Source organism: Rhipicephalus microplus, chromosome X (genome assembly GCF_043290135.1).
Source record: "Rhipicephalus microplus isolate Deutch F79 chromosome X, USDA_Rmic, whole genome shotgun sequence".
Taxonomy (NCBI): domain Eukaryota; kingdom Metazoa; phylum Arthropoda; class Arachnida; order Ixodida; family Ixodidae; genus Rhipicephalus; species Rhipicephalus microplus.
In genome coordinates this window covers 271,295,850-271,362,418 of record NC_134710.1, presented here as the reverse complement: position 1 = coordinate 271,362,418, position 66,569 = coordinate 271,295,850, and the positions used below count along the sequence as shown (strand labels likewise).

At 46.0% G+C, this 66,569-nt stretch overlaps 1 protein-coding gene and 2 pseudogenes across 1 annotated transcript; 1 reads left to right on the top strand and 2 right to left on the bottom strand.

The window, feature by feature from the left end:
• Window positions 1-11,506: 11,506 nt before the first annotated feature.
• On the bottom strand, window positions 11,507-12,208 carry LOC142777168 (uncharacterized; annotated as a pseudogene).
• A 5,966-nt stretch (window positions 12,209-18,174) lies between these two features.
• Window positions 18,175-23,345, bottom strand: LOC142775258 (uncharacterized; annotated as a pseudogene).
• Window positions 23,346-35,419: 12,074 nt separating this feature from the next.
• Window positions 35,420-41,669, top strand: LOC119162215 (neprilysin-2). The gene is made up of 3 exons (XM_037414679.1): window positions 35,420-35,723; window positions 37,732-37,937; window positions 39,546-41,669. The coding sequence occupies exons 1-3, from the start codon at window positions 35,420-35,422 to the stop codon at window positions 41,667-41,669; spliced, it is 2,634 nt and encodes an 877-aa protein (XP_037270576.1).
• Window positions 41,670-66,569: the final 24,900 nt, after the last annotated feature.

Sequence of the window (66,569 nt, the reverse complement as noted above, 5' to 3'; positions counted from 1 at the left end):
TGGGTCGCTTGCCTAGGTTCTCTGTTGTGGGCTACTAATTCAACTATTTACACGTAAGCAAATGTCATTTACATCTCTTTCCCGCAGCATTATTTCACGTATCATTCAAAGGAATTCTCAGTTGAATATCTCCGCGAAAGCCTGAAATTTTCTGTCGATAAAATGCACGCGTTCGCATTAATAAAACATGTTCATTGTTTACTTTCTTTCTTTGCGAGTGATTTTGTGTGTGGTCGCGTTAGGAAATTGTAAAAAAAAGAAAAACAGCAGTGTATCATGAAATGAGTGAGCAGATAGGTCATGAGTGCTTGTATTTATTTATTTTACAAATACTGCTGTCTCGGTTCCGAGACATAGCAGGAGTGGGTACATGTTTTAGTACAAAGAAAGTACAACAAAAGAAACGCTAAGATTATACAAACAAGATGAAGAAATGATAAACTTACATAGCTTGAACAAAAAACTCTTATCAGGTGCAAGTACAGATGTAGATAGGAACTCGGAAAAAGAACAACCACTAAGACAATGCAAAAACAGCTGAAAACTATATGGAATTACGTAGTTTCTCAACGAACTCTTCATGAGTCAATGCGCGAAACGAACCATCCAAATTGTTCCAGATTTCAACAGTGTATGGAAAAAATGAATACTTAAAACAGTCAATATGTGCCCTGAAAGGAATAATGTTTAGTCTGTGGGTTTGTCTAGTGACACGTGTATTAGCGGGTACAAAAGAGAACGGTGCTTGAATACCGAAAGGCGTGTGGACGATCTTGTGCAGCAAAATTACGCGTTCGTGTTCGCGCCTATGCTCCAAAGGCTGCAATGATAACATGTGCGCATGTGATGAAGGTGAGAAGCTGCGATCGTAGCGACCGAAGATGAATCTGATAGCTTTTTTCTGGATTGATACTAGCTGAGTTATGTCACACGTGAGGTGAGGAGACCACACAGTTGAGGCGTATTCGAGTATCGGACGGACAAGTGATTTGTAGGCAGCCAGTTTACATTCTAACGTTGCATTTTTTAAAGTTCGCTTCATGTAGCCAAGTTTTCGAAGCGCTTTAGCAGAGATATGGTTGATATGGGCATGCCATTTTAGGTTATGTGAAAAAATGACACCCAGATATTTGAACTCACTAACTTGGGACAAGTAACTACCATTAGTATTGTAAGAGTAATTCAGCGGCTTCTTTTTGTTTCCGAAAGTCATGGCGACTGTCTTGGTAAAATTGATTTTCATTTGCCACATATTACTCCATTGGCAGAACTTTGAAAATACCTTATTTAATTCTTCTTGATCACTAGCGTCAGAAACAATGCGGTACAAGACACAGTCATCTGCATATAGGCGCAATTTAACGTTGGTGTTATTAATAACACTTACTACATCATTAATGAAAATGACAAATAACAGAGGTCCCAGAACTGAACCCTGAGGGACTCCAGATGTGACTGTTACCGATGAAGAATGCGTGCGATTAAAAGTAACAAATTGAGATCTTAAGTGTAAATAGTCAGTGATCCAGTCTATTAATTTGGACCCTTTTAATATTGCTCGAACTTTACATAGAAGCTTTTCATGAGAGACCATGTCAAAAGCTTTCGAGTAATCTATGAAAATGGCGTCTAGCTGATCGTGACTATTGAGTGCAGAAGCTATGTCGTGAGTAAACTCAATGAGTTGCGTGACGGTGGAGAAACCAGAGCGAAAGCCGTGCTGGCTTTGTGAGAGGAGGCTGTGGAAAGTTAAATACTGTACAATATGTTTATGAATAATGTGTTCAAGAAGCTTACAGCAAGTCGAAATAAGAGATATTGGTCTATAATTTTGTATAAGCTGCTTATCACCAGATTTATATACTGGAACGACGCTGGCAATTTTCCAAGCTCTGGGAACAATTGAGGTTTCCAGAGATTTATTGAAGATCACTGTAAGATAATGGGCATTCCATTCTGAGTATCTCTTCAAGAACATGTTCGGTATGGCATCGGGTCCTGCGCTTTTAGTCGTATCAATTTTTAGCAACAGGTTATGAACCCCAGCGTGAGTTACCTCGAGATTCGGCAACGCGTGTTCTGAGCTATGTATAAAAGGAGGACGAGAACCATCATCTTGGCTGAAAACAGAGTGAAAGTATCTGTTGAAGCCTTCTGAAATAGTGGCAGGATCAGTGCAAGTTTGATCGTTGATAATGAATGCTGTAGAGTCATGAGAAGAGGGAAGTATTGATTTCCAAAATTTTGATGGGTTTTCTTTCATGTATGTTGTTAACGTCGTGTTGTAATAAAACTTTTTCGCTTCTGTCATTTTCGTTCTTAGCTCAGACTTCAGCGAAAAAAGAAATGGATCGAGGGGGTTTCGCTTGCGCATGCGCTTAATACGCCGTATGAGATGGATTATGTCACGTGTGTACCATGGATGCTTTGGGTTATGTTTTACACATTTTTGAGGGACGAACTGTGTCACACAGGTGCGCGCCAAATTATAAAACTGATCTAACAATGCATCAACACTGCATGATTCACTGTTTGCCATAAAATTATCGAAAGAGGATTCTAACAATTCTACAATCGCAAGATCATTAGCATGCGTGAAATCAGTAACGGTGCTGAATTTCGGGTTACAAGGTTCATGAGTCACGTTTAGTTGCAGCAACACACCCTTGTGATCAGATAAACCATCTATTATGTCACACTCAAAGCCATGTTGCAGCAGTTCTTCGTTAAGGAACACAAGGTCGAGAACAGAGTTATCTCTGGTTGGACGTTCAACCACTTGCGTTAAGTCAAAAGAAACAGCCATGTTAATCAGGGAGTCGCATAGTGCCTTTTCACGGCCTGTTGAAGTTAGCAAGTCCCAATCAATACAAGGAGCATTGAAATCGCCTGTGATGATCATTTTATAATTACTAATTCGGTTACGGGCTATGTATTCTGTAATATGTGAAAATACATCATCCTCAGAGCAGGGTGAACGATAAACAGCTCCAATCACCATCACGAAACCAGAAAGTTTTATGCGACACCAAACAGATTCAGTATTGGGAAGTTCAGGTAGCACTGAAAATTCGATGCCTTTCCTAATAAAAACAGCAACACCACCACCTTTACTGAATTGCCTGTCATTTCTTATCACCGAATAGGCTGGCGGCAAAAATTCGGAATCCGATATAGCGTTTTTCAGCCATGTTTCCGTAACACAAATAACTGAGGGGTGGTGACACTCTACTAGCCAATTAAAATCCTGAACCTTGTTAAGCAGACTGCGAGCATTTATGTTCAAAAGGGTTAGTTTCCGTTCACTACTGAGTCACTCTGTGCCCCTAGAAACGGTGGCACGAGGAGCCTGAATAAGTGTTTTGCGAGCACTGTCCCACGAGTAGCGAACGCTGTCGACTATCAAGGAATCGTATTGTAATCTGTATTTAGATGCCTGTTTACGGATATTAACCGAATGATCCCACAAGTTTTTGCGGATTTGCCGTATGCGTGCAGAAAAATCTTCGTTAATGTATATGCTGGTTCCTTTCAGCTTTCTGGCGTTCTTAAGAATTTCAAGCTTGGTTCTGAAGTCCAGTAGTTTAAAGATTACAGGGCGCCTCTTTTCACTTCCTCGCGTGCCGAGTCTGTGGCAGCGTTCAATGCCATCGCATTGAACTCCAATCTTGCAGGATAGCAAATTTGTCACAGAAACCAGCAACGTTTCGGAAGTTTCATTCGTTGGTTCATTCAGGCCATAAATGATCAAGTTATTCCTGCGGGATCGATTTTCAAGGTCATCATTTCTACGATCAAGTTTGTCGATTGTATCTTTGAGGTTTGCAACCGCTACTTCTAGTTCGTGAACACGTTGAATGGCATCATTTGCAGTTGCAGACAATGTTTCAATGTTTTCTAGACGCTGTTCAAAAGAAGTCATTCTTGAACTGAGCGTCGAAAGCTCATCACTAATTCGCTTCTGTCCGGTTATCAGTTCTGTGAGCATACTTTCTACCTTTTTATCTGGGCCGGGATTTAACTCAACATCGCCAGAGAGTTGCAACAAGATTCTCAGAGAATGCAGGAGACATGAAAATACACACACAAAGTGCTGAGGGTCTGGCAGCAGCAACAAGAAACGGTCATCGCTCCGATAACATTTAGAAGGATATATCGGACCTACCTGCAACAGGAAGCACACGTGTTTGAAAGAACCGTCAGCCATGCCGCTGCCAGACCCACTGAAGAGGATTGACCGTAGCGTCGGCTTTATATCATTTCGTGTCCGTGTCGATGACGTTCCAGTGCTGTGCCATGCGCACTCCGGTGAAGCAACAGCGAGGTCAGTCAGAAGAACAGTCGCATTGCCACCTGCCGGATAGCAGGCTTTACTGAAGGGAGGGCCATCAAAAGCAGAGTGGTTGAGAGGGAAACTTGAAGGTGAGACGGAGCTCAGAAAGTACGGGCCAGCGATGCTTGCGGCAATCTGCAACAGGAAGCACACGTGTTTGAAAGAACCGTCAGCCATGCCGCTGCCAGACCCACTGAAGAGGATTGACCGTAGCGTCGGCTTTATATCATTTCGTGTCCGTGTCGATGACGTTCCAGTGCTGTGCCATGCGCACTCCGGTGAAGCAACAGCGAGGTCAGTCAGAAGAACAGTCGCATTGCCACCTGCCGGATAGCAGGCTTTACTGAAGGGAGGGCCATCAAAAGCAGAGTGGTTGAGAGGGAAACTTGAAGGTGAGACGGAGCTCAGAAAGTACGGGCCAGCGATGCTTGCGGCAATCTGCAACAGGAAGCACACGTGTTTGAAAGAACCGTCAGCCATGCCGCTGCCAGACCCAGATAGGTCATGAGTGCTTGTATGTTCACTCTTCACTTTCTTTTAGGCGTAAGCGTTTTGTAACCGTTCCATTGATAATTGCTCAACGTGTTCTTTACGTTTGCCTGTTCGTTATAAATGTATACTTCAAAATAAAAAAAGATTAAAAGCTTCAGATTATGGAGCCATGATTTGTTCTTCTACACTGCTTTCAAAATTGACACCTCTGGCGCACCTGCGTATCTAGTTAAAAAGTTTCGTGGTATGTAGAGTATTTCCAAATACATTTTACTCGCTAAAATGACCAGCAAAATTTGACTCCTTCGCGCAACACGTAGAAATATTTCTGGAAGTCCGCTTGCTCCTAAATGTTTTACCTATCACATTTATACAACAGATTTTTACTTCCATACAGCACATTGAAAGAAAAACAAATCGACTCTTTTTTTGTGTGCTGATGGTACAGTCATGCAATATTTTTGAGAAAATGTGACCAGTAAAACACGTAGTCAAAGAAACTCGTACTGGATGAACCAAGTCGCAGAATTTCAGTGTTCATATATATATAAATATCTATAGATTCGCGGGACGTCTTACTTGGGTACACCCCGTACCGTCGTTTGCCGACACAATATAGGAGGCATTAACTGGTGCAGGGGCTCCTTATAATGATGATGATTAGTGGTACCCTTTGTGCAGCGTGGTGATGACGTGTCATCTCATAATGACCTCTCCCTGCATTCTTCCCCCTCTTTTCGCTGCTTCGAGCCGCACTCTTAATCTTACTCCCCCCCCCCCCGCCCCCTCCGGAAAAACAAGAAGCCGCCACATCCCTCCGGTACGTTGACAGGTGCTGGGCTTTGCCGCTCCTTTTCTCGCCGAGAGTTTCCTAATATAAAATAGAGGAAACTCTGGCGCTAGTTTCCATGGGAGCTGCAACACACGGCGCTTCAGCGAGCATGGGAATGATGGGTAGTGCACATATTTCTCTAATATTCGTACTTCTGGCTTGCTTCTGGCTCCGTGTAGGTTCGTGTGGCTTGGAGCTGTTTTCTCACGAAATAAAAATCAGCGAATTCTCAGCCGTTGCACTTCACCACCTTATTTTTTTTAGGTTTACCATTTTGAATCAGGAGACAAAGCTCAAGAGGGTTCGTTCTTTCTTTCGAAACAAAACCGTAATCAGTAATAAACGAAGCCGCAAGTACAATTGGCCCCCGCAAGTACGAAGACTAGGCAAATGTGTGTACTACCACGGGTCTGCCGCTGCTGTGACCTGGTGAGAATAACCGCAATGCTATTCTCTACCGGTCAAAATAACGAAAACGCTATTTTCACTCAACTTGGCTTGGATCTGGGCGGATCTGTGGAACAATGCGGCTTTTCGTCAAAGTTTACAACGCCGGTTCAGGCAACCTATGCAAGCTTTTATTTTGATGAAGGCACATCAGGCGTATTTTTCACGTGTTTGTGGTCGGCTCACTGTTCACGTCATTGGCGCGGGCACTGTGATTGTGCTTGTTTGCAGTGTACTTTGGCAACGTGAATAGTTAGACTTTGTTTGCGTTTGGAACCGCTGAATTTCATGGTTCACCAACCTTCCTGGTTCGTCTGAGCTTGCGTGTGAAGGCCAGGATCTTTAGGACTCGTCAACCAGTTTCACTGCTCTTCGACTTCCATGATATTTATTTCTGTTGTGTGTGCGGTGGTGACATTGTGGTAGTCCATACGTGTTGCCAGTTTTGCTGGGCGCGTTTGTAGTTTTGCGGTTTGCGCGGCCGTTCGGCAACCTGCTCTGGTTCTTGTGCTTGTTCGCCAAATAGTTCATTTTACAGGCGTAGTAGCATGCAACTCGTATTAGCTGAGCTGTTAAATGCCTGGTACTTTAACCACTACAACATTCTTAAAAGCTGCCAATCATACCTGATTTCCAAGTACAGGCATCACACGATGTAATTTCGATGGCTATCCAGTCCAAGTTTCCTGATTGCGTTAGATACGGAGACTACTCAATCACGGTCCAGAAATTCACTTTCGATAGAAAGCGTAGTGGGCGCGTTCGATCAGAGGCAGCCAGGCCGCAGTAACGAGACGCATGCTGCGCGTTCCTAACACAAGTGACCCCGTTTACTAGCACACATCATTTATGTACACAATCCCATGGAGGGCACCCCAGATCCAACACAGCTGTTGCTGATAAAGGCATTGGGTCCCAAATCTAAGCAGACTTTGAAAGAGGTAGCGAGCAAAGCAATAATCGATGGTGAAGTCCCCGATAGATGGAAAATGCAGTGTGCCGTCCCCTCTCGAAGAGAGTGGCCAGGAGCCGTGTTTTCCTTTCAAGTGCCGCCAACGGAAGTGGGGGAGACGCTTAATCCTCTAATAGGGGCTACTTCCACGTCTTGAAACCCTATTTTCCTTTGTTATGGCCACTTTAAAAGGCGCTTCAACTGCCATCAGCCGCCAACTCAACGTCCGCCTGCAATGGGATACGTCGCCACGGCAAGACCCCCGGTTGAACCCAGACACACGCCCATTGCAAGGATTTCATCGCCAAGGAGTTGAGCAGCTGACAGCAGAAGGGCAGCAACAAGGTGGGCTCATTTCATCTCTCAACGCTCAACGCGCAGCTTAGCACCATTGTTTCACATACGTCCGCTCCGAGACAAAACGTACAAGCAAGAATGGACCAGGACGAGCTGACGCATGAGTGCACAAATGTCACACCACAAGATGAATTTTCCGCATCAAACGTTCGGCCGCAAAGAAAAACAACCCTATCGATGAGGGCTAAAGAAATGTACCAAACGAGCCGCGAAGAGCACTGCCGCAAACTAGATTCTGTTTGGAAAAACGTGGAGAGCGCTCTTCAGGCACTGTCACGCGCTAAGGGAGAACAGTTTACCGGCGCCAAAACGCAGCTTCGTGCAAGTTACGAGTGCTACCAGCATGCTACCGCAAGATACTCATTCTTTCTCGAGAAGGCGAAGACGCCTGAGGCCAGGCACGAATTACAGCTTCAACAGGCAATCGATGAAGACCGTGAGGCGATCGTGAGCGAAAAGTTACGAGAGGCTACGCCACAAGAACGCGACAAGGCACATAAAACAGCATCGCAGTTCTCTCTATCGGTTCACTCAAGAGCTTCCTCGCGATCACGGCGATCGGGCTTCTCCACGATTAGCCTGGCTGCTGTGCAGGCCCGCGTGCATGCAGAGGCCGTCAAAGCAAGAGCTCAGTTTGGTCGTAAAGAGGCCGCAATGCGCTTAGAAAAGGCAAGAATTGAGGCCGAGCTTGAGGTACTACAACATGAAAAAGAGGCAGCTGCTGCAGACGCTCAGGCAAGTGCACTCGAGGCAGCTGTGGAACAGGATGGCGGGGAGTGTGTGCACCCCCACCCACCTTTAGACCGGACACTACGGGTTTCGAGCTACATCACTGAGCAAGCCACCATACGTGATGCCGAGCTTGCGTCTCTTCGGGCGCCTGTTATTCATCCGAGAAGCCAGAGCTTGGAGCATGCCAAAGTAACCAACCACCTCATGGACTTGCGTGACTATCATCAGCCGCCTGCGTACACGCCGGCACCTAACCTGTTCGAGACAACGCGAGAAGAAAACGAGCGTTCTCTGTCTATAGAAGATAGAGCCTTCCTCAATATCATGGATAGGGAATTATACAAAGACAGGTCAAACAACTGGGTTGCCCCTCTACCTTTCCGCTCACCAAGAAGACAGCTTCCGAATAACCGAGAACAGGCTCCCTCTCGCCTGTACTCGCTGCGACGCACGTTGCGAAAAAACCCCGAGACAAAAGAGCGCTTCGTGCACTTCATGAAAGAATATAAAAGAAGGCGACGTCGTGCTCATCAGGGACAAAGAAGCAAATCGCAACGATTGGCCCATCGGCGTTGTCACCCAAAGCCTGCCCAGTGCGGACGGAATGGTGCGCAAGGTGGAGGTGAAGATTGCAAGGAATGGCGCAATAAGGAAACTCTGCCGACCGATATCGGAAGTGGTGCCCTTGTTATCGCCATCAACAAACTGTGGCGTCTAACAAGCAGACACCAGACGGGGAGTGTGCCGTCCCCTCTCGAAGAGAGTGGCCAGGAGCCGTGTTTTCCTTTCAAGTGCCGCCAACGGAAGTGGGGGAGACGCTTAATCCTCTAATAGGGGCTACTTCCACGTCTTGAAACCCTATTTTCCTTTGTTATGGCCACTTTAAACGGGCACCGCAAATGACCTTCAGAGCGTCATTTGTCATCTTTTCTGTCGGCTCACGGAGAGAGTGAAAGCACCGGTCGTCGAAGGAAGAAGAAATGCCAGGCGGCGGTCAGACTCACCCTACCTGCCCGAGCAACAGCACCGCTTTTTTAAGGGGGACTTACTGAGTGCTTTTGAATGTTTGTTGAAATGTGACCCCAATTCCTGTTAATTAAAGTTACTTTTGTTTAAATGTTCACAAGTGTTCGACCGTTAACTGGCTGGATAGCGGACGCTTTGACCCGTCAAATGCGAGCTGCGAGACCAGCATATGCAGGATGAGCATGATCCATAAAAGAAAGGGGGACAAAGCAGACATAAACAACTACCGTCCTATAACAGTGAAATCAGTCGTCTACAGGCTGGGGATGCAGATTATAAAGAAAAGACTACAAGCATGGATAGAAAATGAGGGGGTGCTGGGGAAACTGCAGAATGGGTTTACACAGGAGGTTGGCAGACAATCTGTTCTCACTGACGCAGTGCATCGAAATAGCAGAAAAGGAACACATGCTCCTGTGGCTAGAATTTTTGGACATCAAGGGAGCGTACGATAGCGTGGTTCAAGAGGACTTGGGGGGGAACACTGGACACACTATGTGGGGAAGATGTAGTCACTAATCTTTTAAAAGATATCTATAAAAGTAACAAGGTAGTTATAAAAAGGGATAAACGGGTATCTAAGCCCACAGAAATAAAACGGGGGCTTAGGCAAGGGTGTCCTCTGTCACCTTTGTTATTCATGATGAACCTACAAGAATGAGAGGCCAAATTTGAGGGGAATGGACTCGGCTTCAACCTCCCTTTCATCAAACAAGAAAAAATCATTGAACAGCACTTGATGGACATCTGTGGTAGTGAGGGAGATAGGTTGTATTTCAGATTCAGTAAGAAAAATTCAGCAGTCATGATTTTTAATGATAATGAAGGTAGTGAGCTTAGGATACAGAAGGTCGTGCTAGAGATAACACATAAATACAAATATCTGGGCGTATGGATAAGCAATGCGACCGAGTACCTAAGGGAGCACGAAATATGCGTAACGGCTAAAGGTAACAGGAATGCAGCAGTGATGAAAAACAGAGCACTGAGGAATTACAAAACGTATGATTTTGTGAGAGGAATATGGAAAGGGGTCATGGTTCCTGGTCTGACGTTTGGCAATGTGGTCTTGTGCATAAGATGAGAAGTTTAAGCAAGATTAGAAATTAAGCAACGTGGTATAGGCAGGCTTGCTTTAGGAGCTCACGGGAATACAAGAAATCAGGGAGTACAAGGTGATATGGGATGGACATCAATCGAGGGCAGACAAGCTAGCTGCAAGATAAAATTTGAGAAGCGATTGAGAGAAATGACGGAGGAGTGTTGGGCTAGGAAGGTGTTCAGCTACTGGTACATGAAGAATGTCAATACAATATGGAGGATGTGAACCAGAAAATTGACGGGTAAATACTTAGAAAACAGCAGGGAGCCAAACCAAAAAGACCATTCGGTTAAGAAGAAGGTGAAGGAAACGGAGACCGACATGTGGAGAATCAGTATGAATAATAAATCCGCACTAGAGATCTATTGAACTTCTAAGCAGTAAATTGCCAAGGAAAGGATCTATGATAATTCTCGGGGTAGTTCTCTACTGTTTGAGGCCAGGACGGGAGTATTGCGAACCAAGACTTATCGCGGCCAAATACGAAGGGGTATACATAGTATGAAGTGCGTGTCGAGAGTAGGAGGAAACTACCGAACACTTGATAATATTCTGTAAAGGGCATCACCCTATAGTTCAGGATGATGGTACAGAGTTTTTTAAGGCACTGGGGTTTAAGGACAGGGAAGGAAAAATAGACTTTAAGCGGGTAGAAATAACTAAAAGGAGGTTATCTGATTGGTGGCTAAAATCAAGGCATGAGTGAAAATTAAATCGTTCACTGCAGAATACCAGTCCTCAAAGTATATTTAAAAGAAAAAAAAGAAAAATCTAGTTTTTGGTTCACTAATTATTACGGCTAAGTGGTGTTAGCCACCACCCGATCTAAAGGGTACAGCCATATCACTTCATCCATCCATTCAGCTGGAGTGGTCAACATCACGCGCCCTCTGCCCCGCCGCGGTGGTCTAGTGGCTAAGGTACTCGGCTGCTGACCCGCACGTCGCGGGATCGAATCCCGGCTGCGGCGGCTGCAATTCCGATGGAGGCGGAAATGTTGTAGGACCATGTGCTCAGATTTGGGTGCACGTTAAAAAACCCCAGGTGGTCGAAATTTCCGGAGCCCTTCATATACGGCGTCTCTCATAATCATATGGTGGTTTTGGGACGTTAAACCCCACAAATCAATCAATCAAACATCACACGCCCTCTAGATCCCTCTTTTCGAGATGAACAAAAGCAATACAGGCCTTAACATCTACCAGGTATGAAACTTAATGATTTCAAGGTTCACTACAAGCTCAGCCACACAGGAGGCCTGATGCTACGTCCCGACCATGTGCACACGCTTGACGCCGGCGGTATTGAAGGGGTAGCTGGAGCAACCTGTGGCGAGGCAGCTGGTGACGGGGTAACGATATCAGCAGGTGGCGAAGGACTGCTACACTCAGGCACTGGACGAGTGGAAGTCTGCAGTGGGGTTGAGGATACTTCTGGCAGTGGATTGATGCTACTGAAGTCACCACCAACCGATGGTTCACTCTGCTGAGGGACCAAAAGTTCACCATCGCCCAGTGCCTGAGACTGCTGAGGTATCAGATGTCTCCACTTGCGAACAATAGCCCTTGCGCCCGTCTGTACCACATAAGAACGTGGGTGCTGCGCGGGACTGAGCACTGTGCTTGCACACTCTGTCTCCCGAATCCACACTCACTTCCCTTCCTCCAGAGGACGTAGGTACTTCTCAGCGTCCCGATGGTTCAAATCTTGACACTGGCGGCGACGTTGGGCCGGGTCACGCCTGTTGAAGTCGGCAGCGCAAGGAGATTTGGGAAGAAGTGTGGCTGGAGGCACTGGAAGATGAGCACGGAGGCTGCGTTTCATCAGCAGCTGAGCAGGGCTGCAGCCGGTGACGCCAGGTGCATTGCTGTACGACAGGAGAGCCAAGGGCCCATCCGGATACTTCTTGAAGAGTTCCTTGACCATCCATTCCATGCGCTCGACTTCATCGTTAGGCTGAAGGTACCCGAGACTGCTGTTGTATGAGAAAAGCCGTGATTCAGGGAGAAGGCGCGCAACTCTGCCGACGAAAATTGCGGTCCGTTGTCGTAGACGAGTGTCTCGGGGATCCATGTTTTGCAAAGACAATTTTGATAATGGAGATCACCACTGCGGATGTCGTAAAGCGAAGGGTCAGCACTTCGGGGTACCTCGAGTATTAGTCGACGAGGAGAAGGTAGTCTGCTCGGTCGTGACGAAAGATGTCCACCCCGACCCACTCCCAAGGGCGGCTAGGCGATACCGTAAGAAGCAGTGGCTCTGCTCGCTGTACCCGCGTGGTGGTGCAATTGGGACAGTTTTTCACCATGGCCTTGATCTGGTTTCCCATAGTTGGCCACCAAACAGCCCCCTTGGCGATGGGGCGGCAGTGGTTAACTCCAAGGTGCCCATCATGAACCAGGAAAAAAAACGTGCTTGCACAGAGAAGTGGGCACCAATAGGCTTCCACTTTAAAAAAAGGCCGTCTTTGATAGTTATCTCAGCACGATGAGCCCAAAACTGACCCATGTTGAGAGACAGATTCTGCTTCCGAGGCCATCCTTGCTGGCAGTAAGTCTTGGGCTGCGCGCACTCCCAATCTGCAGCCTGGCGAGCTCGAAAGTCATCGAGCAGTACCGCAAAAGTGGGAGGAATAACGCGGAGTAGGAGGGATAGGTCGGTGCGAAGGGCTGGAGGGACGTCTCGAGGCTGCGTTTCCGGCCGAGCTGGCGTGACAGTGCCGACAAACTTGACACCAAAGGCAACGATGGCAGGATAGCCGAGAAGAGGTTTCTCTAGACCTTCGACGAAGTATAGCTGTTCGTTAATTTGTCTGCCCCACCAAGACAGCCGTGCAGAAGGCACCAAGAAGCTTCAAAGCCTGTTTGCCGAGCCCAAAAAGTTCTTCGCCACGTGGCTTGTCGAGTTCGGCTGGGCAGCCAAGAAATGTATGTGGCACCCCCGAGACGTCGGTGCCGGAGTCTACTTTATAGACGAGGGTGCCCGTCGGCGTGTACTTCTACGTAGCGTCCATTCTGAGCCACCGCCGTGACGGCGTGTAGCTACACAGATCCGAGACGCTTCTTCGAGCGACACATTAACGCGAAGTGACCTCGCTTCTTGCAGCGATTACAAATCGCTTTGGCAACTGGGCAGTTCGACCATCGGTGAAACTCGTGACCGCGAAATTGGCACTGCCCGCTGTGGCTGCCGCTCTGGAAGCTACCGAGGCTTCGCCGCCATGGCTCTTCTTGCCAGAGTCCCGTTTGTCATGTAGTCCATTTTGACGCTGCGCTAGATTACAGGAAGTAGCCGAGTTGGCGTGATACGCCGACGGCGGTTGCTCAGCGGCGAAGGTCAGGCATTGCTTTTCGCACTCCGGGCTTCGTGTTGACGGGCTTGCACGAGTGCATCGTTCAAGGGGGGGCTCGGGGTTTAGCTCAGTTTGTCCGAGAGACGTGATTCCAGCAAATCTACGACCAAACTGTCACGAACAAGACGCTATTAGACAGCTGGCGACAAATAATTTCACTTGCATACCATGTTTTTCAGGGCACTGAAGAAACTGTCAGCTTCCTTGCCGGGCTGTTGCTTCTGCTTGTGGAAGCGAGCACTCTCGTACACCTCGTTTATTTCGTGCACGAAGTAGCTTATGAGCGACCGGGTGAGTTCCGCGTACGACTTGTAAGCGTCTTCATCGGACATGAGCGATCTGAGGACGACGCGTGCCCGAGGACCTTGAAGTAGAGGAGCGTCCTAACCCGCGTCTTGACCTGCGCTGCGTGCATGCCAGTTAAAAAATTGGCCCCGTATCTGCATGTAATCTGCCAATGCTGTCGAAAGACGATAGTCTTGCGTGTGAAGAGAGTGAACAAGACATTTATTTGATGTTGATTTGGTGCGCAAGAAAATCGGTGAATGGTATTCTGGAGGCGCTGCGTTAGAGTGCCTCGAGTGTGCAGCGGAGGCGAACAAGCGCATCAAGTCGCGTGACACGTGAGACATAAGCGCCATCTGGCAGTTGTCTTAGAAAACAAAGCGCGTGGCTCTGAGACGGGTATGCGCGCCCGTCTCAGAGGTGATAAGGGGTAGAACGCAAGGCGGCGGGTAGGTGCCACCACCATTTCGTTTTAGCAAAGCGTTGGAAACGCTCACCTCAGTTCCGTGCAAGCGTTTCATGGTCAGCGCAGCGTGATAAGCGCTACGGTCCTTAAAATTACTTATGTATGCCTTTTCTAATAAGAGACATACATGCAGAATATATACCTGTTAAGATGCCCCAGACATGCGCAATAAATGCTTTTTGATTGACAATTGCACAAGCAAGAACGCTCAACTTTGAGCAACATAGGTGGGCGCTGTGGATGGGGTCGGCCGTTTCAAGTACCCGATGCCCTTAAGAGTTGACAAACAGACAAATGTGCAGACATACAGACCGAAATTTTTGCGCCGAAGGCCCCAAGAAAGACTAACGTCTTTAAAAAGCGTAGTAATCGAACTACTGTAGGCAGGGAAGCCACTCGCCTGCATCGCTGAAGGAAAACAGAGGCGGGCTCCGGAGACTGGCTGGAGCAAAGGCAGGAAGAGGAAGACCGGTGACCGCGGGGGTGAGATCAGGAAGATTGGTAACCGTACCGGTGGAAAGGGAAGCGTCGTTCTTAGCCATGACGGAAGCCAGGAACCAGAGATTCCACTTCTGAGACCATGTCGTGGGCATGTTCGAGCAGAGGCGGCCAGGGATGCAGGCCGAAGCCCGAGGGCCGCAGTAACGAGACGCACGCTCCGCGTTCCCAACACAAGTGACCCCGTTTATTAGTACACCATCTTTTATGTACACAATCCCATAGAGGGCTCCCCAGACCCAACACAGCTGGAGTGATTTGATCAACATCATGCGCTCTCTAGAGAAAGTGCCCATGTGACACCCACATGCTCAATCAATCCTCGCTATTCGCTTCCATGGCTGCACGAGCAATGAAAAAACATTCGACTGCGAACGTGTGGCTAGTAACCCATGTTTCTACGCATGGAGCATCATGTGCCTGCAAACTAGTTGGTATTCCGTACTTCAAACTGTTCAGCGCTAAACACAGCAACACAAGTGAATCGAGATTTAGAGCCGACATCTAATTGAAATTTATCACAACTCCAAAATTTATTGCCTACACCCGAGATTAAAGCATCATGCTTATGCTGAAAAAAAATCAAGTGAAACATAAATTCACAGAGACCACACAAGAAAAAAACTAAAAGCAGCGATATAGAACATTCCAGTGAATCCTTATAAGCAAGTTCTTTGCAGAAAAAAAGTATTGAAGGTTCTGGGTGCCATCATGAGGATGAGTCATCAGAACTTGTATTTTCTCAGACAGGCGCTGGCCATCGTATTTCTAACTATGAGAACCTAAAGAAACGTCCCTACTCATGTATTTTTTTTTGCAAATTTTTCAGTAACCATATGTTTAGAAACTTTCTTGTTTAACCAATGCACTGAATAAGCAATCTCATTTATGTGTTTGAAGTAGTGTTGTTGAAAGACCTTTGAACCATAGCCAAGCTTTGCACCACAAAACTTTGTTGACTATGCAGTAGGCATCGATTACAGCATATGTTGGTTCTGTGAACCCAGTTATGTGGGTCAAAGAGACGGGTGCAGAAATACACAGTTGCAGGAACATTGTCAAAAAGTAAAAACCGCAGATAGAGATAGTTCTTTGGCTTCTGATTGTTAATCGAGAATGTGGTTGCCAGCCTCTCTTTGAGAAGACACAAGCTCTTGCAGCTGACCTTTATGATAGCACCAGGATTATCATTGAAGCTGCATAAACAGCTAAAGGAAGCTGGAAGCATTAAACCTTCGATGTTCCTATCTCATGAAGAACTGGCTTACCTGTATTCATCGTCATGACCTATTTTGCCTTAGTTTTTTCTTTTCTTTGTTTCAGTGTACTTTCACGTAATTTATTTTTTCTTACCATGAGCATGTAAATATTTGGGTGTGGGCTATATATTGTATGTTGTATAAATTTCAGTTGGAAGCCTGCGTTTGTCCTCGTGTCACTAGTGTTGCTTTCTCTGCTGTTGTGCTGACTATTTTCAAATCTCTGCGCAGATGCATTGCTTGCATGTTGAAATCGACACAGTGAAAAAACAAGGACGCAAGAAGAACAAATACACACCACTGCGCCGTCTCGCAACTAACCTTATAAGAAAGCACACCATTAGAAGGAAACCAATGGTATCAAATTCCCCTGATCTGATGGACCACAATTACAAAGTTTAGCCCTGCAAAAGCTAGCATGGTGCAGAAATTTGAAGTGGAAGAGGAAGTGAAAAACGTCAATTAATGTAATTTAAAAGGTATTTTTACCACATCTTATACACGGGACATTTATGCGAGAAAATTGTCATCAATGTTTGAGAGAGATGACGATACCGGCATTCAGAATTACTAAAATATGGATGCTGATTACGAAATAAAAAACATTTACTCCATTTTTATGTTCTGGCTGCACGGGGCGCTTGAGGAACAAAAGCTTGAAATGAATGACATCTGTGTAATTTACCTGAACAACGCCCCGCCGCAGTGGTCTAGTGGCTAAGGTACTCGGCTGCTGACCCGCAGGTCGCGGGTACGAATCCTGGCTGCGGCGGCTGCATTTCCGATGGAGGCGGAAATGTTGTAGGCCCGTGTGCTCAGATTTCGGTGCACGTTAAAGAATGCCAGGTGGTCGAAATTTCTGGAGCCCTCCACTACGGCGTCTCTCATAACCATATGGTGGTTTTGGGACGTTAAACCCCACACATCATTCAATTTACCTGAGCAAGTTATCAAAGGCAAGAGGCAATAAATAAGTGCGAGTGCCATTTTGCAAAGCGACGCAACTTTTTTTCCTTGTAAAGTACAAAACAGCTACCGAAGTTCTTAACATACTCGCTTGATGCCTTGCGAAATTAAGCAGCGGCAAAAGGAGAAATGCCGGTATTAATTCTTCTGCAGAGACAATCCTCACGGTTGATCGCAGGGCCTCGTCAGTGAGTCTCAACTAGAGAACTGACATTTTAATTAGGGTAAAAGTATCGGCCTCAGGCTTGGTCACTGAAGAAAGGTTGGCGGAACACGTGTTTCAAGCCTCTGATTTAATTTGTGACCAGTGCCGAGTGTTGTTCTCACGTGAAAACAACGTGAGCAAAAAATTTATCTGTTATTTTTGTCTTTTTTGTTTACAATTAATTTTTTTCTCTATTTTAGATTCTATTCTATTTTTCTTTTTTTCACTTTCCTCTCTCACTTTTTTATTCTGTTTCTTCCTCATTCTTTCTACGCGACACCTTGCTCTCTCCGCACCTTTTTTCCTTCCTCACTCGCTTTTCTCTCGAACCAACACCCTCTAGACTAGCTAAGGCCTCTCCACTTTCTCCTCTCCTTAGCGCCTACGTCACCACACTAGGACGGAGCTGCTTCGCCGTCTCTCGACCCGCTTTCGGGAAGCTCCCCTTCCGAAGCAACCCGTCTCCATCCAACACCCTCTAGACTAGCTAAGGCCTCTCCACTCCTCGGTGACGTCACCACACCACGACGGGCGCGGAGGACGCGTTTTCAGAAAGACGCATTGCTTGCGCCGCTCGTTCGCGTACTTATGGCGCGTTGCAAGCTCTCCATTCGTTCTCGTTTTTGTGCCGTGGCTTATATATATATTGTAGAATCAACAGTCTTTTAGAAGCGTATGCGTCTTTTCTATTTGTTTTACGGCAACCAAAGCCAGACTCTTCATAATCTATATATATTTACTTCACTCAACAATACACAAACGAACTATGTTGGGTGTAACGAAAATGTTTATTAAATTATATAAATGGTCAAGTGCACTTGACGTTTCACAGACAAGTGAAAGTACCAAACCGTCAAGGTTTTAAGGTGTTCAGCTTCCGATTTCGGCCACTTTCTTTTGGACAAGTTGATCGTTTTTAAGTTTACAATAGTTTTTCAGCAGAATATTGGTTGCAGCACTAAGTAGGTGTTGTGGCACTAATCCTGGGCTGTGACCGCTATGACATTCCTCCAAATGGCTGCCCTCCATCAAGAGGTTGCACGTCAGCGAAAAAAGGACTTGCTTTTATTTGGGGAGTGCATGAAAGACAGTAGAATACTTGTGACTTCGCAGTTTGTCCAACACTATTTCGGAGGTCATAACAGCATTCACCACTGCAGGTTGGGGAAACTTGAGTCCTCCATGACTCATGCTCTCTATTACTTCGGCGTTTTCCAACACGATGTCCTCTTCTTCCACTAAGTTTGTTCTGCACGCAGTGCGTGACAGCTTCTTAAGTGCCGCATGGGCACAATAGCCTGCGACGTATCTTATAGAAGGAAGATTAGGAGCCTTCATTTCAATGTCCTTAGCATTTACTTCAATTTTGAATTTCTGCAAAATGGCCTCATCAAATTTGATTGGAGGCGTTTCCGCATCCATCTCTGGCAACTTCAGGGCACTCTGTAGACGAAGCTTGCGTTCGGATTCATATATCTGCCTAATGGAGACATGGTATTGAGACCCGGAAAGTTGTCGATACTTGCCAAATCTTTCCTGCAAACAGTCTGTCTGGAATTTGCCCAGGAGTACATAGTCAAATTCAAGGTATTCGAGGCAATATGCGACAAGCTTGATCAATGTCTCTGTAGTGAGTCGAAAAGCACTGTGGGTCTCCCGTGTGAGAATTCCGTTATCGAACTTCAATTGTTCCCACACGTCAAGCCACTGCATGATGCTTCGAAGGAATTCCACTTGTGGGCACAATGTTTGCGTGATGGGAGTCTGCAGCACATCGCGAAGCCGTCGTCCTTTGTTGGGAGACTTAACATTAATAATCTTCCACCACGTTTCTACAACCCTTATGAACTGTGCAGTTCCATGTGCGTGCTGCAAGTCATAGCGCTGGTCATATGTTTTTAAAGCAGCTGTCGTGGATGGATTAAACACTTTCAGGGCAAGTTTAACATTCTGCCTCTCCATGCTGGAAAGATTGAGAGCTTTTATTGAGAGCATTGGAGCAGCCTTCACAAGTTGATCTTGTTCCTTTGAGTGAAGATCCCGGAAGGTCTTGAAAGATGCTGTGAGAATTTTTGGGCTGCCATGCAGATCCAGAAGAAAAGGAAAAAACATGCATGTGCCACTGTTCTTTTGATTAATCCAATTGTTACGAACACATTTTAACAGGCGAACAGGATCAACAACAAAAAAAGAGGACGTGTGGGATCTGATGGGTGCGGGTAGGAGCTGCTGACTTGATGAATTTCCAAAAAAAGACATTGTTCTGCGATTTCTAGAATTGTTATCCGTGATAACAGCAATGACGCGAAGACCAACTTTTTCGAGCTCACTTATGATGCTCCGGAGGACAGTGTGAAGCTGTTCAGCGTTGATTTTATCAACTTGCAAAATATGAACAACACTTTTTTGAGCTGAAAGAAGGCTTTGCATCAAAATACATGTGCTGTCTTGGCTGCATTCGAAGTTTTACTGGCAACGCCGACGATTGTGCCACCTTTGTAATCTAAATACGGTTGTATATGGATTTCATTGATTATGAGTACCACAGTTTTTTCATGATCCTTCATTGCAGTCACGAGTTTCTTCGCATACAGCAACAATGAAACATCCTGTTGTTCAGCTGCCGGATTTACAACATGAGAATTGCATACACGTCTGATTGTTGACTCATGCGGCAGTTTGAGACCTCCGTAGTTCCTCAAGTATCTATAGGCGTGAAGAGAGATGGTAAATAGGAGGCTCGAAAATACTAGCAAGTCGGAGGAGTAGCGGGGTGACTTGCTTAAAAGGAGCATGACTTGTTCCTTTAAGAATGTACAAGCATCGCGTCGCTCCTCGTCTTGCATTTCTTGATTCATTGCGTCCTCAAGAAGCGACACCACGAGCTTTAGTATGCCACTGGTCTTGTCCTCGGACTTTAAGGTAGGTGTCTCTTCAAATCTCTCGACAGCTTCCAGAAGACGCGTCAAGCACCGAATGTCATTCCCAGTTTTGGGAATGTATATACAGGTATAATTCGGCGGCTTGATCCACTCGATTACGAGGTTGTTCCCGACGGCATCACGATCTCTCACGACACCGATCGCGATCTGAAGCCGTCCATGTCGCGTGCTTCAAGCCGTTTCATCCGCGTTAACGAACTCAGTGTATTTTGTTGTTGTTGTTGTTGTTGTTGTTGTTGTTGTTGTTGTTGTTGTTGTTGTTGTTGTTGTTGTATCGCAATTTAATGCTTGTACTTTCCTACATCATTTTTGGACTTTCATCTTCTGTTGAAGCAATAGGACGATGCCTTTTTCAGAGGGGGGGGGGGTGGCAACGCCACGTTCCTTTGTTCAAGATTTGTTACCGCCATGTTACACTATGTTCAGCGCAAACCATGCCTATGGCGTTAGAGAAGCTTCGAGGCTGTAGTAGATCGTTTTGTTAAGATTACGCCCACTTCGTGAATCTTTCAGATTATTGTTGAACCAACGTCGCTGCTAGCGATAACGCTAGAATGCTCTATGGCAAGTTTATAAATGCCGACACGCTTCGCTGCTTGTCAGTTGATCAACGGCCGACGCTGCATTCGCCGCTATCAGGGCAAGTGTGCTACTGTAACCCGACTTTCTGTTTACCGGGCACAGGTTCGCCCAAATAAACAGTTTGATCTGATTATAGATTCTCCTGCCTTCAGCGACGTCACGACACCGTGATAATATATGTGCGTCTAAAAGGTTGATATATGACAAGAAGATAAAAAAAAACGCCAGATCTGCGCGGGCGGCGCAGCACAGTCACAGCGAAAGCTAGAAGAGCGGCCTTCCAGAGCCTTTTCGAAACACTGATTGGGTAACTACGGCAAGCACACTTGCTTGATACTCACTAGGTCATTATTAATAAATTTATTTGGGTAGTAGGCCGGCATTCGCTATGCTATTTTTTCGTCATTCTTCTGAGAAGCGTAGTATCCAATAAACATTTGCAAAGAATTTTGTGCCAATTGTTCATGCAGTGGCTGACGACGATGAGGGATTATGGCTGAAGTGGGTATGCGCCACAGTTAATAGGGGAACAAGAACAAGCTTTTGTGATGGGTTGGAGCATTGGACGGCCCACTCGTTACACTATTCGCATTGTGCGACGACTGGTTGTTCTTTCGTGGTTTTAAAACGCTTAGTGGTATTAACGCGATTGCTTTTTCGACATAAAGCCTGCCTAAGGCAAGTTTGCCAACAAGTCACAAGTACCGAAGTAGCACAGAGGAGAAAGACGAAGACGATGTTTCGAATGGTTGCTTTTTCCCAGTTTTCCGCCGCAAAGGATTCATCGGCCTTGGGCCGAGGTGCTGCTTATGCTTCAGCCAGCGGCAATGACGTTGTGCTGCCTCGTCTTTCCACCGGTAAGCTGGTCATGGATTCTGTTTTTCTACATGTGGACTTAGGCGGTTGCCCTTACCGGGTGCAGATCTTCAGAAATGCTCTTCGGGACATTGTTGACTTGAAGGCAATAAGCTCTATAGGTCTATTTGAAATGTCACATGTATGGATGGTTACTTGCAAGTCCACGCTGACGAAAACCAAGCTATAATCACACGAGGTGAATTTTTCGTCAAGAGCCGTAAGTGCCTTCTGATTCACCCGGAACCCACAGAAGTGAAAATGAAGGTTCTCAGGCTACCTGAGCATTTGGAAGACGCCTACATTCGAGAGGCACTGCATGTTTTCGAGAAAACTAAGTCACTATCGGTAGAATGCTCGAAAATATCGGACATGGAGCAAATGCAGACTCTTAATCGTGACGTTGTGCTGTCCCTAGCTCATGGAGTCTGAGTGGGCGACATTCCTAACCTTCTGAGTGTGTAACACAAAGCCTCATTCTGATCACCGGCCGCCTACCTTTGTGTCTTCGCTGCAATAAGGTTGGTCATATCCGTCGAATTGGCAGGACTCCTCGCTGTGATGACTGTCGGCGCTTTCGTCATACAGCTGAGGACTGTGTCGTGATCTATGCTAACAAGCTAGGACAGCACACACAACACCATGACGATAATCTGCAAGAGAATATCATGAATTCCAGAGACGTTCTGGATGCAACAAGAGATACTCCGTCAACGACACACTCTGCGGACTTCTATTGATTGATTTGTGGGGTTGAACATTTCAAAACCACCATATGATTATGAGAGACGCCGTAGTGGAGGGCTCCAGAAATTCGGACCACCTTGGGTTCCTTAACGTGCACCCAATCTGAGCACACGGGCCTATAACATTTCCGCCTGCATTGGAAATGCAGCCACCGCAGCCGGGATTCGATTCCGCGACCTGCGGGTCAGCAGTCAAGTACCTTAGCCTCTAGACCACTACGGCGGGCTGACTCTACGGGCTTCACCAACAAGGATGCACAAGATGCAACAGAGTCAGACGTGGATAAAAGAGATGAAGTTCCTGCATGCAAAAAACCAAGAGATTCTTGCCAGCAGCCAACCCAAAATGACTACAGAAAGCTTCTTACGCAGATGGAGGTTCCTACGAATGAGCTCATTGGAGATGCTCCAACTGCTTGTGCCGTAGCTTCGCAGCAGTATCTTCAACACGGTACGACGTCAGAAGAAGATGTGCAGGCTTCTGTGGATACTGCAATACCTAAGCGCAGGGCCATGTACAGCTCGGAATCAAGCAACGAGGGTGACACAGGGACTGTTAATAAAAAGACACGCCGTTGCCGAACGACCAATCAGAACACTCGGAAAGAAAAGTGCCGGCGGTCACGATCTTGAAGTCCTGGTGAGGGTTCAAGAGAAGTCTCACCATCGATCTCTCCGACTGACCACATGAGGCAACAAGTGCAATATAAGGTGTCACTGTGCTAATGGGTGACTTCAATCGTGTATGTGACCTAACCATCGTAACCATAATGGTCAGTCAGACAGGAGTGGCGAGCTTTTATCCGGAACTGTAGACAACACCGGGCTCATTGACATTGGTGTGTCGGGCCAAGTGACTGCATATACAAGAGTTCAAGCTCTTATGCTCACCTTGACCGGATTTACGTGTCCTCATCACTTCTTTCCCGCCAAATCTCCTGTACCGCTCCACCAGTGTCGTTCTAGATCACTGTACCGTTATTGCACAAATTCGTGCAAATTTCAGAAGCCGATTCCGACCACAATGGGCCTTTTGGAAGTTAAACACCGAGCACCTCTGTGATCAGGAATTCAATAATCGTGTGCGGAAAACATTAACGCAGTCTTTTTCAAGAGGTTTAAATATACTTGCTGCTTGGGAGCTATTTAAACTAGGAGTTTGTGTTATGCCTATAAAGATTGCAGCTACTAAGTCTTTCTATAGGAAGAAAGGGGAAAAGACACTGCTTAAAAGTTTGTGCAACCTTTCTAAATTGAATGTGAGACACCGAGATCGTACTTAAATAAAATTGAAGATAATAAATGTCAACTTCAAAGATATTATGCCGCTCGTTACAGAGGAGCACGTATTAGGTCTCGGAATAGACGTACCTTAAGTTCAGAACAGCCAACGCGTCCAGTTTTTCTCGATGAATAACGCCACGCAATTTCTAAAGTTATCCCATATCTTTACTCTAATGGTGTTCTTGTAACATACATAAGAGACATAACGTCGACATTCGAAAAGTACTAAGTTTATGTAGTGCTCTCCGTAACCCTGACTTCAACCTTACCACGAGTTTTGTTTCCGTTTTGAGCCCATTGGAAGATAACGATTGTGCAGCCATTAGTTGTCCAATATTACAATACAGAAAATTGAGCACGGTATTGGCAGCTTACCTTCATCGAAGTCACCTGGCCCTGACGTCACTTCTGCTGAATTTTACAAAACTTTTAAAAATGCTCTTTCTCCTACATTGCTGGATACCTTTAAAAGAAGTTTTGACATGAAGACACTCCCGAGATCCTTTTGCAAGAGCCACACAGTTTTGATGCCGAAAAATTCGGACAAGAAAAAACTTCGCTCTGTTGAGGGTTACTGGCTACTAGCGTTGTCAAACGCTGACTACAAAATTTTCACCAAAGTATTATCAAATAGGTTGCAATTTGCGATGCCCATTCTCATTGGGTCCCACCAAACATGTGGGATTAAGGGCCGATCTATACAAAACAATATACGCGTTGCTCGTACTGTCCTTCAGTACTGTTATGGACAACAAAAACACCTTGCAATGTTACAGGTAGACCTTGCAAAAGCCTTCGATCGTGTTAGTCATTCTTTTCTTTTCGCTCTCCTGGAACATGCCATTGTCGGCACTGCTGTGCTTAAAGGCGTCGAACTATATATGCTATAATCAATCTTCGACTCGTCTTGTTGTTAATGGTCAGCTGTCGAAACCAGTTTCGATTTGTTCGTCTGTGAAGCAGGGCTGCCTATGTCCCCACTTCTGCATGCCCTTTATCTAGAGTATGCTTAAGTATATTGATCAAGTAGTATTCGCGGATTCAACATATTAGGAACTGAAATGAAAGTATTAGCTGCAGACGACGTAGCCGTCTTCTGCACAGATAAACTAAGCATTTAAAATGTGTTATTTGTAATAGACAAATTTGGTATAGTATCAGGAGCTCGTTTGAACGCCTCGAAGACTATGGGATTATGGTTTGGCTCGTGAAGTAGCACACCTAGTCAATACGCAGGAATTATTTTGGACAAGAACTTCACCAACATACCTCGGTGTACCGTTAGATGCGTATAGATTCAGTGCGCTTAACTGGAAAGAGCGCATCCCCAAGCTTGAACGACAAGCCCAGACATTTGTTCCCCATCGCCTATCAATATTTTGGAGAGCTGAAGCTTGTATAGCAGAACCAAACGTAACTTTTTCTCGTCCACACTCGCATACATGCTTCACAATAACCCGAAACAATCCTGCAAATAACTATAAATCCTGTAATCACCCGCAACCACTGTCCATGCCCGATAACCAAAACCAGCCCCTTCCTGATAATAAAACTGCGCAATCACTTCACCACACTTTTTCTCCCGTTTTTACAGAAGAACCTGTTGATAACTACCCTGATTTTCCAACCTGTGCTCATAACTTTAAGCTGATATCACCTTTAATCCGGCCGGTGTGGCAAATGTAATTGAAGAAATGAAAGGTGTCAGCCCGCTTGCCGCAGCGCTGATTGACTCTTGGGGGAATACAACTAAATCTAAAAATCATTGATGCTTTTTTTTTCTTCCGCGACGAATTGTCATATACTGACACTTTTTTATTCATACACTTGGACACTCGCAATCACTGGTTCATCGGATAACTACCCAATATCACTAACACAGCCAACGTATTGGTATATATTTCTTCCATAACTACGTGAACATCGCGGGCGAGGCACAAAGTCCGTGTCAGTTCCTCGTTTTTGTGCCTCTCCCGCGCGGTTCACGCCACAGAACTAAATGCATGGGCGGGAAATAAGTTCTTTTACATTACGTTGAAGATGAGTATAGCACCGCTTCAGAAGACCGCCACTTGAATGTGACACACTGAAAAGCTCTAAGTACATTCGTTCTTTCTTTTTTTCTTCAGAATGCGTTTGGCGTGTTAAGTTGGTGGCCGGAAACAGCTAAATAGGCTGTATTACGAGACAAAACAATAGAACTATGAAAATATTTCACATTCTAGTACTGCGTGCGCTTGTCCCGTACTTGTCAACGCGTCTTTTCATTCGCGCATCTTTTTACTCTCAGGAAAGCGATGTAAATAACGCTTAGATGATCTTTGAAATTTGCAAACCTGCTGTCTCAGCGTTATTAAAGGAAACAAAATATGGCATAAGCTTTAGTGTACAGCTATTGTGTGGTACTGGGTTTTTGCGTTTGAATTTCTCAGCGCTGCAACAATAAGCAATGGTTGATTGATTGATTGATTGATTGATTGATTGATTGATTGATTGATTGATTGATTGATTGATTGATTGATTGATTGATTGATTGATTGATTGATTGATGTGTGGGGTTTAACGTCTAAAAACCACCATATGATTATGAGAGGCACTGTAGTTGATGGCTCCGAAAATTTTGACCACCGGGGGTTCTTTCACGTGCACCCAAATCTGAGCACACGGGCCTACCCCATTTCCGCCTCCATTATAAATGCAGCCGCCGCAGCGGGGATTCAATCCCGCGACCTGCGGGTCAGCAGCCGAGTACCTTAGCCAGTAGACCACCGCGGCTGGGAAGAATACGCAATGGACAGGCTGCGCTGTTTGAATGTAGTACGCTTGCGTGAAGACTATAAGGCGTTATAAAGGCCGCTTCTAAATGACGTCTACTAGCATACCCCGTAAACGTTTTCCGTCATTATAGCATCCCAGCACCCCTAAATTCTGTAACACGTGAACCAAGGAGGTTGCTGAAGCGCCGTTTGTTAGGGAGGGTGGCAGCGTATGGGCGAATTGTCCGTCATCTTCGCTGTTAAAATGCGATGCTGATTTCTTCGACTGTACACGATTCTTGTCGTATTTTCTCCGTCTCGCTTTTGCACACGAAATCGTTTAATGTGTGGTCCCCCAAAACGTCACTGACATATTTGCGTTGCGCAAATACCATCAGTGAAATACAGATGACACAAAAAAACATCTCAAACGGAAGAGACGGTTTAGTTGACTTGGGGTGACTTGGTAGTCCAACCCTCGAGCTCTGAGCCTCTTTTTCCATGAAGACAGCTGCCGGGCGCTCTAACTCTGCTACCGACGCTCACAAATGCGTCTTACATATCTCTCGCACCTCTCCTTCACAGCGGTCTTGCTTGGCGGAGGGCGGTGGCGACGTCAAAGACCGGCAAAGTGCAGTACTGCGTCATGAAACCAATGAGCGTCGGCAGTGAGCGCTTCGGTTGTTTTAGCTTTGCATGGGTGCGGAAAGAGGCATGCCAGCTGGATGCAGAACACCTTCCCGCGTTCACGGCATACGAACTCTGCCTCCTGCGTTCCCGAAGGCGCTGTATGGTATATGCACGGGCACAGACGTAGGTGGTCCTATACTACTGGGAAGCGTGCAACTTGGTGTTTCTGTTCTCATATGGCAACTATTCAAACAGGTGTTATGGGCTTGTTGATGTCATATATGCGCGGTATGAAGCATATGCTGTGTCCCGGTGCATGTTAACTACTTCCGCTAATACAATAATTACATCATGATTTTGGGCGTTAGTCGTCGGGACGGAGAAAGGCGTCAAGGGAAATGCATCAACTTCAAATGGTCCTATCACCAATGCACATTGCAACCTCTCATACATCAATGTACAATAAAGAAAACACTGGGCTCTAGTGAAGACACGCTTCGTTTTTGTGTTACAGCAATTCGTATGACGGAGAAATCAATTACTTTTTTTTCTTCCGCTCTGTTTATCTTTGACTTTACTGAGCGTCTGTCTAAATTCACCGTACAAGTAAAATAGTTTCAGTAAGCACTACTTGTATCTCGATTCTCTTTATGTGTGTTTAACGGTGATCACATACAATGTGCATATACCAAATAGCTCAAACCTACCGCTTTAGTTCAGCTATTAAAGCACAAAATGATTACGTCAATAGAATCTGGCACTTTAGGACTATAGAGCTGTCTTTATTCTGACTTGCGATAGCCTAAAGTTCAGTTAATGCCTTCTAATGGGATAAGTTGTGTCGTAGCTGCTATACGAAACGTGCGACTACCTCCACCCTCCTCCCCCTGTATACCGTGATCATTGATTTGATAAGCGAGTGATGTGATCCGTTTTGGGGACTATAGCTCTTGATTGTGTGCGTGCGTGTGTGTTCGTGCGTGTGTGTTCGTGCGTGCGTGCGTGTGTGTGTGTGTGTGTGTGTGTGTGTGTGTGTGTGTGTGTGTGTGTGTGTGTGTGTGTGTGTGTGTGTGTGTGTGTGTGTGTGTGTGTGTGTGTGTTTGAGATAGAGAGAGATAGAGAGACAGAGCAATTGCAGGGATGTAGCGAAGGTGGCAAAAGGCTTTTATTCTGAACAGTACAGCTCACAGATAAATAATCCAACCTATACACTAAGAGAAATATAAGCCCATCAGGACACTGAAATTTCATATGTAACTATTAATGAGGGTACAAAGACCATGCGAAACGTATTACGCAGAATGGCGGCCGTAGAAGACGTGATAACAGTCGATATGATCAAAGATAGGGTGGACCTCATATTCACGAAATTGTTCGAGGCACTCATTCTTTTGACGGACGCAACCAATTGAAACCAACAGGCAATTGAGCCTAGAAAAGTGTGACTCTTATTGGTCGTTAATAAAGGTAGAACACAAACTACGACAAAAATTTTATGGAGCTACTGTGGAGGAAAAAGCACCCATTTCGTCGGTGGGGCCCCAACCCATTACATCTGAATCACGCATATGATTATCTACCTATATAGCTATCTCAAATGCCACTCCCTCGTCCCCTTTGTTGTATGTGTCTGTTCATTTTAATCGCTGTTAGTGCTAGCCAGTGTCAATCGCAGCCAAAACAACGAGCATGGAACACTATTTTTACCAGAGGATGTGACGTAGCACTTGATCTTAGAAATAAAAGGCAGCTGGCCAATAAACCCCCGCATGTACCAATGAGCTGGGAAAACGCCAGTGCAATATTCATGCCTAAGAAAGGAGATGTAAAAAAACTTGGACAATGGTAAACTCATCACCTTAGTCTCAGTATTTTATAAAATATTCTATAGGATGATTTTGAATAGGATGAGAGAAACACTTTAATCAACCTTCAGAGCAAGCGGGCAAGGATGCTTTACAATGGATCATAGTCAAGCAGCTGATCAAATAATTAATCTACTGAGTACAACCAACCGCTTTATGTAGCTATCAAAAATTACCGAAATGAATGCAATCCAGCAGAAATACAAGCAGTGTTAGAAACACTGCGTCCTGAACGAGTACTTGAGACAAGTAAATGCTATAACTAACGTCCACAATGACTGCACGGAGGTTCTCCACATAGACAGGGAAAATATTGTGATCAAGAAGGGGAACAGAAAAAAAATCCAATGTCTCCCATGTTGTGCACTGGGTGTTTTGATAATGTGTTCATACGACCAGACTGGGAATAAAAAGGAACAAAAATTAACGGAGATTTTAACAACTTACAGTTTGCTGGTGGCATCGTCGTTTTCAGCAACAAGTGCGACCAATGGCAAAAAGTTATTGCAGATCAAACCAAGCATTAAAGTAGGGCTCAAGATGAATATGCAGGAAAACAAAGATAACAATCGAGAGCCTGGTGAAAGAACAAGAGTTTACAATTACCAGTCAGTGTCTACAATGTGTGCAAAAGTGTCCATGTAAGTCAATCACTAACACGGGAGCCTACTCACGAAAATAAATCAAAGGAAAAGGAGCGCATACTGCGCAGGAGCGCACACTGAAAACCTTTTCAAATCATGACACAAGATTTATTGGGGTCTCTTAAGTGAAAATTTTACGACCATTGCATTATGCCTCTCCTAACATACAGGGTAGAAACTTGGAGCTTAACAAGCTAACTCGACAAGAAACTACGGATCACGCAGCTAGAGTGCGATAGAACGAAAAAAAAATTATAGGCGTAGCATTTATAGGAAAAGAGAAGAGTGGATCGGAGAGAAAACTGGGATGGCCAATATTCTTGTCTATGTTAACATTGAAACATGGACATGGACGGGTCACGTAACGCATAGTGTCGATAACCTATGGTCAGGGAGAATGACGGAATAGACACCTAGATATTGAAAATGCAACCGAGGGCGACAGCGAATCAGGTGGGGTACCGAAATTGCGAGGTTTGCAGGAATAAATAGGAATCAGCTTGTGCCAGAAAAGCTCAACTCGAGAACCCCGAGAGAGGCATTCGTCCTGCAATGAAATAGAGCAGGCTGCTGATGATGACAGGAAGGTCGGGCGAAAGGAGTGGAGGTCGTTGTGAATGCGACCTCTCGTGGTTTTTCCTTCCTTTCTCACTCATTATTGGGTGTTTGAACGTGGGTTGTGTCCAATCATTGCCACCATCACTATTCGCAGATATGATAGTCTAAATCTGGGCAATAAAAAATAACATTATCATAGCATGTATCATGTAATTTCATATTTCCTATGCGAATCTTGGCTGATGCCCTCTAGTGGGTACGTACCACACAGTGAAAACAACAACTGTCTGGGTATTATTCTTGCATCCGCGTTACCGCTGGGTAATCATACCATCATCCTTTGAATGCAGGTGCATGCAGCCGGTACAACCGACCAAGTGACCGAACAATGTTTTCCTACACAAATCAAAAGCTGCTCCGAAGCGGAAGCACCTCGGGCCAAAATTCGCCGCGCCTGCGTCGCATCTATCCGTCGAGAATCCCACTAAGGAGCTCCCCGAGCTACTCTTCAAGGATTTTTCGCAGGACACTACCAGGTAGAGGCTCGGGACGGAGCATCCACAGCCCGTCACGAAACCGGAGTGAGAGCCGAGGGTCCGGTGAGTTATGCACACGCCGGCCTGCCTGATACACGGCAACAGGGATCACTAGAGTTTTTATTGCCAGACGTGTTTTACTTCATCTATCTGGCAAGTGGATGTGACATAATTGTGAGTGTGGAAAAATAAACGAGAAAAGGGAGTGAAAGCATGGCTGATCTTTCCGCCATAGATTTCGGTATGACACGAAAATAAAACGTGTCCTAAACGAATGTAGTTTAGCGGTTATCGGGTGCTGACTTGTGATTATGATTATTTTCATTATTTATTATCCGGGTTTTTACGTCCCAAAAACCACGGTTTGAATATGAGAGGCGCCGTAGTGGAGGGCTCCCGAATTTTCGGTGTTCTTTAAATGCACTGACATCGCACAGTACAAGGGCCTCTACCATTTTGCCTCCATCCGAATGCGACCGCCGGGATCGAACCCACGACCTTCGGGACATCACCCGAGCACGTTAGCCACTGACCCAACGCGGCGGATCGCTTACATATGAGTGCTTGTACAATGTGTATTGGTGTTTGGCAGCTATAGCACTGTTTCACGTGGACGCGCCCACGTTGACGCCTATAGTGGTGAATCGCCATCCAGCGACTAACGCCCATGGTCATGACTGAACTGTTGTGGTAGCTGAAGTTGTTAACATATACCTGGACACAGCACAATGTGAACCTCGCAAAAAGGTGACGCCAACAAGCGCAAACAAAAGCCACACTTTCGCCGCAGGAGCTAAGCAATCAATGTGACAGCAACATGTTTGAATGTCCCGCAAAGAGCGGCAAGCAGCTTGAAACTTCCAGAGCTCTGCTCAAGCACAAAGGACGCACGAAAAGAACACACTTAGGACAAGTACGAACTAACGATTTTCATAGCCATACATTTGAAGCGTGCTGCTCAAATACTGAGGGCACACAAAGACGCACAAGTTTACACAGGACGAGCTCGAACTAACAACGGTCACAGTTGTTCCTTCCTTCCTTCCTTCCTTCCTTCCTTCCTTCCTTCCTTCCTTCCTTCCTTCCTTCCTTCCTTCCTTCGTTCGTTCCTTCCTTCCTTCCTTCCTTCCTTCGTTCCTTCCTTCCTTCCTTCCTTCCTTCCTTCCTTCCTTCCTTCCTTCCTTCCTTCCTTCCTTCCTTCCTCCCTTCATTTCTTCCTTTCTTCCTTCCTTCCTCCCTCCCTCTCTTCCTTCCTTCCTTCCTTCCTTCCTTCCTTCCTTCCTTCCTTCCTTCCTTCCTTCCTTCCTTCCTTCCTTGTCGATGGCTGTGTGCGAATAGGAAAGTTCACTTGTCGTTCTTGGTCCTGACCGAGGAGGTCATGTCCGCGAACATAAAGCGTCGGAGTACAGCGATGCGCGATTGAACACGCATATATGCGTGAAAGGCTCGAAATGCTAAGGTGAATGGCACCTTTGGCGTGCTTGCTGGTCTCACACGTGCCTCCATTATTTTATTAGCAGTGGGGAAACTTTTAGTTGCAAACTGCAGGAGCAAGAGTAGTCCGGCGTATAATAATAACAAATGACGCTATTTTAAAATTTTCTCGCCCTGATCTATCACGTGCTGAATATTTAAGTTACTTTCGCTACAATACATTCCTGTCATGCAAAAAAGTGAAGTAGAACTTTCACAGGAGAAACAAATTTTGATTATTCCTCCCAATTGTATAAGCACAGCCCGAAAAACAGCACCATCTTCCGAGAAACAGCGCCAATTTCTCCGCTAAAATAAAATACCAAGAACAAAGAACGGCGTTTCTAAATTTTTCACGCATTACTTCATCATGTTCAGAACGTCACTTTCACCGCAGTACATAAAAGTAATGCGAAAAGCGCACTAAGATTAACAAGATACAAGTGTAGCTTTCACAGAATATAGCACGTTTTCAGACGTTTCAGTAAAGTTTTGAGACATTGCCCTTAATAGTGACGAGTGCGTAATTAAGGTACAAATGTTTCGTGTAAACCATAGAGCCTTGCCAATTTCATTGCGCTTTTTGCACCACACAAATATACTACAGCAAAAATTGACTTAAAAGTTCAGCACTCCACGGATGAAAGTCAGTAGAAGTGTCTAACGCTGTCTCCCCCTCCACTCCCCACCCCCACCTCTTTTTTTTTTTTTTTGAGGTGGCGTTAGCAGTGTTTTTTATTCGTTTTAAGGCCCGCCCGTTCAGGGAGATTGCTCAAAATTCGGATGTCTACTGGGCGAATCAAGTGAGATGCGTGTATACATGAAAGATAAATTTAAAGCAATATGAAATTTGCAATAAGCAGCCGATCCATATCATTTCGGTGAGTTTCTGCAACACTAAACGCGTCTTCCTTTGACTGCTTCAGTTCATAACGACTGCGTTCATTACCACCCAAATGGGCTTCGCACTTCAAATGTCTTTTTTTCAATCTCGCATGAATGAATGAAGGAGCACTTTGTCCGGATAGTATGATCCCTTTTACACAAACAAATTTTGCCATTGGTGCGACAAAATGTCGTCGAGAGAGGTGATTCTACAGCCTTTCCTCCATGTGGCGTAGTCACACGCTTCGCAGCACAAGTAGGCTAGCAAAAATCTGTGTTGGTGTGGTTGGTCTACAAAATAAAGCTGTAGTTTATTTTGTGGTTTGGTCCACAGAATAAAGCTGGAGTTTATGCAGCAGTCTGGACCACGGAATAGACGTCAGACTCTGCCTAGACGGCGTTGTGAAAAACGCCGCCACCAGCGCCCCCATCGCCGCGCTGGCCATAACTGGGTAGTGCAAAGAGAGCCGTCCACAAGAGAACGTGCCTAGGCCCATCGTTAGTGTTTAGGCGTGGTTCCCTGATAATCAAAGACCTGGCAAGCTCCTATCATCAATGTAACGTCGCCTCAGAAAACTAGGAATCTGATCAAAGCGAACTGCGGGTACAGCGCCAAAAATGTTTCAGTTTATTTCGGGGTGTTGCAACTCACAATTTAGGCCAAAGCGAACGTCGCATGACATAGAGTTCAATGCAAGTACTCCAACATGCGTTCTGTAACGCCTAAATGCGTTAAATTTGGGCGTACACATGATGGTCATGCGATGACGTACATACGCAACCAATGTATCTTATACGATCAGTGAACTCACTTTATCAGATGGCTCCTGCGATTTTGGCCTTTGCAGTTGCATCTCCATCCACCTCTTGCTTCTTGTGCGCTGAACGGTTTTATTGCGAATCCTAGAAAGTTCTGTTGACGGTTGCCTTCCGTTTGTATACACTGTAAATATGGATACATGCGTGTCCACTTTCTCTGTGTACAACGAAAGGCAAAATCGAAACCTCCGAGATAGCTCCGGCAATCGCGGAGACAAACGGCAAGGAAAACTTTGTTATGGTAACGGCCAACATTTTGCGATTACCTGTATGACGTACATGTTAGCATATGCTAGTTATAGCAGAAACGTAGAGCCTTCAAAGCCTACATGCGCAATGCTGTGTGGTTGCGGCCACTTCAGATTATCGATGGTCGTGGCGTGTTCGATGTTTATGGTGCGCGTCACCTATCTACTGCCACTCAAAGTTACCGCGGTTATCCGTCAAGGCAACTCAAAACAATAACCGGAGACCTACGTCATGACACTTCTCATGCGAACGGCTGTGGAGAACGCGAGTAATTCTCTTACCCAACACGCCCGCAACGGCCCTCAACAAGAGCTCTCGCCGTTCCGTTTCGCGAAAGCGGCGGAAATTAGTGCTTACGTCCTCTAGTTCTCTACGTCCGTGGCAATCACAACGCAACAGTAGTGTTGACTGGACCTTTTTTTTTTTTTCGTTGAGCGCGGAAGTGTTGCGTGTGCTCTTGTTTTCGCCGTCGTTCTGGCGAGTGAAAGCCAAACCTCATAAACGCGAAAATGCACGCGACAGCGACGAGCGATGCTATGAGCGACGAATCGGGGCGTTCGCGCGACGTGTCGTGTGGTAGTTTTCGCGCGATCGCTTGGTTCTCCAGATTTGGAAACCATCTCACATCGCCCGGGAGTGCTGTGGTCAAAGCACCGGAACAGGATGTACATAAATGACGTACTGCCGGTTCTCCTCATGTGCCGCGAAATTGCCACCTCCTTTCACTCGCCTCTCCTCCCGAGTCACGCATGCACAACGAAGAAATAACGTAATGTTCATGCAGGTTCACATAAAGAAAAGTGCTGCAAGGCAATCATAAACACTTTCCGTTCCATTACACAACAATATATCTTATTTTTAAATTGCATACCGCTCACTACGCGGTTTTCTTGCTGCGAGTAGACGTCCTCGTGCAAGCAACAGTGGAGTTCGCTCACCGAAGACGTCGTGTGAATGAGGTTTGCCTGCGATAGCGACTGTTCGCGCGAAGGCAATCTACGTCACGTCGCTCGTCGCTGTCGCGAGCATTTTCGCGGTTATGAGGTTTTGCCACCTTTGCCCTGGTGGCGAAACTGTGACTTTTTGTACACTAGCCTGGCCTAAACATGAAGAAAAACAAGTTTGTGCTCTGAGCTTTCAGACCATTTTTCCAAAAGCGGTAACACTGCTTGTTCAGGACAAATGATCAAGGAAATTAAAGTTAGAACGAAAAAAAAAAACTAGACATTTTCATCCCTCAATATTTCATTCTTCTTTTTTTTAAGGTTAAGTATGACTATCAACCACCAAAATGAGTGCGAGCCAACCAAGTGCATTTTGCGTACTCGTGCTAGGCGGCCACGCTCTCAGCCGCCTGTCCGTCGCTGGTGCTGACAAGCGCAGCGGAGCCTCCTCGCCTGCACTTGCACCTATGCACGGGGACCCGGAACCCGCCAGTAGCGAAGAAGCCGCAGCCCCGAGAACTAGCGGAACCCCCAAAGTGAAGTCGGAAGAGGGCTCCCCTGGACCTAGCGGCCAAACGACACCGGCCACCAGTCAGGGAACCCCGGCCAGTTCTGACAAACGCGTCCACGAACACGGCACAGGCGGCAGCGGTTAGATATATACTGCATCGCCTATCGGCAGTCGAAAGTGAAGCAGCCAAACGCCTGCACAATGATCTAAGTGCTCAAGGCCTTCAATATAATTCATTAAGCAAGTCAGTTCATTGCGAAGGTCGCCATGTTGCAATAGCCGAGACGTAAGGAAGCGTTCTCTATAGAAGTGATTTCGTTGTGGGTGTGCTTAAGCATAAGACATTTTTTATTGTACATTGGGCATATATAACGCAATTTTGGACTGTTTAGATATAGTACGTGAGCTTCGGAAACACAGTACGTGCACGATAATTCAGATAATCAAACAAATACAGACTCAGAGAACAAAATTATTCATCTTTTGTTCGTAGAGACTGTTTTCTTGTTTAAGGCGCAACTTATTTAAGAAGTAGCTGTACGGTGTAACCATAACTTATTAAAACACCCCATTTCACCTGTACGCAATAAAAGCAAAATAAAAATGTCATGATGACGATTATATGGGCCCCCTTTGCGAGGTATCGGTTGGTGGCATATACATCGCATACGTATCAGCAGGTGATAAGCTTCGTTATTTTATTGAACGTGTGCAATCTGTTCAGTATGTCGGCTACCCAAATGCGAAGCTACAAGCAATTACTTAGAAGCATAACCTAACATGTGACCGGAATCTAATAATAGTACATCATATTCTTTGTAAATACAGCTCAGAAAAATTACTAATTGCATAGTTTGGCTGCGCAGATCTTGCGAAAGCCCTGTCGGCCTCATAAACTATTGAGCAATAGCAATGTGATTTGCAGCAGGAACGCAGAAAACATTCTCGCATGTAATTTCATTCAATTTATTTTACCCTCAGGGTACATAAAGGCGTTACAGAAGGAGTAGGGTTATACAAAAACAAAAAATGCAAAAAAATGCAACATAGAAATACAACATATTAAAGAAAATACATGTTCCAACAAACTCAGCTATGACAGGCTGAAGACGTAATCAGTTAGTGCAGCTTTGAAGGATGAAGCGTTCTCTATGCAGGCCATGGAGGGGGGAAGGCGGTTCCACTGAGCGCTCGTTTTTCATAAAAAGGGGTCTGAAAAAAACATTAATGCGGCAAATAGTAACGAAAACTTTATACTGATTATCAAAACGCCATGGCACGTATGAAGGTGCTGAGATGAGGTTATGGGAAATGAGATGAGCAGAAGTGCGAAAATAAGGAGGCGGGCTGATGGGAGAGAATTTCAAAATAACGCAAAATTTAGGCTACTTGGTGGCTGTTCGTAGTTCCTTCGCTGAACACAATGGCGACTGGGAGACGAACCCTACGGAAAACACAAATTGTCATCCTCTCTCACTCGCCGTTCCTCTCTTTAGCACATGAAGAAATTGCTGATGTGGAAGAGAAGTTTGCAAGTGAACAGGTACAAACTTGCGACAGCTTTAGCAATGGGTATATAAGGAAGAATTAACGTACGCATCGAAGCACCTTAAAACACAGATGGCAAGTATTGTATCAGGTTCATTATATCTAGATGAATTTTACATATACACCCATCGTCTCGATGTGTTGTGCAATTACAAATAATCATTGCTTAGCCCTGTTTAACCTGCAGCGTCATTACATGCTATCTTCATTGCCAGCTTCCCGCTAACGATAATCTCTTGTCGTAATTATGACGACATAATTTTACAATTTATGTAAACATTTCAATGTGTAAGGAAATGGCGTTTGCGCACAGCAACTGGTGATGTTCAGCAGCTGCTGAAGCTGCAGCCTGGAATGTACAAGTGTTTAATCCAAAGAAGAGTAATGTATCAAACAAATAGCATCGAATTAAGCTTTTGGTCTGCATATGGTCTCTGACATTGCACAGCACCTTTGCATTGGGATTTTTCGTAGTTTTCTCTTGCGAACTGAAAACTAAAGTTTTCTTCAACCATACTGCAAGCGCCGCATTATGGCCTTGCCTAAATATACAGAGCCAATGTACACGTGGTTCCAAACAATGCACTATTCATTTAGCAGGTGCAGCGTCACCGGCTGATAAGGAAGCTGCACTGCCAACAGAGCCGAGCACCTGCAGCTCCAGTCCAGAAGCCGGCCATGAGCGAGAGCGATGTCAGGCAGCGTGCACCAAACGCCGTCGCACCGTGATAGGCAATCTGGTGGACTTCGAGCGCCGCATCAGTCGAGTGCCCTTCATGCAAACAGCTAGGGCGGCCAGCCTGCCGGTACATAGCTAGGAATTTGTTCTAAGGAAAACAGCCATCATCATTCATCATCATCATGGTCAGCCTATTTTATATCCACTTCAGGACTGAGGCTTTTCGCAATGACCTCCGCTTTACATCTTGTGCGAGCTGATTCCATTTTAACCCAGCGAACTTCTTACAAGAGAGGAAGCTTGGGCTAGTTGGTGCGTCGTCATATTTGCAAGATGTTTCAGCACGCGAACAAAGGAAAAAGGATAGGGTAGACAGAAAGAGCGCTCTTTCTGTCTACCCTGTCCTTTTTCTTTTGTTCGCGCGCTGAAACATCTTGCAAATAGAACTTCTTAATTTAGTCACTCCATCCTACTAGCTTCCGTTCTCAGCTGCGTTTCCCATGCCCTGGTAACCACTTCGTTGATCTAACTGACCACCCGTAACTGTTCCTCGGGCATTATTTGGTTGGTTCAAGCTCATTTCATTCTCTTGATGCCACTCAGAATAATGGTTACCCCTGCTTGTTACCTGACCCATTTTGCTTTGTTCCAGTCTCTCAATGTGACGCCTATAATTTTTCGTACCACTGGACGCTGCATGGTCAAGTTTTTTTCGGACTCATTTCTTATCCTCCAAGTTCCATCTCAGCATATTAGGACGGGCGGAATGCATTAACCGCATACATTTAGCTTTAGAGACAGCGGCAGACTGTCATGATATCTGAAAGCCTACCCCATTCGCGAAAGCCCGTCATTATCTCAAAGTGTATTTGCTTTACTCGAGGCAGTCACCTTTTGAGTAACGGTCTTACAAATACTCTTGTAAAGATTTTATAGGTTTCGTTACCAATTCTTAACTTTAGTTTTCTCCTGGGCCACTGAACATTACATTGGTGTTCGGCATATTTACGTTCAACTATACATTATTACTTTCCCTTTTGAGGTGCCAAGGGGACCTAGCAATCCCTTCTAACAAGTTGTCGCAATTATTGCCTAAAAGCATAATGTCATATCTACGAAATCAAAGTTGATAACATATATATTCACCATTATTATTTATTTCTATGGTTTTCTTGCCTAGTTAGTTAAATACTTCTAAAGAGGGAGTGATGAACATCGCATAGATTGTATGCCCTTGCATGCAGCAGCATATATAAAATATATACAAAGAAGAATACTCTTGTAGAACGACTAAATAACATATTGAGCCAAGGCTGTTGTAAGATATCACTATAACAAGGCGAGCTTGATGAAATGGGCGTCTTGCTTTTAATAGACATGCAGATAAATAAAAATATATGCATAAAAAGAAAAAAGAAATGATCGGGAGGGCATACAATTCTCTACATAAAAAACACGTGAATTGGTAAACCTACCTTGAATATATATATATATATATATATATATATATATATATATATATATATATATATATATATATATGTGTGTGTGTGTGTGTGTGTGTGTGTGTGTGTGTGTGTGTGTGTGTGTGTGTGTGTGTGTGTGTGTGTGTGTGTGTGTGTGCGTGCGTGCGTGCGTGCATGCGTGTGTGGGGGGGGGGGGTGAAAACCAGATTCCGCTCTTGCTAAAAGGAGGGGGCGATCAATTTTTACTATCTTTTACAAACATCTCGCAGCTTACGCTGCATCCCAGGAGACAGCGGCACATGAAAGACAAGGACAGCGGCACCATCATAGCCACCATCGCCACATCGATCATGCTAGTCGTACTACTGATGCTACTCTTCTTTCTTATGCCTATGAAATCACGCTCACGTGAGCCTATGCAAGATAACGAGGTGCTGTGCCGCACTGTGGGCTGTCGCTACTACGCCGAAATCTTGGCGGGCGCGGTAAACGCCACTATAAACCCATGCGATGACTTCGAGGCGTACGCCTGCTCGAACTGGGCACCTTTCGCACAACCTTACAGCTACGGCACGGCTTCCATGAGCAGTGCTATGGCAGCTTGGTACGAGAGCTTCCGCAAGATATTTCTTGATGGGTCCCCTCGGGAGCACTTTGTTAGGAAGGTGGACGCCGCGTTCTCATCTTGCATGCTCACCAGTCCCGAGGACTCGAGGAGGGGCATCAGTGACCTGAAGTCGTTCATGCGCCAGCTGAGGATTTCTTGGCCGGACGCTCCTCTGGAAAAAGTCGACCCCTTGGGTGTGCTCCTAGACTTGTCGCTCAACTGGCGTCTCGACATTTGGTTCTCCGCGGCACTTCGCCGATGCCCATACGGCTGTGCGCCGAGTGACGGTGGTCGACACATCCTGTTCGATCCCACAAGCTTCTTCATCGTGCGTGAGAACAAGCAACGAGACCTGTCTGCTCTGAAGTCTTACATGACCTACTGGAACAGATTTAGTAATGCGTTCCTTGCTCCTGGTTATCCGGAGCGGTCCGAGGAATACATCAACCGGATCGCCATGATAGAGAGGAGTGTCTTTAATAGGTTTATCCTTGTCGGCAAGAAGGTTGCCGTTCAGCCAGTGCAGTTCGAGCTCGGAAGCATACGCTACTTGACGCCCAACATACCGGAGTCACGATGGATTGACCAGCTCAACAGTCATGTGAATCGTTTCGGCGAGTTTCGGCGTAATGACAGGGTGACCGTATGGGACAGAGAGTTGCTTTACGCTGTGAATGAAATGTTCGTCAATTACACAAGAGTCGAGCTGCTGGAGCACATATCTTGGATTTTCGTGCAGAATTTCGGCCCACTTGCCGATCGAGAGCTGCTCTTGCCGCAGCACGGAGACAAGAGGGCAGCAGCTGAGTACCGGCACATCTTTTGCGCTACCCAGGTGGAAATAGCCTATCAGCGGCTGTTCACGTCAACGTACGCCAAGGATCACTTCACTACCCGTACAAGAAACGGCATAGACGCGCTCCTAGCGAGCGTGGCGCAATCGGCTGCGGATAAAATTTTCAGCGTCACCTGGGCTGATGAAGCTTCCAAGCAAGCACTCGTCGATCGCGTCCGAAACGTCACGGTGGAGCTTTGGCCAGGGAGCGAGTTCTTATCCGACGAGTCGATACACAGGTTTGAACAACTCTTTTTCGCAGACGAAAACAACCTCTTCGCTCAGCAGTGGATTTGGGCCATGAAAACATGGCGCCGACTGCGAGACAGTGCCACACACAACGACACCATTGAGAGTCCGCGCAACTACGCGCTTCCGTATTTCAGGTACACGCACGTTCTCAACAGCGTGTCGATAGCCCTGGCTGCGTTCTCCAGGCCGTGGTACTACGCCGATGGCACCAAAGCTATGGCGTACGGCACTGTCGGGTTCTCCTTCGCCCGTGAACTGGCGAGGTCTTTCGATCCCTTCACGGTACCGGTAGATTTGCTCGGACAAGCCACGCTGTTCCAGCCGGCCGCCACTTGGACGACGGGATCTAGGCGCAGAGCGGCGTGCCTCAACCCTTTCCACAGCACGCCGTTTCCCGAGATACCGGCTTTGGAATTCGCTTACCAAGCATATAAGGACTCGATCGCCATCAAAAACGATAGCGAACGGAGAGTGTCGAGCTCGATCAGCGACGAACAGCTATTTTTCCTCTCTGCCTGCTTCGCGATGTGCAACCTCCCTGAGACCATGCAATCTTATCGCTTGCACTGCAATAAGGCGGTGTCGAACTTCGCGCCCTTCGCACGTGCTTTCGGCTGCCAGGATGATGCGAAAATGAGCCCTCACAAAAAGTGTTCCTATTTGGACTGCACTTCAGCGACTATTTCCACCAATTTGTAAACTGTCTTCCCTTTTGTTTCGTATTGTGCAACACTCATCCGCATTGCTCGCTTTGTAAATGAGTTGAACGAACATTCGCAGTGAATTCACGTTCCATCGACTCGTTTCTTTGAAGTACACTGTCAGCGTGCAAACTTGTTTGCGTTGCCGTGTTCCTGAAGTTAAAAAAAAACTATCTTCGCGCACTCTCGCAAGGCAGATCGATTACGATCGTGAACATTTTTCATCCCTCTCAGACGATGCAGGACGAACTGCTACATCGCACATGTATTATAGTGCGTACGTTTTGTCGTTTTTTTTTTATGCACCGAGTTTCACAAGAGTCGTACTCCTGGGCTAATTCCAAGCTTTTTTTTGCGTAATTAAGTGCTATGAAGTGATGGCCCTGTTCAGGATCGGTTCTAAGATTACCAAAACATATTCCAAATTATCCTCTCTGCCATGGACACTTCGCATAGAAGGCGCATAAATGGGATGCCAGAATGAACATTTAGATATCCCCATGGCATTGTCTGCGAGAGAAAATAAACATGCATGAAGGTGTGTTTTCAGCATCCAATAAAAGTTTAGGAAAGATGACAGATTAGGAAATAAAGAAAGAATGGTTCCCCTTGACGGAAACTACCATGATCATTAAAATTTAAAACATGAAGACAAAGAAAGTGTGTTTTTTTTCCTTTTTTTGTGCCTGTCTGCCTGTTAAGCTATTTATTACACGAACCAACTAGTCAGCCAGTACGTACTACGTACCTAACTTCTTCCTTTAGAAAGATTTCCTTTTTATATGTGTAATGGTAAGAAAAAAAACAAAAAATCGTAACGAATTTTTTAGAGGGGCTTCACAACTGCGGTAAAATACGAGAAGCAGAATCGTGAGTTGGGCAAGTTGGTGGATGTTCATCGTAGAACATTTCACAGCACAAATACGGACGGAGAAAAGACACAGCGCAGTCACTTCCCTATTCATATCCGACCCGTTGCGTTGTAAAATATTCTACGATGGAAATGTGAGAATCTGCTCTTGCAGTGAATGTGTTGTCAACCCAGACTTAATATATATGGTTTAACGTCCCAAAACCAAACTTTCACGCTTCTCAGTGTTTTGGAAACGGTGTCATAATGTCTCGTAAAATAATATGCGAGTGTCATGTTCAACATTATTCTAGGCGCCACGCCCATTCAATATTGCGACGGTATTACGCGTAATAATGTGCACTAGCATACAGTGCATTATTGCGGACAAGTCGGGACACCTGTTCGCCAACACTCTTGAACAGGGTCGGCAATGCAAAAGAAACCATTCAAGCAGCAAATAAAACAGTCGCTCCAACACGATATAGTTCTTTAGCCCTTGAAAAACTATAGTGCACCTCGCCTGTCGTGTCGAGTAAGAAAAAAAATGACAATTGTGCTTCTGCGGGTAAATTACAGAAAATTGAACCATTCCACGAAACGCAATGTTTACGCATGATCCCGCATCGATGATAAGCCATATATCTAATGTTATCGCACTCGCATATCTAATTTAGCTAATGCGATCATTAAAAAGGAAAAGAAAACACATCCACGCATCTAAATAAAGTGAATGTTGACGAGTGGGCGACGCTAACTCCTAAGGTTCATAGCGTTAAAGTCACCGACTAGTATAAACGGTTTGTGCTTGTTAGTGTTTTACACTCTTCTGTTCCAATTATTACTGATGTTAGTCTATTGTTAAACCTTTTTTGTGTTTCACATACGTCACCCGAGCATTGCCCTTATAATGTAAATGGAGTGACATAAGGCGAGATAATGTGACATAAAGAGTCTACGACAAAGCTAGGTTGTAAGTTATATAATGTCTACGTTAAAGTTGCCGACTAGTATAAATAGTTTGTGCTTGTAGGTGTTTTATATTGTTCTGCCACAATTAGATTTGATATTAGTTTATTGTTAAACCTTTTTTGTGTTTCACATACGTCACCCGAGCATTGCACCATACAATGTAAAGTGACATAAAGTGACAGTATAAGACATAAAGAGTCGATGACAAAGCTTAAGAGTCGACGACAAAGAGCTATCGAAACTCCTAAACAGAAAAGCTCCTGAACAGACAAAACATGCAAAACAAGGAACAACAAAAATCATTTACAACAACAGCGGTATTAAGCTTTTGTTCTACATAAATATTTTCAACAAGAGTAGCCACGAAAATTTGGCAGATCCCACGTACCTTGGGAATCGATGTGATGCGAAGCATGCAAAGGGAAGGCGACCATATTGTAATATGTTTATTGAGCTATATGCTATGAAATGGCGCTAAATATATGTACAAATGCTGCACGCACAGACGTATGTTGAATAGTTACAAATGTTTTTACAACCAGTTTGCACTTGCTCAACAATGCCAACAGTAACGTGAGTATTAGCAACGCCAGAAGCAATAAGCTGATATGAAGCGTTGGTGGTCGTGAGGATGGTAGCCCTGTACACTTTTACATCAATCAACTTTAACGTACGGCACCTAACTACAAGTGGCGTTAATTCGATGTGACTGCTATATCGTAGGAGTACATATGTAATATTTATAAAGTTGGATAGCCCACACTCTAACCACAACGGAAGTTTGCCGAACTATGCAGTCTATTTGAAAAGTATCTCCGAGAACTGACATGCATGGATCTGAGGAAGAATGCTTGATTGCCACGCAAAATGCTTGGGTTCGATTGCTGCTGGGATCTTGCATATATTCTTTGCAATCGTCGGGACAACGCTACTGATGGCAGCGTTTCCTTAACGCTCGGGTGTTAAAGTTATCCATGTGTGTTGTTGTCGCTCCTGGGTAGATACTAAGCGTAAATCAGCTGTAGCACATACCCGCATACCAGTGGCACATGCCCGCCGACGGGTATGTGCCACTGTCTGACGGGAAGTGTTTGACGACTGGCGTACGCGATGGGATGGCGACAATATTCACGTCTTGACCAGTACGTGCGTCGTATTCATCAAACCATCTTACTCTCCCTTATCACTCAACGGAAGTGAACCAATGTGGCCAGGTATGAATTTTTATAATTTTGATGATCTTTGATGTTTGGTGGTGCAAAGGCCATTTCATGGCCAAAGAGCGCCAGTTCATCTTACTAGAAATGCATTGAAGAAGAATGGCTATTTGGGCTAGTTGGTTTGAATTCATGGTAATAAGGGCTGCAGCGCGAGCATGAAGGTGCTAGAAGAAACAGACGAAAGGCGAGGCACGGAAAGCAGCGCTCGTGTTGTCCTCTTTGCTTTCCGTGCCTCACCTTTCGTCTGTTTCTTCTAGCACCTTCGTGCTCGCACTGTAGCCTTTATTACCATCTTACTAGAAATATGGACAATGATTGTGATAAGCGGCTGTATAAGGGCCACTAAATTCCTCGCACTAAGGCGGGTAAAAACATAGAAGTAATAAAATCATGACCATGTTGTGAAAGGTGTGTGGTGTTAATGGATCACAAATGTTTGTGAAGATAAAAACGATGGTGGACATGTATGGCATTAGCACAAGTGCCTCACTCTTCACACCCTTGCGTCCAAGGGCCGTGAGGCAAGTGCGTTGTTGAGTGTAGCCGCCGCAGCGGAGTCTTCTTAGAGAGGTCGTGCTACGGAATGCACGGGTATATGATATGAAAAGTACGAACTTCTCTTTAAAAAGCTAACAATGATTTATGGGTAAAAGTGGTTCCCTACCAACGAACATTGCAGTATGGAGTGGTATCTGTCGTCGGTAGGGTAACGGAAAGTGTTGTTTTCTCAGCGTGTCTAATTCTTTACCCTGGATTAGAATGTGAAGTACGGTGAGTGCTTCTCCATATCTATCACTCAAATGTAGACCCCAGACAAAAGAAATGAATGTGTTGTGTGTGTATGTCCTGTTCTTAACCTTGTAAGGTTTACTTCTGTGTGGCGTGAATTTGATACTGGAGGCCAATGACCAAGTAGCGGCTTGATGACACGTAATTTATTACCTGTGTGTGGGTCCCATGTGCTATGCCAATAGCCCCTGAGCCGTCGTTTTAGAAAAGGTTTCAAGTCGAGTGCAGGAACTGGTATCGATGTGCTGGAAGTGGTTTTGTTGGCAGATCCAGCTAGCTGGTCCACCAGAACGTTGCCTTGAATTTCACGGTGTCCTGGCACCCAGCAGACTACAACATGCTGCTTAGATGAGTAGACTGTGCATAATAGCGAATGAAGCGAGACAAGGACAGGGTTTTTGTGCTTTTTAAGAGTTTTCAGAGCTTTTACTACGCTGAGGGAATCTGCATATATTATTGACTTCTGTATATTTATTTGTTTAATGTGTTTGACGGCCGCAAGTATCGCATAAGCTTCGCCTGTGAAGATGCTTGAATCAGAGTTCAGAACGCCGGCTTCTGAAAAGGATGGGCCGACGGCTGCGTACGAGACAAAAGTGTCGGACTTTGAAGCATCCGTAAAGAACTCAGGACATGTGTACTTGTATTGTAGTTCTAGGAAGTATGTCTGGATATGTGCAATTGGTGCATTCTTCGTAACCTCGAAGAAATACACGTAGCAATTTAACACCTGTCATTGCCATGGTGGCAGTTATACTGCGGGAGCTATCAAACGGTGTTCAAGTGGCACACCGGTTTCCTTCGCTATAGGCGCCTCACATGGAGTGAGTAGGGCTGTCTCATAGAAGGCCGTTTCTTAAACACAGCAAGGCTTGACATGTCATTTTTTTGTGGAACATGATGGGTGATCTTTGTCTGCATTTACATTAAGATAATATTTAAAATACATGTAACATCTTTGTAGGTGAAGCGACCATTCGTTCAATTCCACGTACATGCTTTCCACGGGGCTAGCGCGAAAAGCACCCGTAGAGAGACGGATGCCTATAGATAATGAACAGGGTCAAGCATTTTAAGAGCAGTAGGTGTCGTAGATTGATATGCCATTGCCACATAGTCTAGGTGGGTACGTATGAAGCTTTTATACAATCCATTAAACATTTCTTGTCAGTTCCCCCCATAGTGCGTGACAACACTTTTAGAACGTTCATTGCTTTCATGCACTTGTTTTTAAATACTTCATGTGTGGTATGAAGGTTAGCTTGGCGTCCAAGATTAGGCCTAAGAATTAGTGTTCGGTATTAACGGAAAGACGTTGCCCATGCAGTTGAATATCGGGTTCGGAATGAATGCCTCTCTTCCTGGAGAACAAGACACACGCGCTTTTCTGTGCATTCAGTCGGAACCCATTTTCTTCAGCCCAATTGGAGACTTTGTTCAAACCAAGCTGCACCTGGCGCTCACACAAGGCCGGATTGCAAGATCTAAAGCCAAGCTGGACGTCGTCGACCTATGTACAATAAAACATATTGCGAGGGATGGAGAAGCGCAAAGAATTCATTTTGATAATAAAAAGTATGCAACTAAGTACACCACCTTGCCGCATGCACGCCTGCTTCTTGGACAAATGTTTGGGAAAGAACGCTGCCTACTCAAACTAGGAATGTCCTGTTTGACTGGTAACTTTCGATTATAGTAAGCATTCTGCCACGCACGCCAAGGTGGGACAGGTCTCTTAGTATTTCAAAGCACCATGTTGTATCATATGCCTTTAAGGAGAACATAAGTCTCTAAGGAGAACATAAGGCTCCGGAAGTTCATCAAATAAAGATTGTAAATCATGTTTTAGCAGCTGATAGCTTAGAGGAATGTAAATAGTGAAAATTATGATCAGTTCATGAAAAATAACAGCTCGAACAGCCACTGCCTCAGGGACGTTTGGAGTTGTGTGTGCATGCAATCCCTTGATTCACGATAATGGCAACACCTCCGGATGATGTCATGTCATCATCATTATCCTTTCGGAAAATAACGTATTTACGTAGAAAGTTGGTGCATTTTGAATTTAGGAGTGTTTCTTGTACACACAGCACTTTTAGTGAGTGTTCGTGTAATAGTTCTTGGACGTCGTCAAGGTTTCTGAGAAAGCCCCTGACGTTCCCATGTAAAATTTGAGTGTTCGTGGTGACAGTAAAGTAGTACTGTGTGTACAAAAAGCGAGTGGCTGTTAGGTGGGGAGCTTGAATTCAAGTCACACGACTGTTACCAGGTCCTGTTATCTGCTTTTTATTTGTTTTCTTGGCGCACTTCAAGGCGCCACGCCGCTCTTCCGGCACCAAGAATACCGACGTATCCATTGCCTCCTCGGAGGCACTGGATGCCCGCACATGCGAGCTGGTAGTTCGAATTCTGGGTCTCGCCTGGTGAGGCGAGGCCTTGAAACCGGAGGACCCTGCGCGAGTAGGTGGAATAGTCTGGACTACAGCCGCCTTGGGGGCAGGTGCCACAACCGCCAGCTCGCTATGCACAGGCCGAAGGAGTGACGTGGGGCTGGTGCGGCGGTGCCCCATGACGCGCCGCATCAGCATATGTAGGCCCATAGAATGGTGAGACTCTTCGCCATGCTTCCTTAAATTAAATGTTCTCCTTCACCTTCAACGTAATTATCTGTTTTTCTTTCTTCCAGTATGCGCAGGAGCGTGAATATGCGGCATGGTTTCCTTCACAGTTTACACAATGTGGCGGTTGTGTGCAGTTCTCAGACACGTGGCCTAGGACTCCACATTGTGCACAAGTCTGGCGACCACGACAGCTTTTAGAGCCATGGCTATACCTCTGGCATTGGAAGCAACGACGAGGGCTAGGTATGTACGGCCTGAGAGGTCTTCGTGTACCCTGTTTGAATAGATTCCGGCAGTTTACTGGAAGGAAATGTGAGTATTAGGTGTTTCGTCGGTGTTTCCTTCTCATCTCTTCTGATGATAATTCTCTGTACATTAGTCACATTTTGGCTCTTACACCCATCTAAAAGTTCAGTTTTGGTCAGGTCAACTAAGTCAGCATCAGTATATGTGGGGTTTAACGTCCCAAAACCACTATATGATTATGAGAGACGCTAAGTCAGCATCAGATACCACTCCGCGAGTTATGTTCATTGATCTGTGCGGTGTTACGGTGATCGGTACGTCACCGAAAGTTGAAAGGCCGTTGAGCTTTACAAACTGTTCTTTGTGCCGAACTTCAAGGAGAAGGTCTCCGCTAGCCATTTTTATTGATTGATATGTGAGGTTTAATGTCCCAAAACCACCATATGATTATGAGAGACGCCGTAGTGCAGGGCTCCGTAAATATAGATCATCTGGGGTTCTTTAACGTGCACCCAAATCTAAGCCCACGGGCACACAGCATTTTTCGCCTACATCGAAAATGCATCCGCCGCAGCCCGGATTAAATCCCACGACCTGCGGGTCAGCAGCCGAGTACCTTAGCCACTAGACCACCGTGGCGGGGCTCCGCTAGCCATTTTGGTTACCTTGTATCCAGCCCCGAGGGTTTCGGTAAGACATCTGGCAACTAAGAAAGGAGATACGGTCCTGGCTTGCTTTCCAGTTTTCTCACAGTGAATGACGTGGAAGTCAGGAAATGTTTCTATGGGCTGGTTGAAAAAATTTAGGTCATCGGTATGTACCCGCTGCCGGTACGATCAGTAAGTAGGGGGAACGCTCTATGCATGCCGGTCTTATTTTTATTCAGCAGCATTGGCAACCACCCACCACGGAGCCCAACAAGGGGACGCTGCAAGTTTGCGGATTCTGAAAGCTTGCAGACGTCAGCCGTACAACACTGCCATAACCCAATGCGCCTAGGCCAAGGTAGGCTATTTGCACCGGCTTAACCCTTGCCGCCAGGAAAATTGGAAAGGAACAGAAGAGAGAAGTAGACAGGACCGACAAAAAGTGAGAGATAAAGACGAATATCTAGGGAGAGAGAGAGATAGGAAAAGGTGACTGCCAATTTCCCCTGGGTGGATCAGCCCAGGGGTGCCGTCTACGTGAAGCCGGGGCCAGAGGGGTGTGTTGCCTCTGCCGGGGGGCCTTAAAGGTCCAATCACATGGCGTCAGCTCCACCCCCAGGATCCCCTTTTCCCCGGACACGGCAAAACCACGCACAGCTAGGCGTGGGAGGGAGTCAACCCCCCCCCCCCCCCGTTAGCTCGGGTCCGTGGTGACGCTACGCACCAAATGCCTGCTCTTACGGGGATTTCTATCATTTTATAGTGCGGGAAAACAGGGTATGCATAAATGTATCAGCGAGCGCGAAAATGTACCATGATTAGATGCTTGCAAACTACGCGTAGAGGAAGACTTCGCAAGGAATAGAAAAGCTGTGCTTGAAATCATATCGAACCAAATCTTATTTTAGCATGCATATTCTATATATGCGCGTTCGACTGTAACTTGTACGACATATATTCAATCGCAGGTATGCACATTTCAATGTTTTTTTTTTCCTTCTTTTTTTATCGCTACAGGTAGGCCCCCCATTCTCGTTTCTCTATCGCATCTAAGCGTATTGTACAATACTCACGGATTGAAACGTGGCATTTTTTTTGTTTTACTGTAACGACAGTTATGGGCAAGTGCTCGTATTAACCACGTCATGTCACTTCGAATTTTAATGGCAAAAGTAATGATGGCTCTGGTATAAGAGTTAAAGGGGAAAATCGTAAATATGACACGAACTGTAGACGTTGGATATGAAACCATGAACATTAGTTCGCCCTAATTTTTTTGCGTTTCAATCCGCCGGTTTTATCAATAGAGGCAATAAAGAACCTTAAACAAAAGCATCGCATATACATGGGGCAGACGCAGACAGAATATCAAAGGTTCTATGTGAACCATACCTTAGACACTTGGCTACATGTAGCCATATTTTGGGATAGCACACCATATACCAGTGAACAACTCTATTAATCTTGACATGTTATCCATATACCTTACCGCAAGCGTATACGTATGCTATACAGGGCACCGAGACCTCGGAGACGGCCGCCGCGTCGTCGTCAGAAGCATGACTCATTCCCCTTGCTCAGTGCTTGGACGAATATTTTTTTTTTCACCGCGGTGGTGTCGCTTCACGAATCCTTTATGTGGAAGGGCTTCACCATTTGCAAGAGCAGGTGAGGTAATACAATTTGCGTAGTCCGTTCGTGGTTGAGCCCAATTATACAACTTGCGATCAAAATGCTCTTTGCTTCAGGGTCCAATGACGCGCGTCAGGCAGTTGCGCAGCCAGAGATCACATACGGTCTCGACTGTAACTGATAGACGTTAATGTGATATCACCGTTTATGTGTTCAGCTCGTCAAAGCATGGGTATACGAGAGCGCACTGTGTCGCTGACTGTTTACTAACACACCGAAATCAGCAACACCCCGCACCTACCTGAATGATACCGCTGATAAGCAGCGATCGCGGTCGTTGTGCGCGCGCTCGTCTCCTGCTGCGTAAACAAATCTTCATAGCACGTCGCGAAAACTGAAGTTTTTCACCAGAAAAGCGAACCTAGGCTCTGAACACTTACCGGAAATGAAATGAAATGTTTAACGCACACGCGGTATAGTATGTGGCTGAGCCATTCAAACCTTTTTGATTGGTTTACAATCATTTCAGGTATGACAAAAAGACCGACATCAGACGCACTCTCATGACCAGCCTTTTTACTCGGGTGGTTGTAGCGACCGAACACGGCACAGTTCACCATTATGACCACATGAATCTCGCACGGACGTGCACCCGTGAGTGTACCACAGAAACTAGTGTACGTTCTGCGACTGCTTGCCCGCGGCGGCCGGGAGAGAGACCACAAAGATGGATGCGCTGCCTTTTCGACGCTGGCACCATCTCGTGGGCCACGCCCCTGTGCAACCCGCCTATACAGTCTTCTAAGCATTCTTAATTCTTTATTTGATTTAAACATAGAAAGCCTTGGTCCTGATGGCGTACCCAATAAGTTCTTGTACAGATTCGCAGAGTGAACATCTTTTTTTCTTACTAAAATATAGTAGTCATCAGTGCGTAACGGCTCATTTCCAACTGCGGGTAAGTGCGCTAAAACCGCGCCTACCGTCGAATGTCATTGGTTAGCGCATGCTCAAAATTACTGGAACACATAATTAACAAACAACTGTTGACCTATCTCGATATACACCGTGGTGGTACAGTGGTTACGATGCTCGGCTGCTCACCCGAACGAAGGTCGCGTGTTCAATCCCGGTCGTGGTGGAGAGAGAGAGAGAGATAGACTTTATTTAAACATATCCTGAGGAGGCTGAGAAAGGGCCATTCCGACCCTTAATTCAACCGGGAGGCTCCGCCCAGGATGGCGCTGGCAGCCGAAGGCTTGTAGCGATGTCCCGGGTCATCTGGACCGCCTGTAGCTGCAGCTTGTATTCATTGCTCTTGAGGGCTTCCTGCCAAGCCTCTTGGGTATTCAGTTGTGCTGCGCTATGGGTAGGGCACAGCCAGAGCATGTGTTCGAAATTGCAATAGGGATGGTTGCAAAGGGAGCATGTGGGTGGTGTGTCGGGGTCAATTCTGTATAAGGTGGATGGTGTTATGTACGTACGTGTTTGCAATATTCTGGGAGTTAGAGCTTGTGCTTTGTTAAGTCTTGGGTGCGGTGCTGGAAAGGCATGTCTTTGTCCCCGGTAATGTGAAGTGGTCTCGTGGTATGTGAGTGCTTTGTCCTGGCTGCAGAGATTCTCGTACCACTCACTCACTCATCGAGGGGTCGTTGTCCGCGGCGCGGCGTGTGATCTCACACGCCAGGTGGTAGACCTCTTCGTTGGGATTGCAGTGGTCGAGACCAGGTAACTGTCCCATGTGGGCTGGGAACCAGGATACGTAGATTTGAGCTTTCTCTTCCTTAACAAGGGTTTCTTTGCACTCGTACTCTCTTATTACGTTGACGGTGAGTTTTCCAGTGCTTCTAGCTACTAGGCCAGGCGCGAACGTTCGTGCCGCCGTCTTAGAGTCTGTGTATATTGTGGAGTAGGCTTGGCAGCTTTGCAAGGCTAGCGCGATCGCCATTTCCTCTGCTTCGTGGACATGGCTTGTTTGGACGGTTGCCGCGTTTATGAGGTTTCCGTCTATATCAACGACCGCTATGGCAAACACCTCCCTGCCATAGTAGCGGGCAGCATCTACGAATAGCGCGTGCGTGTTGTGTTTTTTTTTTTGCCTTGTTTATGAGCGCCCTCGCTCTGTCCTTCCTTCGCCCTTTGTTGATTGTAGGGGGAACGTTGCGGGGGATTGGCTCAACCCTAATGTGTTTCCTCACGTCATTACCAAGTTGTGTTCTTTTGTCTGGTTAAAAAATTGGGCAAATGCCTGCGTCTCGTAGGATGAGATGGCCTGCCTGCGTCAATGACAGGCGTGTGATCTGTGCCACTCTCTGAGCCTCAAAAATTTCTTCGGCTGTGTTGTGCAGACCAAGTTGCTCGAGTTTCTCGTTGCTCGTGCTATTGGGCAAGCCGAGTGCCGTTTTCAGTCCCTTGCGGAGCATGGAGTCGACCTTTTTGATTTCAGCCTTCGTAAGTTTCAGAAACGGGAACGCGTATGCTACGTGACTTACGAGAAAGGCGTGATAACCTTCATGATGTTGTCTTCTAGGAGGCCTGCTCTCTTGTTGGCGATTCTAGCAATGCCTCTTGAAAAATTGTTGGTGCTTTTTTCAAGGCGCTTGAGTGCTTATTTGTTGTGGCCCTTCTTGGCGCTTAACGTTAGCCCTAGTACTTTGACCGTATATACTTGCGGTATCGTTTGGTTGTTCTCAGCTTTGAGCACTACTTGCTGCTCCTCTTCGCCCGAATTTCGTCGAGGGTGAAAGAGCGTTAGAGTAGATTTAGTGGGGGACAGTGCGAGTCCAGTTGGCTTGAGAAATTCTTCAGTTGTAGTGAGTGCTTGTTGAAGGATTCCTTCCAAGGCACCATATGAGTGGCCACATGGGACCCATATGGTAATATCATCCGCGTATATGGCATGGTGCACGGATGGGATTTGAGCGAGCTTCTCCGACAACCTGTGCATCGCCACATTAAATATCAATGGCGAGAGCACTGACCCTTGTGGGGTGCCGATATTTCCGAGTCATTCGGGTTCACCGCATTGCTCTCCTATGCGTATGGTGGCGGTTCCGTTCGCCAGAAAGCCTTTAATGTAGTTGTACAATTTCTCGCCTAGGTTCATGTGCGATATTTCACCCAGTATGTGCTCATGTTTTACGATGTCAAAGGCCTTGGCGAGTTCCAGGGCTAATATGGCTTTGGGCGAGTGGAGGAGGCCGTAACATATGTGTTGTCTTAACATCAACATGGCGTCCTGTGTGGACAGTGCCCTGCGGAAGCCAATAATGTTGTGTTGAAAGAGCCCATTGCTCTCAATGTGATCCGTGATACGGTTGAGTATTGCATGCTCAGCTACTTTTCCAACGCAAGATGTGAGTGATATGGGCCTTAAGTTATCAATGCTCAGCGGTTTTCCAGGTTTCGGGATGAGTGAAACCTTGACACTACGCCATTCTTTAGGCACGGTACCCATTTCCCATGCCTCATTTATCTTCTTAGTAATGATTACAATTGCTTTATCGTCTAGATTCCGTAGCAGTTTATTGTCGATTCCATCTGGCCCTGGCGCCGATCTGCCATTGAGTTGTTGTAGAGCGTACCGTATTTCAGCTGCGCTGAATGGTTCGTCTAGCTTTTCTTGCGGTCGACCTCCATATGAGGGATTTTTGTTTTCCCAGGCTACTGATTTGCTTTCCAGTGGGAGATATTTTTGGCCTAGCGTTTTGAGGAGAGCTTGGGATCCACCGCTATCCTGGGCGTGCTTGTGCACCAATCGTTCAATTTGCAGCTGGATGCCGCCTCTGGTGGGTTTGTCGCTGTCCACCATAAGGTGTTTGAGCAGCCCCCATTTGCTTCCCTTCCTCATTTTGCTATTTGCTTCGTCACATGTGTTGTTCCACTGCTGGGCGCAGTGTTTTGACGTTGAGATTCGATTTCGCGGCTAAGGTCCGCGATTTTGGCGCGTAAGTGCCTGTTGAGCTTGTTTTTACGCCACGCTTCTTTTAGGTCATGCTTTTTCTGCAGCGAACTGGCCAGGTGAGAGTCCATTGCCTGGATGGATTAATCAGTCTCGACTTCTTTGGTGGCCTCATTCGCTGCCATTTTGAATTCATTTAAGAGGGCTTCATATGATAGTTCTGTATTGCCCTTCTGCTCCCGTATTTTACGGAACTGGTCCCAGTCTGTGATTTTGAATTTTCTTGGCGCTTTCGCCTCGTTCTCAACGGAAATTTCCAGGATGCAGTGGTCGCTACCTCGGTCTTCGGCGAGGTTATCCCAGGTAGCTCTGACGTTCTTGGTGAAGGTTAAGTCCGGCATCGTGTCACGCTGTACCGAATTACCTCTTCTTGAAGGGAGGGCAAGGTTGTTTATCAGCTGCAGGTACAGCGCATTTGCGCTTTCTGCTAACTTGGTGCCTTTACCTTCGCTTTTTAAGTATCCCCACTCGGTACTCTTGCCGTTAAAATCGCCCGCTACTATAAGCGGATTGTCACGCGCCATTTTTACCGCCGAGGTAAGCAGTCTGTTGAAATCTCTTTTCTTATCTGATGGAGGACTGTAAACATTGAACACAAAGATGCTTCTTTTAACAGCCCTGTGTGGTAAGATTTCCACCAGGACCGTTTCCAGGCCTTTTTTGTATACGGGGGCGTCCCTTTCGGCGAACATTATGTCCTTCTGGATGAAGGTAGCCACTCCTCGCGTCTTGTTCTGCTCGGGGTGCAGGGTCGGCCTGGCTACCCTGTACCCCTGTATGCCAATGCTTTTAGCAGTTTTGCTTTCTCCACATTCCTGTAGCAATATTATATGCGGCTTTTTTTACAGGCTAGCAATCGTTGTGTTAGTGCTGCTTTGCGTTTCTGAATTGAGTTACAGTTCCACTGTCAGATCTTAATCTCGTTACGGTCAGCAGCCATTTCGGCTTGGTAGCTTGTGTGCGTCGCGGCTCGTTATTTCCGCGAGATTGCGTGCTTTGACTGGTCGGACTTTAGCTTTAGAAGTTATGCTCGGCACGCTTGCCGTAACCGCTGGTTTTGCCGCGCTCACATTCTGAGGAGCACTTGCCACAGGTGGGTTGGCTGCCATCTTCTCTAGGCTCACGAGCCTCTGGTCAGCTTTGTCAGTGTAAGTCTTAAAGGTTCCCATAAACTTGGCAAGCGTGTTTGCCAACGTATCAATTTTGTCGTTGAGCTTAGTTGACGCGGACTCGACATTTGTCATTGGGGCTTCTTTTTCTATCGAGACCATCTCGATCTCCTCCGTCGTGTCGCTGTCACTGTCTACGGCTTTGCGTTTGTGTGTGTTGTGGATTGTTTGTTGTGAGCGTGTTGTCGGTGGTGCCGGTGAAATTCCGTGGCAGCTATCTATTCTAGCTATTGAGGCCCGGAGCTCTTAAGTTTCTTCTTGAGGGCCCTGTTTTCTTGTTCAAGTGCTACAATCCGAGAATCAGGAGCATGCTCTGTCTGTGCCTTACCTTTTGGCTGGCTACTTGTGCTTCGTGATTCACCTGCAACCCCGCTGGCCCAGGAGCCATTGTTCGGCTGCTGCTGCTGCGTGGCTGTTGGTCTCGTTCTCGATCGGGATCTGGAGCACTCCCGAGATGACAGGCGGTAGTCGGATCCCGACAGGGTCGAGGGGCGCCCTCCGGAACGAGAACAGCCTCTGGATCGGTCACGCCTTCTGGATCGGTCACGCCCTCTGGATCGGGATCTCCCCCTGGATGGAGAACGGTGATGGACGCTCGAGGCGTTGTCCCGTCCCAGCACCTGGTTGTGGCAGGGTCCCTTAAACGTGACAGATGTTGGTGCATCTTGACGCTGTTGTGCTTGCCACTCTTGCTTTCTGCGTCTTCTTCTCCTTCTCACTATGTATGGAATGTGGAAGCGTCTTTTGCATTCGCGATCTCCGAAGGGGTGATTTCCATCGCAAAGCTTGCATTTTGGCTCGCAGTAATGCACGCCGTCTTCTTGTAGCGTTTCACCGCAGTTGTGACATTTCTTGCTCGTAGCGTTTGTGTGCCGGCAAACATTGGCGCGATGGCCGACTCCTCCGCACGTTCTACAAACATCGACTTGTCGCTTGTAGAGCGAGCAGGGAACCATGGTGGTTCCGCATATCACTGTGCTCGGAACGCGCAACCCGTCAAAGAGGACTGCGACTACTTCGGTCTTTTTAATGCGTCTTGCCTCGATGGCAGTGGGATTTCAGTCGAGCGCAATCAGGCATTTGAGCGTTGCGTCGTCAAGGGAGAGGTCAACGTTCTTGATGACGCCCTTGCATGTATTATCGGGCGCGGCCACGTATGCGGCAACTTCGAACGAGCCTTGGTTTCTGTGCAGTTTCTGCACGTTCATGTATGATGTAGCATTATTTTGGTACAGCGTAGAAATAACAATGATGTTTTGCATATTGTTGGGGCAGATCGTGTCCTCCCGTGCTTGTTCATCGGTGATCTGGGCGGCCATGATGACGGCTCTCGCCAGCAGAACGAGGTCGACTCGGGCTACGTCCAATCCTCCTCTGGGTCTCATAATTACTCTGATCTGGTCCTTGGGTAGGCGGGGTAGCCTGGAAGCGGATACCACACGGTGTAGTGCCGATTGACTTTTTTTAAAGCCCCTGGGGTGCTTCGGCTGGTTGCTGTGCTCGACCGTCTCTGCGGCCAGCTTCTCGTTCGGCGGAGTCGTTTGTCTTCGGCGTCCCATGGCGGTGGCCCATCCTGGTCCGTCGAAGATCTCCGCGCTTATCAATTCCCTCCACGGTTATGGTGGAAGGCATTTTCAGTGCCTGATTGTCGGCTGCGACGTACGGAGGTTGATCCATTGATCCAGTAGCTGCCGCGTCTGGCCGAGCCCTTGGCTACGTGTAACGGCCGTACTCCTCGCCAACCCTAAGTGTGGTTAGGGTTAGCGGGGACGCTCGCCGCGTCGCAACTTTAAAGTCCAAAAATATGTCTAAGAGTTCACTCACCGCCAAAAATGGCGTCTTCACTGAAACCGCAGAGCTTGCTTGTTCGAATAAGCACAAAGCCAAGTGATCTTGGAGCAAAGAAACGACCGAAAACACTTAGAAAAGTGGGAGCCGACGTTTTCACGTCCGCGCTCCTCGACGCCACCTAGCGATGCCCCGGTCGTGGTGGACGCATTTCAACGGAGGCGAAAAGGTATAGAGTCCCGCGTACTGTGCGATGTCAGAGCACGTTAAAGACTGCCAGATGGCCGAAATTTCTGGAGCGCTCCACGACGACGTCCCTCTTAATCATATAATGGTTTGGGGAAGGTAAACCGGGTATATTATTGCGATAGCAATTATATGTACACGCCACGCTGTATCCTGCCACCGGCGTCGCCATCACTCACCGTATATGTATACGTATCTATATGTATATAAACGCAAGAAAAAAAACCTTCAAAAAGTCTTTGTTTGCGAGAAGGGCGCGCTTTTCCGGCACAGAGAAGTAACATGATTGATTTGTGGGGTTTAACGTCTCAAAACCACCATATGATTATGAGAGACGCCGTAGTGGAGGGCTCCGGAAATTTTGACCGCATGGGGTTCTTTAACGTGCACTCAAATCTGAGCACACAGGCCTACAACATTTCTGCCTCCATCGGAAATGCAGCCGCCGCTGTCGGGATTAGATCCCGCGACCTGCGGGTCAGCAGCCGAGTACCTTAGCCAATAGACCGCCGCGGCGGGCCCACAGAGAAGTAACAACTGAGACGTTTATTCGCGTTCATCTCTACCTGTGAATACGTTTTGTGCAGTGGCGTAGCCAAGGGGGTTGGGTGGTTCAAACGCCCCCCCCCCCCCGAACTTTTTCGTCCGACATCCCTCCCTCTGCCACTTACTCAATTTATTTTCTTTCGCCGCTTCGCGCTGACGTGATTTAGAAACTAAGTGCTGCTGCTATCCCAATGTCATTGCTGGACGCTTTTACAATGTATAAAGTCTGCATACCGAAAAACATGTGGTGGTGTTTCTCAAGGCTTAGCATTCTGTGAGATTTTGGGCAGAAATTTCGGCTGCGAGTGTTTTAAGCTGTCTCGGTGACGGAATTAATGCTCAAGTGGTGGTCATACTTGTACCCGCAAAAACAGATCTCGCCAGAGTCAATCACTACGATAATTTTCAATGGGGAGAAGTTCGTTTCAATGGGAATAGCCAGACATGGTTCCAAGGTCTGATATGCCACGTTTAAGCATATTACAGTGTGACTCTTCGTACGTGTGCTAAGATATACTCAACCCAAAAAATAACATTTCTTTTTAACCTTCGCACGTTCTGCTAGCATCTAAACACACACACACACACACACGCACGTACACACACACGCACACACACGCACACTCACACACACGCACGCACACACACGCGTGCGCGCGCGCGCAACAGAATATTTGGTTTGTACACCCAACTCGGCTTGTATGCGAGTGTACAATATATACCTTCATTATGCCTTACGTCTGAAGCACATCGAAGTGTGGTCTAGTGACGAAGGTGCAATACAGGCAAACTTGCAAGCTGATCCCAGCTTTAGAAAGGTCATACTCATCATATAACTTAGGCTCGTAAATAAAAATATGGTGGTCATAACCCTAAAGCAGCGTAATGAGAAAGGCAGTGTAGGCAGCTGTAGTGAGCACAAGCTTTATTGTCAGAACTGTGGCAAAAAGCGCGAGAATAAGGAACATAAAGCTGAAAAATATGTGACAATTTATATAAATTTATTTGCTTCATCTGTTTGCTTCTTTACATTGACATGACTAGAAGGGCACAACGAACAATTCCTGCAACTAGCGACATGACGCACGAAAAGAAACGCACAGAATGTAGAAACATGGGTGGGCGTGTTATCACGTAAAATTACGAGCAATATACAAAGTAAACATAATTTTTTACAAGAAATGAAAGACATTTTGAGCAAGCAATGTCTCACGCCACAAACAGACACATTACATCGCGGAATACCGTTGATTATCTTTTTTTAAGTGGCACAAAGATTATTCTGCGCATTGCATGTCACAATATATGCCACATGTTACCTAAAATTTCCTAGAATTGTCACATGCAAATTCGGGTTATTGCATTGTCGTTTACCCCTTTAGTATCTTCTAACCACATCTGCAACTGAAAGGTGCCACTGAAAAGCAAGGAGTAGGCAACGCAGAAGAACGAAATCACTCTGCCACGCTGTTAAAGTGATTTTCAGCAAAATGTCTTCTACAGTTGAACTTGCTTCGTTACAGCTGGAAGAAAAGTAGCGCATACTGATTTTACCCAAACAAGTTTCTTTTTACTACCCGCCGGGGTGGTCCAGTGGTTTTGGTGCTCTAGTGCTGACCCGCAGGTACCGGGATCGAATCCCTCTCGTATTTTTTTATGTAGGCGAAAATGCTTGAGGGCCATGCGCTTTAATTTAGGTGCATGTTAAAGAAGCACCCCCCTACAGCACCTCTTGAAACACCCCCTACGGCAATTTCCGAAGCACCCCACTACGGCATCTGTCGTAGTCATATCGTGGTTTTCGGATGTTTATCATCATCATCATTAGCCTGACTACGTCCACTGCAGGACAAAGGCCTCTCTCATGTTCCGCCAGTCAACTCGGTCCTGTGCTTGCTGCTGCCAATTTATACCCGCAAACTTCCTAATCTCACCTGCCCAACTAACTTTCTGTCTCTCCCTTACCCGCATGCCTTCTCTGGGAATCCAGTTAGTTACTTTTATTGACCAGCGGTTAACCTGCCAACGCTCTACATGCCCGGCCCATGTCCATTTGCTCTTCTTGATTTCAACTATGATATCCTTAACCCCGGTTTGCTGCCTGATCCACTCTGCTTAAGGTTACATCTATTATCTTCCTTTCCATCGCTCGCTGCGCTGTCTCCTCAATTTAAGCTGAACCCTCTTTGTAAATCTCTAGGTTTCTGTTCCATAGCTTAGTACCGGCAAGATGCAGATGTTATATACCTTCCGCTTGAGAGGTAGTGGCAATCTACCACTCATGACTTGAGAGTGCTTGCCAAATGTGCTCCACCCAATTCTTATTCTTCTAGTTACTTCAATCTCGTGGTTTGGCTCCGCGCTTATTACCTAGCTGTCCTAAGTAGACGTAGTCTTTTACAACTTCAAGTGAACTATTACATATATCTCAAAGCGCTGTTCTCTTCCAAGGTTGTTGTACATTAATTTTGTTTTCTGCAGATTAATATTAGGGCCTACCTTTCCGCTCTCCTTGTCTAACTCTGTGATCATGAGTTGCAAATTCTCCCCTGAGTTACTCAGCAATGCGATGCCATCGGCGAAGCGTAGGTTACTCAGGTACTCTCCATTAACTCTTATGCCTAACTCTACTCATTGTAGGCCCCTAAAAACCTTCTGTAGGCACGTGGTAAATAGCAGTGGAGAGATTTTATCCCCCACCTTACACCCTTCTTGATTGGTATTTTGTCGCTTTCTTTATGGAACACTATGGTGGCAGTTGTCCACTTGTAGTTTTCTTCCAGGATGTTCATGCTTCGTCGACGCCATGATTCCGCAGTGTCCGCATGACTGCTGATATTTCTACTGAATCAAACACCTTCTCGTTATTTATGAAAGTTATGTAAAGTGGTTAGCTGTATTCTGAGCATTTCTCTATAGCTTATTGATAGTATGAATGTGGTCATTTGTTGAGTAAAGCCTGCCCGAAATCCCGCTTGTTCCTTTGGTTGATTGAATTCTAATGTCTTAATTCTGTCAGCAATTACCTTTGTAGATAGCTTGTATACAACGGAGAGCAAGCTGATCGGCCTGTAATTCCTGAAGTCCTTGTCAACTCCTTTTTTATGTAATAAGATGATGTTAGCATTCTTCAAAATTCTTGTACTCTTCCCGTCAGGAGACACTTCTTAAACAGGGTGGCTAGTTTGTCTAACACAATCTGTCCTTCGTCTTTTAGCAGATCTGTTGTTATCTGATCCTCACCAGCAGCTTTGCCTTTTTGCATTCCCTCCAAGGATTTTCTTACTTCTTCTATCATTACTGGTGGGACGACATCTGGGTTACTGCTAGTTCTTATATTAAGGTCGTGGTTGTCCCGCCTACCGGACTCCTCCGCCATTTTAACTATCCTATCCATATTGGTAGTTACCTTGCCTTCCTTGTGCCTTAGTGCATACATCTGGTTTTTGCCTATCCCAAGTTTTTTCTTCACTGCTTTGACGCTTCCTCCGTTCTTCAGAACGTGTCAAATTTTCTCCATGTTATACCTTCTTACATCGGATACTCACGCTTATAATCCACCTCGAAAGCTCTGCCAATTCTATTTTGTCTGTTGTATGAGGCTTTCACGCTTTGACGCTTTTTAATGAGTCTTTTGGCCTCCTAGAACAGCTTGCTAGTGTCCTGTCTAAGTACCGTACCTCCAACTTCCACTGCACACTCCGTAATAATTCTCGTCAAATTATCATTCATTGCTTCAATGTTAAGGCTGTTTTCATCGATAAGAGCCGAGTACCTGTTCTGAAGCGAGACTCTGAATTCCTGTACTTTCCCTCTCACTGCTAGCTCATTTATTGGCTTCTTGCGTATCAGTTTTATTCGTTCCTTCTCCAAGTCTAGGCGAATTAGAGACCGTACCATTCTATGGTCTCTGCGTCGTACTTTGCCAAGCACCTCCACATCCTGCACGAGGCCTGGGTGTTCACACAGTGGAAAGTCTACTTCGTTCTTACTTTCGCCATTAGGGCTCCTCCATGTCCACTTACGGTTCCCTCGTTTTCGGTAGAAGGTATTCAAGATCTGTAATTTATTACGTTCTGCGAATTCTACTAATAGCTCCCTCTGGCATTTTTAGTACCGTTGCCATATTATTCTACTGCCTGGTCCCCAGGCTGCTTCTTCCGTACGTTGGCATTGAAGTCACCCATCAGATGTTAAACCTCCTCAATTGATCATTAACAACTATGTTTTTACTGTTCTTCAGAACATTTCAATCCAAGAATAACTTCAGTTAACTTTCATCCTTGCTTGAGCTAGCACCTGTGGTTCATATTACACACACATTCAGTTGAAGCCGACTACGTTCCCGTTGAATAACAGAGAGAATGTCTTCCGGACGGACTTGTATTTCACGGTGGATGTTCAGAGAGCGTTGCCAAACAGTCTTTCATGTGTTGTAGCTCTCAAATACAACTTTAGGTGTCTCAGAGAGCGTAAAAAGCGTTCTGCTTCAGCTGTGCTCACCGGCAGAGTTGCCGGAATCTTTAGAATATGGTGCACGTTTGGAAAGAATATTTCTGAGCAATTGGCAACCGCTTGCATCGCAGACATGCTCAGTATTTCTCGCTTCTCTCGCTTCCATTTCGCAGCCTATACTGCTAACTCCCCTTGCATTGCTGAAGTTGAGATAATGTTCGAGTATACACTCCAGTAAACCTCTGTGCAGTGGAAGAGTGGCAGATTCGGGAATGTTCTGTGGCAAAAGCGAATAAAGCATTTTCAAGGTGCGCCCATGCCTTTTAAAGCATTTATTTAAGTGGTCTACTAAATAGTTCAGAAAATGCCAGAAATATTGAAAGCCTAAAGTGCTCTTCCACGCCAGCCACTGGCACATTACTTCAATGAAGCTGCCTGCCTATGACAAGCGGCATTCTCACTTTCACCAGTTGTCAAATGTGCACTGGGAGCAGCGTCACTTTTCATGATTTTTTCATCAAGCGTTCTACCGTATGGCGTTTTGGTGAGACCATCGAGTCTCATAGAAGGGCGCTTATCAACCCAAGACGCGAACTACCAAGCGATACGTGTAGGCAGCGTATTTCAAGGGGGTTACTTCGCATTGCTAGGAAGCAACGAACTAAGCAATGTTCGGCCATTGACTCTGAATGCGAGAAACGAGAATTTTAGCCACGATACAATAAAGTTCCGGCTTAAACACTAGCGCTCTTTTTTCGCCTGGCGGTAAGATTCGCGGGTATACATTTTCTCCGCTTCCCTTCAAGTGCCGGTGAGGTCGCGCTCGACCAGTATCTTACTCTTCACGCGAGATGTATCACGTTTGTTATTGCGCCCATACGGAAGGATGGTAGTTTCTGTCGCGTTGTGATGAAATACCACGAAAGTGAATGATTGCGGAAAAAGGTGATGGTAGTAGTGAAATTCCAGCGCTTTGCATCAGAATGACCGAAACAGACAACCAACAGGCATGGACGGTGCACAGTAGAGCGTAAGTAAACTCGTGTTGCATGCGCTGGCAGTTCTCGTAAGAATTCACGCGTTCTAAGAAATAGATTATGGTGCCCTATGCTCTAAGCAAATCGGGAGTTCATTCCTTCGTCACCGGTGAACCGATCACTGAAGATATTGTGTGGTTCGAGGCTGCTCCTGCTCAAGCTGGTGTAAGTGCTGAAAACATGAATGCACGTATACTGCGTGGTGAAAAAAAGTCACAGCTTTGCTGCAAAGGCGAAGTAATGAACGCGATAGCAACAATTTGAAAGGTCACGCGCAGAATGAAAAGCAGATCGAAACGTTCCCCACGTTTCTCGCGCACAAATTACGCACGAAATATACTCACATGTACGGATGCACGCTAATAAGAGTTTCATTTGTTACTTCGCTGTGTCTGAAAACCGTGAGCTTTTCGCAAACCAAGACTACAATGATTGCAGTGACCTTTGTGCACCCGGTATCTACAGCTGAATCATTCCACGTAAAGTCTGAGGCCAGCCAAGGCGTACTACTCTCCCCTCCTCACCACCGCGAGATAACGGCGCGTGAGGGAGCGTCGCTCCCCTTCTCTAACCGGGCAGAGTACGCGTAGTAGATTAGAGCAGGCGCCGCTCCGCGATGTGGCGACGTGCACTCATGGCGCCACCTTTCTGGTAATCCCCAAAACACAGAAGCGGTAAGTGGTAGATATAAATAGCTTGCCGTTGCAACGGTGGCTCAGGGTGTCTCATTAATAAAGAAAAAAAAAAGCTCAGGGTGTCTCAGTGGTTAACTCCTTGCTTTCACGATGCAGAGGTCCCACGTTCGATTCTGCCCGTCGGGGTGTTTTCTTTTTCTGGATTTTTTTTTCTTTCTTGCGTTTTCATATAAATAGATACGTATACATATAAGGTGCATGACATCCACGTAGACTCCAGTGGCAAAATCCAGTCGCCAGTGTCCATATAATTGCTATCGCAATAATATTCTGTACATTTCTGAATCTGTTCAGGTAAAGAGAAAAGTCGGCTGCATGCTTGCAAACAACGGAAGATGTCTTGTCACAACACTATTGTTTCAGGGAGCCGAGCGAAGAGAGCCACGAAAAAATAAACGAGAACATACTATAGAGTAACATAGTAAACGTAAAGAGTGGTCAATGGCTGCCAGTCGCGGCCCAAGGCCGTAGGGTTCCTGCCATGTATTAGGTGGCGCACACAAAAAACTGAATGTGTACCGATCGACCACGACGTTACTATAAAATAACTTACGCTATTAATGTAATATTTTGAAAAAATTAGCAGGTACATAAGTTCTTCGGAAATTAAAAAGGCGGTTGCCTTGTCTACGGCGAATCCGCGTGCATCGCTGCTAGGCCTCACCATAACTGTACTACAGTGTACTAGAAGGGGCAGTGGAATGAACGAGGTGGCCATGCCGCATCTCGGCTGATTCTCCGGCGGGTGACAGTAGCGGCGGCGCTGTATAGTCTCATCGTACTGAAGACCTCAGGAGCGTCTGCATTGGGAGCGCGCGAGCCCGAGCCTGCGAAAGCGTGTAATTGCTCGTTTTTAGCGAGTTTATTGCGTTTCTGAGCCTTTATCAGTGGACTATCCTGCTACGTGCTATGGTGCACGAGTGAATAAGCAGACACGCCGAAATTTCGTCGATACATTCACAGTTTCAAGAGCCTGCTGACCCCGAAAAAAAACAATATCAATCAGAATTTGCACAAATCCGCCTGGCTTCTTACTCAATCAGCGCTTTGAGCTGCGTTACATGATAACTGGCTACTGACGGACTACAAAGAGAGAAGTATCAAAACCATGATTAAATCCTACGCTGGTTTTTTCAGCAGTCGCTAAGATATCCAGAGCACAGTGTTCCTCATATCAGCCTACATGCACTCGATTGTTTCACGAGAAACCCGAGTATAAGTAACGTTGTCAAAACAATAATCAGTGAGAACTCTGCTTTATCATGCCAGTTTTGCGGAAGATAATATTTATTGCTTTCCGAAAGGCCTATTAGATATTAAACTTATTAAAACAACACACAGACATAGTAAACAGTGCCAATTGTATATTAGCCCGTCTGTTATTCTGCGTAAATTTATTGTAACCAGTTCTCATTTTGTATCGACAGCTTAAATTGTGCTGCTTGCCAAATATTCTCTTGGCGTAACGCCATTGCATGCGAGCAAATTTATGACGATGTTTTGTATTATAACCGTAGTTTTATTATGAAGTGTCAAAAGTGTAGGCAGGCAGTGGTGCAGCTTGTTTTGAAAAATTTACCTTCCTTCTTTCTTGTTTGCATATATATATATATATATATATATATATATATATATATATATATATAATCGGCGCGCTGCGCATACTGGTCAGCATTTTTGGTGGTGGTCGTAAATGCGTCAGGTAACAGCATGGCATCTAACATCGTAGTAACTTCGCGGCCGTGGAGCAGGCAGAAAGGTGTAAATCCTGTAGTTTCTTGCACGGCGGTGTTATATACGAAAGTTACGAAAGGAAGGACACTTTCCCAGTTCCTATGGTCTACGGCGACATACATGGAAATCATGTCTGTGATGGTCTTATTGAGCCGTTCTGTTAATCCGTTAGCTTGTGGATGGTAAGCTGTCGTTCGGCGATGTACGGTTCCACTGAGTGTCATCACTTCTTCCAGTAGTTGGGCTGTGAAGGTCATGCCTCTGTCTGTTAGAACCATGGCCGGTGCACC

Bases quoted from the DNA above. Each gene is read 5' to 3' on its own strand.
- LOC119162215 (XM_037414679.1), top strand. From the start codon at position 35,420: ATGAGTGCGAGCCAACCAAGTGCATTTTGCGTACTCGTGCTAGGCGGC. The intron at 35,724-37,731 runs GTTAGATATATA...TTCATTTAGCAG, and splicing joins ACACGGCACAGGCGGCAGCG to GTGCAGCGTCACCGGCTGAT. The intron at 37,938-39,545 runs GTACATAGCTAG...AACATCTCGCAG, and splicing joins CTAGGGCGGCCAGCCTGCCG to CTTACGCTGCATCCCAGGAG.